Source organism: Cinclus cinclus, chromosome 3 (assembly GCF_963662255.1).
Source record: "Cinclus cinclus chromosome 3, bCinCin1.1, whole genome shotgun sequence".
NCBI classification, from domain to species: domain Eukaryota; kingdom Metazoa; phylum Chordata; class Aves; order Passeriformes; family Cinclidae; genus Cinclus; species Cinclus cinclus.
In genome coordinates, this window is record NC_085048.1 from 89,447,046 (window position 1) to 89,517,468 (window position 70,423).

Sequence of the window (70,423 nt, forward strand, 5' to 3'; positions counted from 1 at the left end):
ACTTACTGATCTCTGTAGGATTTGTGCTGTGGTCCATTTATTGAAGATGTGAAACAGCATTGATTCTGAGATTGGAATTACTGACAGACTGGAGGAAATTTTAGTCCTTGTGATGCACATGGACATGCTGAATTATAAGTAACTCTAGCTTCTTCTCCCCTCCCCTCCCTTCCCCTCACTCAGCTATCTCAGGGTTCATAGAGATTTCAATGGTTTGTGTGCCTGTAAGTTTGGAACAGAAGTGACCAAAAAATGGGGGACCAGCAATTGTATAAAACCAATCATACTGCCAACAACAATGAGAACTTGTACTACGAACAACACCAAATGAACTCCCTTCCATCTCTAAATCATAGCTACGGGACATCTGTTCTGGATGTTCCCCAGGCGTCCCCCCTCTCCCCTCCATTTCCCCAAGATTCAAGGGACAGTATAGCTTTACCTGTAGGTTCAAAAAGTCTTGGGTCGATGGATACATCTAGACAAACCAGTTGGACACATTCTGGCTCAGGAAACCACGTCCCAGCGAGGAACAGTTTGAATAATCAAAGCGCAATGTGGAGCCCCCTCGGGCAGGGGGAGTCCCATGACGGATACCAATATTCTTACCCTCAACCCAGCGAAAACCGATCGCAAAAAATTACCAGTGGGGCCCTGCACAAATTGGACTCCTTTACACAAGTATTTGCTAACCAAAATCTGAGAATTCAAGTCAGCAACATGGCTCAGGTTCTGCACACCGAGTCCTCAATGGTGGATAATTCTGGTGACAGTGCGCTCAGGCAGCTGCTGTCCCAGAAGCCAGCGGTTGAGCAACAACCCATAACTTCCACCGTGCAAAGATACCAACCACTGCCACAGCAAACACACCAGAATTTTGCAAGCACACAGCAAAAGCAACAAATGCAAGTCATGCAGCACCAACAGTTGTACTATGACTACCAGCAGCACTTATCACAGATGCAGATGCATTCTGCGTTCCAGCAGGGACAGGCGCACGTTCCGCAAATGCAGTCCCAGCAGCTCCTGCCGCAGCAGATGCAGCACTTGCAGCAGCCTCAGTACTACGCTCAGCCCCAGCAGGGACACCAGCGGCTCTCGATCCAGGAGATGCAGCAGCAGCAGCCAGCTCGGCAGCAGCGGCAGTGTCCGGTGCAGATCGCTCAGTATTACCAAACACAACCTGTCATGCAGCAGTTACAGCAGCAGCAGCAGCAAATGCAATTGCCGCTTCCTCCGTATCACAGGGAACCCGATCCAAAGACTATGCATGAACCACACCAGTACTCTCAGGATCCCAGTCATCCTGTGCAGCTTATCCAGTTGGGAGCAGTGCCTCAGTATTGCTTCCAGGATCCCCACGAACAGTACAGGCACTTGTACCCCCAGAGCTTACTGCAGCAGCAGCAGCAAGATCAGCAGAAGCAATACCTGAGCGAGGGCAGAGTGCCATCCCTGAACTCCCACATTGGCCTCACTCCACCAGAGACCGCCGAGGATCCCGCACGGCAGGACATCAATTCTGTAGGTAACGCTGTCCCTCATCGAACTCTTTTGCCACCCTCGGGAGTTCATCTGAACAACAAAAGCTCTCAGCAAGACTCCCCTGGCACCACTTGGGCTCAGGTAGGTTGTATTTTAGATCCATGCCCAGCCAAATTTGTTTGCAGAAGAGTAGCAAAGTGTGGAAACAAAGTGGTTTCAGCTAAGGCAGAAGGTTAGGATGGGAGCTGTGGGCATCTCTGCGATGGGGAACTGTTGGGAAACTTCATTACCAGACTTTTGTCTGCAGCTCTGGGTTGGCTTTGGGCCAGGCTGGCAGCAGTGCAGAATTGTTGCTGTGAGGCTGCTGCTTTGCTTGTGTGAGGCTTTGGGAAGTTCTGCCTCAGTTTCTTGGGAAGGAGGGACCCAGTTACAACAAAGCCTTCCTGCTAATTCTTGGACACTGCAGACTCACTTGTTGAGGAGCAGTTTGTCAACTCTGTGCTTCTGGGTCAAAGCAAAGGCTTCAAACAGCAGGTGAATGAAGAAAACTTGAACTACTAGTGCTCACAGAGGCAGATTTGGAGTGTGGCTCTCAACTCAGAGGCTTTTAATACTAGTAAAATTGTATGCAAAATGCAGACTTAATGCTGTGAGGACCTTCATTTACACAATATTACCTGAAAAATTATTTTCTCAACTTTTTCCACTCTTTTCCATTCTCCTGTTTTGATAGCAGGTTCAACTGTCAGATGGCAGACTGCATCCACTGTCCCCAGAACAAAGGTATTTTTAAAAGATTATTTTTGTCTTTCTAATTAAATATGAGAAATGCAAAGGCGATAATGTATTTAGGGGGAAAAGCACACAGTCTGGGTGTATAATAATTGTTGCTCTTCTAGAAATACATTTAGTTTTGTGCTTTGTGATTTTAAGTTTGTCTGATTTCTGGCATCCCCACAAAAAAAAAAGTGATAGACTCAAATAAATGTTTTATTTATATTAATATATACACACACACACATATATATATATATATATATATATACACACACACACACACACACACACACACATATATATATATATATAAAAATAAATAAAAGCAGGGGAGCTCCAGTGTTGCATTTATAAGAAAAGGGATGCTGCGTGGTCTGAATTTGTATCTTTGGCAGCAGAAATCTTCTGTTTCTTAAGGTCTCAGGTCTGAAGGGCCAAGGTGTCCATCAGAGTGGTTGCCTACCATAAATTAGAGGCATTGTGTCCAAGTACTTGTTAATTGCTGTCACAAGTGGGGAAATGCTGGTCTGTCATGGTAGATCTCATGGGTCTCAGATTTTCTGTATTGATGAGCATGTCCTGCTCAAAACTTCCCTTTTCCCCATCTTGGGAGCAGCTGATCTAGGTTATTGGCCACGTATTCCACTACAGTCACCATGTGCTTACTTGTGACTTCATTACCATCTAGCTGTAAAATTTTATTAACTTTCTTGATTGAAAAAGCTCCCTCTGCAGCAAAGGGAACATGCCAAACTAATGTTTTTTCTTCTGTTCCATGCTCTGAAAAAATGAATATAAAAATAGTGGCCAGAACAGAGAAACGCTTCCTGAGAGAGCCGATGTGAAGAACAAGCTGATGTGTTCAATATGCTTGAAGGAATTTAAGAGTTTGCCTGCTCTAAATGGTCACATGAGGTCACATGGAGGAGTAAGAGCATCTCCTAACTTCAAACAGGTAGCAGTCCGTTTAACTTCAGTACTTGGCACAGTCCTTTTGTGTTGATATTTGCTTGCTTTGCCATGCTTTGCTTTGCTGTCAAAACTTGTTCTTCTCAGCACTGTTTTGTTATGTCATACCCCATGGAAGTAGAAATGCACATAATTGTGTTAGTTTGTAGGCCAGAAGTACTGATTTGAAGACAGAGGCAGTGGTGGAGGACAGATTAGTGTTTGTCCTTCTCTGTTTCTCTGCACGTTACAGAACACCCTACCGAGTCATATCAGGAGTGTCTAATTTTTTTTCCTCCTCATGTTTGTTTATTATATTGGAAATACCAGGAACATCAAGTCTTCCTTATTTTCATTTGAGCTACTTGGATGACTAAGGAATATTTATTGGAAGCTTTCCCAGGCTTTAACTGGAGGAGCAGAATTGTTGAATCTTTGACAGCTTCCTTCCAAAGTGTTTTAGTTGTATAAGTATCAACAAATACCAAACCAAAAATGTGTTTGAGTTGTTCTGCATAAAAATAAGACACCCTGTCAGTCAGTCATTATCCTGATATTTTAGAAATTCTGTCCTAACAGGGAATACCATAGGAAGGCAAAGAGCTACCAGAGTTCCACAGATCATGTTTTTGTTTTTAGTTGGGTGATGGAGAATTCTGTGTTTGTAGTGATGAAAAGAGACACGTTTGTCTCCCCTCCTGCAAGTTTCCTTGTAAAGGTGCTTCAGGTGATTATTTGTCACCAAGACTGAATCCTATGTAGGAGTCACAAGTAGCCTGCCAGCTTCATTTGAGGCAAAAAAAAGAGTCCCGAGAAGAGGAACACTGTTGTGTGTTTTGTAACCCTGGCCACTTCTTTTCAGCCACGGTGCACACGTTGTGTAGTGCATCGATCCAGAAGCAGCGCTCCCTCACTCGGGCTGAAAGCCTTTAATTGTCTGTGCAGGATGAAGGAGAGAAACCACCCCAGCAGCCGCTGTCTAAAGAGGTGGATGGCCTCGCGCCCATCGTCATGCCAGTGTCTGTCCCTGTAAAGCTTCTGTCACCTGAGCCCAGCACGCAGCCCTCTGCCAGCACTGCCACAGTCACAGACAAGCCTGCCAACTCTGTGTCAGATGACGAGATGCCCGTTCTCGTGAAGATGACTTGCTCTCCACCGTGCAGTCCAAAAGTGGCCAACCCCTGCTCATCCTCTGTGAGTGCTGTGTTTCTTGCCACTAACTGTCCTGTGCTTGTTAAATCCCTTTGCTTGTAGTGCTGCTGCTTTCTAAAACATCTGTATTTTAGAATATTTTCTGGAATCTTTACGATTCCTAATAAATAAAAAAACAAATCCTGTAGCATCAGAGCATTTCTTCCTCAGTCATTTAAAAATACTAATTTTCCTTTGCTGAGGAATCGGGATCTCAGTTGGAAAACAAATAATTTGAAATTGGAATGTGATATTCTTTCACCCCACTAGAACAAAGGGATTTACTATCTTTTTACTGGTTTCGTTTTTTTCCTTTTCAGGCTGCTTCATTGTTACGTTATTGCTTAAAATCAGCAGTTTTATTTCTTCCTGTTTTCTGAAGTCAGATGTATGTGCTTCTCATTTCAGCCAAAGAGAGTGCAGTGCTTAGGCTGTGTGCTCTAAGCAATATGAAGCTCAGAGTTTTGCAGTGAAGTAATTTTTCCCTTTCTCCCTGCATGCATCAGCTGTAAGGGTTAATCACTGGGATTTCTGATAGAGGAAAAAAAGCTCTGCTTAGTGCTTTCGTTTCGCTTATAAAACTGAAATGGTCAGGCAGCATGAGGAGTTGATGAGTTTGAATGAGATGTGAGAATATTCATTATTATTTTCCTGAAGGAATCCTGGAGCAAGCAGTATTTATTTCGTGTTCCGGTGTAGCAATGGATTCTGCTCATGCCTTCAAATCCATTTTGGCAGACTACGCCATGATAAGGGATTACTGGGGAGTATAAGTGCTGTATGGTATTATCTGTACAATGCAGAGAAATATCCTTGTGATATTTTTGATTTTCTTTCTTCATGTGAGGCTGATGGACAAATGAGGAATAAGCATTATAGCAGAATGGGTGACTCCTTAAAGTATTCACTCCCGACTCTTCATTCAGACATACCCACTAATTTTAAATATATATAAGACATACATGTATATATAAAATCTTTCCTCTCTTCCTTTAAGACAGAGGTTTTACTTATAAACTTCCACTTTACTGCAAAAGCCATCATTTCACAATTCTTAGTAACTCAGCGATAGAATTTTTCATTTCTATTTCTAGTTCCACTAAAGAATAGGGACAGCCTTTTCTGAATCCTCAAGCTCTGAGTGGGAGATCTTCTCTAGAGACACCAGAGTAGGTGGCTTGGGCTTGTGTATTTCTGCAACATATATAAAGTTGACTTGATTAAATTTCCCAGTGTTTAGCAAAATGCACATTCATTCCCTCAAAATGATGCTTGTGATCTCTGTTACTGCCCCGACAAACCAAACTCATGCAGTTCCCTCTCTGGACCCTATCTTTTATATAAGCAGTAGCATTGGAAACATTAAAAGATCAAAAGATGCACAGTTTCCTCCTCTTCTGTAGAGAGATTGTGCCATTGAAGAGAGCTTTGTTTTTTTAATACCAAACAACTGAAGCTGTGTTGCATTTATTTATACTGTGCTTTGAGCTGTCCAGAAAAGCTCCCACAAAACTCACGGAATCAATAAAATGAAACAGTGAAAAGGAACTAAACATTCAGTGAGATTATGGGTTGGTGAGCTGAGGCTAGCAGTCAAGTGAGGTCCATCAGGATCTGTCCATAGAGGATCTAACAAGGAGCAGCAGCAGGGCCCAAAAGTATGCATTCTGTCTTTGATAATGGGAATTGGTTACTAGAACTTCAGAAAAGTAGGGTGGTTCTTCAAGGGTGCTTCTGCACTGAGAGCCCATGGACACCACTATCTCCTTTATTGCTCAGTGTGACCTTTTTTGAAAGCAGTGTTGGCATAGGTGTGCTCTAGGTGAAGCAGTGTAGGAGACGGAGATGTTTGGGATTTCTGAGATGTTGCATTGGTTTGCTTTGCACTTGTGTGAAAGGACTACCAGCTCTTTGACACTTGGAGTGTAGAACAAAATGATCTTTTAATCAAAGACTTGGATCTGGCCTTCTGGGTCTGTTTTTTAGGTTTTGGGTTGTTTATTTTTGTTTTTTTTTTCCCTCTTCTTTATAAACACTAAATGTTCACCATCTTGATGGACTTTATCTGTCATTACAGGTAACTTTCACTGTTCCGAATGCCCATTATAAAAAAAAAATCCTCTGCAAAGCTGCATTTTCTTCTCTGCAGAAGAAAGCCTCTTCCAAAACTAATTTTTTTTACAGAGAAAAAATGTCAACAGCTGTTGGAGAGGATGCAGCCATGATCTAACAGAGAGGACAGGACCTCTGTAATCAAAAACATTTCCTCAAGCTGGAACTTATTAACATAAGGGATAAAGGGTGACTGTGGTAATGCTTGTTTAACATGATTTTTATTGGGTGAATGTGATTCTCAAGAACCACCCAGGGTGTAAAGATGTATGTTGTCTAAACATACATTGTAGTAATTTGCTTTATGTAGTAGTAGAATTTACCAGATGATGCAGACATTCTGGAGTTAACACTGTCAGAATTTTCTTCTGCTTCCCAAATTTATTCTAAAGACAGCCTACAGCCTAAGTACCTTAAATCAGTACATTTAATAATACTGTGTTCATCTAGCAGCTTCTGTGTATTCCTAAAGCACAACCTGAGGACCTGTTTCTTCCTACCTTATCTCCACTTCCCCAAGAAATCCAGATTCCAGGTTTGCATAAATTCTTTGCCCTCTGCTTCTGTATACTCTAGGGATTTGTTATCGAGTTATCTTTTTAACATTCAAATTCTAGGAGTCTGGGCATGTTAACAGTGTGTGAATTTCCGAAGTGGTCATCTACTACCCTTTTTTCTCCAAGGAAAGAGGAGAGAGTTAAGTTCAAGATTTGTAGCAGCTGGACTGTAATCAAGCTGATGGGAATGTAGTGATAAGAGGCAAAGAATTTGAATTTATTACATTTTTCCTCCTTTCCTGCTGCTGAGTACTGCAGTAATTTCACTGAGCTCATGTGTCCTTCTTGGTCTCACTAAACAAATGCATTAGAAAACCTCTCATATAAAGTTTCTAATAAACTGTGACTGGGTAATGAAGTGTCTCCCACCAGCCTGTGTGCAGTGCAAATAGAAGTGCCCAGAGTGTCTGGGTAATGATGAAGAAGGGTGTGGGAGGCTCATGGTCTGGGAGAGCAGTTCCCTGCACTTTCAGCCTCTCCATGTCCACCTCTGTGGCTCAGCCCTACCTTCACCCAGAGGGCTTGCTGCTTGGGGTGAAGGATAATTTGTCCTGGTTTTTCTCACTCCTCTGAGGTTTCTATGTAGTGCCCGATACTGTACTGGCCAGGGTTATTATAGTGGTACCTGAATAATTGCCTAGTAACAGCTTTTCTGGAACCATTGCCCAAAGCTGTTGAGGATTGTGTGCAAACCACATTTAAGCATGCCTGAATGATGACATTCTCTGTGTTTTCATTTAGGAAACTAGCAAAAAGCCTTATCCAAGTGCTGTAAAATTGGAAGAAAACTTCAAGCCGTTGCAGGACAAGAAGAAGTATCGGCACAGACCCGAACCTCTCTTCATCCCTCCTCCTTCCTTCAACCTCAGCATGTCCCACTCGGGTGCCACGCTGTACCAGAGCCAGCTTCGCTCTCCGCGCGTTCTGGGAGATCACCTGCTGGACCGGACGCACGAGCTGCCCCCCTACACTCCACCACCCATGCTCAGCCCCGTCCGGCAAGGGTCTGGTCTCTTCAGCAGCGTTCTCACTTCTCACAGCACATCACATGCTCAGCTGCCACTTACTCCACTGACCCCCACTCCTCGGGTGCTCCTCTGTCGATCCAGTAAGTATTGCATTTACAGAGCAGCAGTACAAAGGAGAGACCGCTGTCCTCTCTCCTTGTGTCACCGTGTTGATGGGTTTTGTGCGTGCTCACACAAAACAGTTCTGCTGCTTCACAGAAAAGGTCCATTTTAATGGCAGTTTTGCCTTGGATTTTGTGAAGTTAAGGCATAAAGGGAATAGAGGAGCCTAATCTGCCAGTAAGGCTGTAATCGTTCCATGGGGTCTGCCTCAAGAAAGGACCACCTTGCCTCTTGTTACATCTGGGCCTTCTGAAGTGGAAGAAAAAGACCCAGTTTGAGACGTGGGGTTCATGTTAAATATTTGTTGTTCAGCACTTCACAAGAAAAGGTGTGTGATCAATCAGAATCAAGGCAGTAGAAATCTCTGCTAGTTCAGACATTTCTATTACCTATAAAAATGTAGACTGTTTCTAAATATCGATAAAGGGTTGTTTTTGCATCATAGACTGGAGTAATGTTGGTGTTAGTAGGGAGGTGGCAGTGAAGCCTGGGAGGGTCACCAGCAGCAAAATAGTGATACTCAAATTGCAATCTCTGTTTCAGATAGTATTGATGGAAGTGTCATTCCGGTGACGCCTGGGCCTGGAGAACAGACTGTTGAACCGTAAGAAAAACAATATTTTTTGTCACTGTTTTTATAGATCAGCTCCAACCTCGAGCCCGTGGCCTGAAGTGTTTTGAAATACTTCAGGAAGTATTCAACTGCCTGAAATCATATTGGGCTGGATTCATTTAATGTTTCTGTGGATAGTGGCTAAGGACTTTTGTAGCAGAGTGGCTGTGGAAGATAAAGATGTCATGGCTCAAAGTTAGTGATGGCTGGGAAGAGTGCTGTGAGGAAAACTTGCCAATCCAGTACTCTCGCTTTTGTGTATATATATGTATATATATGTATGTTAAGAGTGGAGCTTTGGAGTGGTGGTGTTACCTGGCAGGTTCCCCAGGGCAAAGTGCAAACAGAGTTGTCCCTCAGCAGTCTTTTTTGCTCTCTGCTGAAGATTGCCATTCTCTGTGGAACAGAAATTTGCTGTTTCTGATGTCTAGCCTCTTTGCTAGTCATGCATATAAACTAGCTTGGGTTGTCCCTAAGGTATGATGTCTCAGTATGGCTTAAATTGCATATTGAAATTTTTGTTTTTCCCCAAGAGATCAGTTCTCTCTAGTATTCAAAATACTTATCCCACTGGGAGTAAAGCATTGCATAAAGCAATCTGACACAATTTCCTGCCACTTCAGTGCAATAAAAGTTTTGTTGGAAATAAAGTGAGCACTAATCTGACTTTTGTTTTTTCTACACGTTGTGTAGTTGAATACTTATTTATTTACTCTTCTTTATAGGCGAATCAATATTGGGTCCAGGTTCCAGGCTGACATTCCTGAGCTGCAGGACAGATTGCTAATGGAGAAAGATGTGCACAAGGCTACTTTGGTTTGGAAACCATGGCCAGAACTGGAGAACAAAGTCTTCCAACAAAGAGGTACAATGACTTGGTGTTTTAGAAGTTCCTACATCAGCCTTTGCCTGTTGAAGAAAGAGGCATTGTTTTCTTGTGTCTGTACTGAACAAAACGTTCAAGAAGAATATTAATTGCTGAGAGTGCAGTGCAGGAGACTAGAACTACATGCTATAGATTCAGAGTAACAGCATTATATAGTGGCATTTAAAGGGAAGTCTGTGTGAACTGTTTTCTGGCAGCCAAGGGGGAAAGGTCATCACTGGGAAGTTGGGTACTGAACTGCCTGGTAAATGCAGAGGTCACAGCTGAGAGGCAGCTGATGGATCCTGGGCCTGTCCTGTGACCGTAGTTGAGAGGAAATGTAGCAGGCTTGGTGGGTTCTACCAGTCCTGAGCAGAACTTTTTCCTGCTCAGGTTCATTCTGTTTCTCCACTCTGTCTGGAGCCTTCTTGGCACAGCAACGTCACTGGCAAGTCATTGCCTCACAGGCAGATCTCTGGCTCTGGAGTAGCCTGTCCCATCCCAAGGATGTGCTCCGTTCCATTCTCTCCTCAGTGATCCTGAAACAAGGTGATGAGATGCTGAGGAGAAAAAGTGTGAGAGAATCTGCTGGTGTGAACTATGTAGTCTTTGAGAGGCATTACAGAATCCTTGGCTCCAGATGTTTGACTGACAGGCTACTGTATTAGCAGTAAAATGTTGACTTGTTTCTGACAGTGGAAGACCTTTTAAATATGAGCTGTTCCAGTGTGTTACCTGGTGGAGGAACTAACTCAGAATACGCTTTGCACTCTCTCTTTGAAGCAAAAGGAGATATTATGGTAAGATAAAAAAGCTGAAAGGGGAGATACGATCCTCTTCTGCAGATAAATTAGCATGCTTTATTAAATGGATTTAGATATGGTTATATAAAAAAGATTTCTGATTGATTTGAAATTATGCTTTAAACATCCTGTAACATTTTTGGGGAATGTCTTTTCCCTTTATTCTCTAATAAATTTAAATTTCAAAGCAGTGCCTCTCTGAAGGCTTACTGTATATTTCATATAGATAAGATTACTTAGTTTATAGCCTTGGGGCTTTGAATGTCTCCCAGTGCTGGCTCCAGCCCTGATATTTCACAGGCTTTATATTTGGTCAAAGAGAGCTTAGTCCTCCTCTAGCCCTTATAAAAAAACCTTTTTTGGATCAGCAATCACATCTACTTATTTGTTCAGAACTGTGAGGTAATTGCACACAGTTCTTATATAAATAATGCATTTCAAATATTTGCATTAGTTTAGTGATGGGAATGTTATTAACTAAGGCAAAACATCCATTTTGCCCAGTGTTAGGGAAAGGCAAGGCCTCTTGCACGAGTTCCTGGAAAGCCAATATAAAACCAAATGCAACAAAACATGGGGCTGGAATGAGTCTCACTGGATTGGCTAATACAGTGGGTTTTAGCTTGTGTCCCAGTTTCCTTAGGCTCTGTTAGCTGTATCTGAGGGGGTCTGAGAATGTCAGGATGTGGAATTTGCTTTACAGAGAGTCTGCATTTTCAGGGGAAAAATTTTAGGGATCCATAAATCCTCTGTTTTCCTGATCTGAAGGACAATTAGCTATACTTGCAGTCATTCTTGACAGATGTTGACCTACACAGATATTCTAAAATATTTTATGCTATAAATATTAATGCTGTCAAACCAACCATTAAATATTAATATTAATTAACATTATCAAGTCAAACACTATAAATGTATTTGTTTGTGGCAGGCAGAAGGGAGGGAAAGATCTGGAAGTTGCTAAGTAATAGTCACATTTGTGCTCATTAAGGCAGGACAGGTGCACATTAGGTGCTCTTCTGTGAGGTACAGTGTTAATGGGCCTCCGAGTAATTTGATGTGATTTTATATGACAGAAAAGAGAAAAGAGAGAAAATTAACTCATATATTCATACCAAATAGTCTTCTAAATGCAGTTTTACGCCACAGCTGATTGCTTTTCCTAATTCTGTTTTTCCCTGCTTTTTCATTTAGGTTGCTCTTGAAAAACTGCTGTTGAGAAAGCCAGTGAGATTGAAGTGTCATCCTTTGTCAAATTACCACTATGCCGGTAGGTTTTCTTGTGATCTTTCTATCTGTTACACAGTCCAAGCCTGGCATCCCAGACTGGCGTATGGGGTCACATTGCACTCTGTGTTGTCTGCTGCAGGGATGGCAGCATTTAATAGAGATGATGTGGACAGTGCCAAGGGTACTCCCAGAGCTGTTTCTTGCAAGTTTAGCAGTTTTATACATGACTGACAACGTACAGAAGCTTTGCATCCATCTTGCTGTGTAGGATTCCACAGATTTAAAACTGCCTCGGGTGATTCTTTAAACTGAAATTTAACAATTTCATCTCCTTTTAAAACTGCTTCTATTCGTAATTTGTAATTTAGTATCACTAATGTCTTAATTTGCTTGTACATAAATAATCTGCCATCCTGCCTGCTTCTTCGGAGGTGGTGGTGCACAGTAAATGAATGTGATGATCATGAGCATCCTTCCAAAGAGGCAGAGCTGTAATTCTCACTAGTATCTTAGTGCTGCTTACAGAGCCTCTGTGTGGGGATCTGGTCAAAAAAGTCCGGGTTGGTGACTTGTTTCATAAAACACAGCAAGAACTGCATTGTGGTGTGAAACAGAAGTGAAATACAAATGTGGTGTTAAGGCATTGGACTTCAGTTGTGTCACCCAAGCAGAGATGGCGAATGTCTCTCCTATGCAGTCCCCCATGCTACTGCTTAAAGCTTTGTGGTGGTTAACAATTGCTGAGACACAGAACAGGGTTTTACATAAGACATTTAGAACTTCATCTGCAGTTCAGGCTTGATAGGAAACAAGCCAAGAGTCTCCTGGTGGTCAGTCAATCACAGTGTCCAAGGTCATGTACTCAGTTAACAGACACTGTTCAAAGTAAGTGTAGAAGCAGTGTACTTCTGGCTGTAGCAGTCCACTGGAAAGACTTCCAAGTAACAAGAAAAGCAACTCCTTAACCCCTTGGCTTGAGAACAAGAACAGAAATGTGTTTGATGGCAGCTGATAATGACAATGAGTAAATGTGAACATCAGGTTTCTGGTTTTGTCTGGGGGAGGTGCTTGGTGCCTTTGACAGCACCTCTGTTGCAGTCCAAAGGGTGGACATGGGAATGGAGGGAGAAGGAGGACATCAGCCAGGAGCTTTGATCAGGGTCTCTTGCCTGAAGAGAAGAGATGACACCAGATCGTATGTGTGAGATAGTTCAGGGGCATGAGAGCAGGAAGATGAGGAGATATCCCAAAGCCTCTTAATCAGTAAACAATCAAATTAGCAGAGCAGATGAGAAATTTCTGCCTGTGTGGCAGAGGAGGAACAGTCTTTACTAAAGCAACTTCACAGTAGTTTCCAAGAGAATTCATTGGGATTCAGGAAGGACCCAAGAGACTGTTTTGTTTAATCTTTCACATGAAATGATGCTAATCCTTGGTAACTAGCACTGAGACCTGTGGACACATTTGAATACCTATTTCTTAAGCAGGACAGGAAGTTTGACTGTGCTTATCACAGCATGAAAGAAAATCTCACCAGTCTGGTTTTAAATGCTATAAAACAAGACAAAGCACTACTTTCTAATGCTCTTGCATGCAACATGTGATTGCAACTTACATTGACAGCATTGCTCTAGCACTGTGCAGCAGCTCTTGAATAACAGTTTATTTCTGATTAATAATGAGCCACTCAAGCCGTATGAGACTTTTTCACAATCTAGTGCATGAATAGCTTTAATATAACTTCAACTGGCATCAGTTTGGGATAACTTGATGTTTTCTGATCCATCCTCGGAAATCATGGCTCTCAGGGTTGCCACATTTAAAGGTGGAATACATTGAAGCAGAGCATGCCACTTACTCATGAGAATTAACTCATTCGAGTACCACAAACAACAGATACCCAAACTCATCCTTAGCATAGCCTTTGAATGAGGGTACAGGCAAATAGCTCACCTTTGAAACTTGCTGGCTTCTTAAGGAAGCCACTTGTAAAACTTAAGGATTTTCTGCTGTGTGCCAAGACAGCTGGATGTGCTGACCCAGGGCTCCTTGGAAGAACACCCTAATCTCTGTCCTAAGACTTTGCCATCTGTCAGGATGGTGTTTTAGAAAGAGAGAGGGAGCACATACCTAATACAAGAGGGGCACTGTTGCAAACACTTCAGTTGTTGTTGTTTGAACAGTGGAGTTTCTCAGGTCTGAAGTTCTGCAGTGAGAATTGCAGGAGAGACAGTATCTGACACAGGACACTTCAGGCAGTCTGGAAGCATCTTGTTGGTGCTGTAACAGGGTTGTGGATCAGATCCAGCATAAGTTGTATGTAGTGGATTTCAGCTACCTCTCCATGGGGTTCCCTGGGTGTACATGTAGCCCCCTTGAAACCCACAAATTAGGCCCAAAGTACACAAATCAATAGAAGATATTTCATGTCAGTTAATCAGTGCAAAAACAGTATGGCAGGAGAAACAAAATATGGAATAAATACCTAAACATAAAGATAAGCTTTAAAATCTGTTCTGTATTCTAAAGCCCCAAATTCTTTTTGCTGCATTGCAGATCTCTCTCTATGCACGTTCTCTGTATCTCCCTCAAGCTAACAAGAGCAAAAGTGGTTTCCCAGCAACCAGAGTTAAAAACAGCTTTTCTTCTGTTTCTTTTCCTACACAGGATTTATTCTATTAATTAGGTTACTTCCAATTAACCCGCATAATCTTATAAGGGTCTCTGCTAATGCCACAGCTATTGGGGAAAGTATGCAAGGTCCAACTATTCCATAGGTGTACAACAAAATCAGTTCATGGAAGTGATTCTATGTTATTATTTTTATTGTGTTGTCTTTTCTGGAGGGTGGGGTAGAGGCAGGAGAGCAGATTGACTAGAAAACAATAAAATCTCTCCCAGTGTTACCATGCTTTTTAAAGCTGTGTTTTAGCATACTAGAGTGGCCTCCTGGACTGAATGAGTGCATATACCCCTGCACAAAGGGAGGGTAAATGCAAATGAGTGACAACTTGTGTAAGAAGGAAATGATGCTGGTTCAGGGTGGAAAAAGATTGAAAGGCAGTGTGTCAGCAGAAAGATCTCTGGGTGATTACAGAATAAGTAAAACTTGTGACTTGAAGCCAGTGCCTTTCTCTGATACTTAAGAGAACTTTAAGTGTAATCTCTGTGGAAATAACTAATGCATGCATCTATCCAGTACTGGAAGAGCCTACAGAAAACAGGTTACAGAAAAGTTTGTAGTTTTCAGCATATAAAGGAGTGGTGAGATACCTGCTCTGAGCTTGTAAGCTTGGGAGCTGATGCTGAAAAACAAAACATTTGCAGTTAATAACATTGCTAGTTTTTTTTTTTTTTTTTTAGACAAAAGTAACTCATAGAGTTCAATACCATGGGTGGTGCCAAGACTCAAGTTAATTGAAATCAGTGGAGACTAAAGTGTTTCAATGGAGAGTAGTAACATAAAAAAATAAGGAATATTTGGGATTTCTTTTCATTAAAGTTATAGATGTTTCAGAAATTCTCAGACTGAAGTAGAACCTTCTCATACTGTAAGTCATTTCAAAGGCATCCACTTTATTATTTCTTGCATATCCTTCCTTTAATGTATGTAATGCTGCCCACTCCTAACAAATAGAGCACTGCTTTGATGCAGCAGAGCAATCCTGTGTTCCTTCTGTTTGCCTAATATTGAGAAAGCATAAATTTAGTTCAATTTAAATGTTGATTTCACATTTTCATGGGCAGTTAGGCCAGGGGACCAAACACAGAATAACAATATTCAGATGTTTTATATACAGCTTCCATTAAATTATAAAAACCACTTTGTGCATATTGCACATTGCAACAGTCTCTACCTACTTGTCGCCTCTGCCACAGAGGATTTAAATGTCTTATCCCAAACCGTGCAAGTGAAGAGCTTCAAAAGGATCTTACAAAATGAGAACAAAAGGATAGATGAACTTCTATGTCATCAAGTGTAAAGTTGCATGCATGGGAATAAAGAATTTAAGCCTTACATAGGAAATTATGAGCTCTGTGGTGGTACTTCTCAATTAGAATGAAAGTTTGGTATTGCAGTGCTAGTTCTAAGAAAGTATCCAGCTGTATTTTACAACAGCTAAAAAAATAGTCAAGCGTTAAGAGGATAGAAAACATGGTGATGCCACTGTGAAGGTCTGGATTTTATGTGGAATTCTTTGTGCCTTTCTGGTCATCTTTATTGCAATGTTTTAGTACTGGAAAAGGTTCAGAGGGAGACAGCAGTAATGATCAGAGGTTTGGGAGTGATAGAAAGGGCACACAATTCTGAATAGCATGGAGATGATGATCAAGGTCGAGTTCACTTTCTCCTCCACTTGAAGAATTAAGGGTCATCCAGTGAAGCTGCTGGGAGCCGGGAAACAAGGAAAGGGAGGTGCTTCTTCATGCAGAGGGTCCACTGATCTGTGAAACTCCTTGGCAAAGGATGTTTTGGGTACAAAACTTCTTGAGAAGCTTAATTGGTTGAAAGAAGGAGTGGCTCAGCACTTATAAGGGTAGCTACTAAATAAGCAAATTGCAGCAGACTCAGGAAATCCCCTGTGCCCAACATGGTCAGAGGTTAGGAAAAATTAGGGAGAGGCATTGTATTAGCTTGCCCTGATCTTACTGTTTCCTAGGCAACTGCCTGTCACCACTTCTGGAGACCAAATACTGGTTGGATGGACTGCAGGTCTGAGTCAGTGCAGCCAAGCTTGTATTTGGGTAGCAGCAATTACTCTTGTGCTTGAGACTTCCTGGTTCTTGTTTCAGATACGGTATCAACATAAAGGTGGCGAGTTTCTGTCGTTCATAGTGATTTCACTTTCTTTTTAAGGCTCTGACAAATGGACACATCAAGAAAGGAGACTGTTCAAAGAGGCATTGTCCACCTACAGCAAAGATTTCATATTTGTACAGAAAATGGTAAGGTTATTTCTATTGTGTCAATTGCTGGGATTTTTTTCTTTTTGCTCTCTTCTGGTCTTCTTCATTTTCCCTCCAGTGCCAGATCAGTTGATCGCAGGCATAGAGGCAGCAGTGGTTACAAGAAGACCGATAGGAGTGGTATATCTATTAGGTGTACCTGTGCATTAGATACCAGTAAAAAACAGTTATAAATAAATAAAAGTTGTTCCTCTTGTTACATGTGAAAGTTTTCACAGCTGGAATCCAAATCATGGCATTTTATGTGTGGAACAAGCATGGTTTTCCATTGGCTTGGTGTTCTCTGGCAGTTTGTTAACAAGATGCCAGAGTCACTGGCATTGAGCCTGGTGCCAGAAAGGGTTGAAACCTGTTAATAAAGAGGAAACATGTTTGGGCTTACATTTCATATTCTGCCACAAAGCAGAAAATCTCAATACTCTACTTGTTAGCGCAAATGTTGAAAAATACGTGGGTTTATGTGAGTCAAGTCTTAATTCCTGGATTTCTCAGTGGTACTGTACAACAGAGCTACAAGAGTGCATTCTGAGTCATTTTCTGTCTGGAGTTTAGGAATCCCAGAGAAATCTACTGAAGTGGAAAAAGTCAACACAAATTTGCCAGGAAAAAAAATAAAGAAAAAAAAAAAAAAAACAAAAAACTAACATTAAAAATAAATATTCTACAAAAGTATTCCTGTTGTAGTCAAACTGCCTTTTCTTTTTCTTTTCCTCCATTTGAATGTTTGAGGAATAAAGCTTACCTCTTGGAATATATTAAAATCATGTTGAATGAAAGCAAAAAATTAGGACTGGACTATTTTTGCAATTCCGTAACTACAGGTTAAGTCCAAGACAGTTGCACAATGTGTGGAGTACTACTATACCTGGAAGAAAATCTTGCGTTTGGGACGGAAACACAGAACACGTTTAGAGAAGAAAAGAGATGAATGCTTGGTAAGTCTAAAGAAGATGAGAAAGTTTAACACTTGATAATTTTTGTTTGTCCTGTTTTGAGGAGGACATTGAATTAGGTGACATAGCTCTCTTCCAATAGAAGTTATTCCATAACTCTAAATTGTGTTCTGTATGAACATTTTGTGACCTCAGCTACACCAAGATTTGTGTGGCTGGACTGCAACCAGATAAAAGTGCATTATCTAACTGTAGGGCCTGGAAACCTCTTTAAATTATGCCTGTGCCCATGTGTGCTCCTAAAGGTTGCTCTAACATTCCAGTACAACTACCACTTGGGACATGTTGGTTAGTGGGTCAGGGTGTTTTTGGTTGCTCCTTTTGGGCTTTTGTTAAAGTAACTTGGCTACAAGTACAGCATACATGGGCTTTCTGATGGCAGGACAGCACTGCACCTGTAGCTCTTTGGAGCCACAGCTGCATAGTACACATGGAGGTTGTCTTGAGCATTGCTGAGAAGCTTTATGTGCTATGGATAATGCATTAAGGGCTGGTTGCTCCAGTAAGACTAGAAGTTCATTCAGGATGAGAAGAAATACTGATACTGTGAAGCACACTTGACTAAAAACAACTTGCTGTTACAGAACTGTTTATGCCCTAGTATCCAGTGCTATCTTTTGACCATATTTCTTGTGTTCCTTAAATGCACTGTCTGTTTTAGACAAGTGGAGAAGACGAAGTGTTAGAGGAAGATGAGGAGATGGAAGAAGACAGAAAGGAAGAAAGGGAATTGCAGAAATCACCTGACCCACCAGCAATCTCTCTTGTGGGACCTATAGATCTACCTGCTGTTCAGGGTCTTTCACTGTCTTCATCCTCCTTCATCTGTGAAATGCCAAACTGTGGCGCTGTACGTGTCTTTGGTATATTTAAGGGGGAGAGGGTGGTGGTTGTGGTCATATGTGTAAACTAGTGAATTGTGATTTTGACTGCTTTTAATTCCCACCCCACAAAATATAAGCAGTTTGATCTGTACAGAAAACTGAATTCTGAGATGATGTATCAGTTAGAAATACTATATGGCAGCAGCTCCAATTAGGTTACACAGCTTTAATAACAGGATAGCTCACTGCTTTGTTTTATTGTGACTGTCTTCAACTGTAGTGGGATATTGCTGAGAAGCAAGCACATTTGAGCAAGTGGATGGTGCATATTAGACGTGTACACTTGTTCTGTTGTGATACCCATTCAGTGTCCTGCTTTCTGCAGTTCCAGTGCTTTCTTGTGATTTCTTGGGGTTTATTTTTGTGTGTGTGTGTTGTTTTTTTTTTTTTCCTCTTCCCCTCCACCCCGCTCTGTACCAGGTATTCAGTTCCCGCCAAGCGCTGAATGGCCACGCTCGCATTCACGGAGGTACGAACCAGGTGACCAAAACACGCTGCACCATTCCCAGCACTAAGCAGAAATCTGGTACGCAGAGCGGATACTGCTCCATCAAGAGCTCACCTGCCCACAGCACAACAAGCGGCGAGACCGACCCAACAACAATTTTTCCTTGCAAGGAGTGTGGCAAGTAAGTGTGACTGTTTGCAGTACAGCATCACCTTTGCCTGTTTAGATTCCAGATCAACAGTGCTGTGAACAAACTTTAGTATTTTGCTCTCATTGTCTTGGAAGAAGTTTTCCCCCTGATACGTTCTCTTGCCAAAACTGTCAGAGATAGGTTTGCCTGGCATTTTGGATGCTCCCTGCAGTATTTACTCCTATTTTCCACTTAACCTGCTAGAATTTCTACATCTGACATTCCAGCTTCCTGCTTCATCACAGACTTGGATGTGACAGTGGGCAACTGTTTCTGTGTTTCTGTGTTTCTCTGCTTGAGTTTGTCCATCCTAACGTGGTAATCCTTCACTTTTCCCCTGTTGTGCAAGATGGTTGTGAAACTGATAGAGGGGAAAATAGGATGTGCATAGATACTGAAGCAGGTGTGGGAGCTCCAAACTACCTCTGGCAAATCAGACTAGGCCATTTTGATACCATCAGGATGTATAAATCTGGTAATATGTCCCTGAAATTCACACCATGGCATTGCAGGCTTCACTGACTTCTATTTCAGGACAAGGAAGCAAATGTACTGATAAGCTGTTGAGTCTTTTTTGGCTCATTTCATCAAAAGCAGTGCATTTTAATCTGATTTTTTTTTCCCTTTAAAATCTAGGGTCTTTTTCAAAATCAAAAGCCGCAATGCTCATATGAAGACTCACAGACAACAAGAAGAACAGCAAAGGCAGAAGGCTCAGAAAGCTGCTGTGGCAGCAGAAATGGCAGCCACTATTGCAAGAACTACTGGGCCAGCTGGGCATAATTTGATCCCCCTGGATCACATGAGTTTGGTTAAACATGTTGAAAATGTTGGTGACATTGATGATGATGTTGTTCCGGATCTGGGTGATGTCATGGAAGAGAATGAAGTCATGGATGCTGACCTCTTACTGGATGATGAGGATCCAGATCTACTGCAGGATGATGCTGAGTTGTAAATATAGTTGTTTGATAGACAGCTACTGAGCACACCCTGAATGGATCAATCAGGATACCTGGACTGCTTGTTTATTCCCACTGATTGTAAACTACCTGTTGAAAATTACAATTCTTTTATCCAGGTCTAGAAAAAGAAATCTGCTTTTTTCCCTTTTTTTTTTTTATTAATTTGTGTCTTGGGGGAAGAAATAAATAATTGGTACAAATATTCTTATAAGGTGTTTTTATCTGAGCTCTTTTTGTGATAACTTCAAGGCCACTAATTACAGAAGTTCATGGTTCTGCTGTCACTTCCTACCAGATGGTCCTGGTAGAATCTTTAGTCTTTAACTCTTCCAAGTTTCATTTTACCCCAATTACAAGAATAAATTTCACACACTTCTGACGAAACTTTTTTTTTTTTTGCCTATATTGGATCATTTTCAGCATCTTCTAGAGAGTAAATGTCATCTCTCTTAAAGATATGATTACATAATTTGTCTTCGTGCTGCCATTTTAAGCAAGATGGGGGGAAAAAAATCTGGTTTATCTGTCTTGGTTACAAAGGACATTTTAGACCTTCCATTTTAAGCAAGGTTGATTTTAAAATTACCTAATTTCAAGCATTGAAGAAGGAAAATTATTGTTCTGTGGTTCACATCCCCTGATGGGGAACACTGAATCAGGAACACTGCCTTGGTAATCAGATTGCACTGGAAATATTGTCCCGTGACAATAAATCACACTGTGGAATAGCCATTTCAGTGGTTTCAGGGGAGTGTGTGCTTGAGCAATGCTTGACTCTCTCACCAGGGAAACACAGGGAAGCATTCTTGCCATTGGAAAAGAGACTGATACACTTTCAGCCCCTAGGTATAATGTGTTCTTCTTGTGTCATTTTTGGTCGTCCTCATTACATCAAATTCAGCTGTTGTTTATTTATTATAAACATGCTGCAAAGGTGAGTTGATGTTGTTGTTTAATGACCATTTCCCCTCCCTTAGGTTCAAATCTACATGCTGGACACCTGACAGAGTTTATATAAATTTAGATTTGTTTCTCTGATTAAACAGGATACTGGAAGAATTTAATGTTGCAGAATCAAACAATTAAGGAAGAAATGGAGTTTAACCTTTAATCACAGAATGCTGATTGCAGAGCTCTTGCAGCAGCACTGATTTTCTTGTGAATTTTGCACAGTAGAGGAGTATTGTATTGTTAACTTCATAAAATATTTTATAAGACTTATTTCAGATCTTCCAGGCTTTAGGTTTGTTTGGGTTTTTTTTTAATGGGTTGGGCTTTATTTCATTGGGTTCTTTTTGCTATATTCCTAATACCTTCACCAGAACCTGAGGGATGGTGGGTCTTATTTTCTACTTGTTATCCTTGTTTAACTATGCAAAATGAGGGTAAATCACAGCACTTTTATAGGAGTTACCGGACCACACAAGTTCAGAAGCAGAGGGACGTACTGACAGAGAGACGTGCCTTCTCTGTCAAAGCCAAATATGTGAAGCCAAATGACCTCAAGTTTCTACTTAAGGTCGAATGTTCTGATACTACAGAACAACCCTTCAGGAGAATGGAAACAACTTCTCAGTTTCCAGTTAGTGAAGTTCCTGTGTACATGGTTGTGTTGGGGGGCGGGGGGGTCCTGAGGTTTTTGAACTAGGGTTTGACCAGTGAGTGGAATTTCACTCCTGTCACTTAAGAGGTGATGTTCTCAGTCATTGTACTCTTGAGCTTCAGGAGATCAGGAAGCAGCAGCCTTTTCTTTCCCAACCTGCCACTCGACACATTCCCCAGCAGTTCCTGTCCATGCTGTGACATTCTACTTTTACAGGGGCCATAAGCAACCAGGTTCAGCAGACTGGGTGCTCAGCTGTGTACCACCAGTGAGACCCACTGACCAGAAATTTCATGGATAGTGCAAGTCTTCGTGGTTTGCAAAGTGAAGGCTTTTCTGACATTAAAACGTGGTGGCTTTCAGGAGCCTCTGGTAGAAACAGCCCAGCAGAGCCTACTCTTCCTCTCCCCAGCTTGTATAATTTTGAACTTTAAAGGATCTTGGTGAGAAAGGCTCTACACTGGAAAATGGTCAGGTTTTCAGGTTCCTGGTGGTTAAAAACTGTTCAAGTAAAATTATGATTGAAATCAGAGTTCTGCTTGAAGAACTGGGTGAAATACAGTAGAAACTTGGGGGCTTGATTCTGAAGAGCAGCTCTGTATTGAAAAATCCTACAGTGGCGCTTTTTTAGTAACAATTGGACAGGACCTGTGCTTAACTTAATATCTATAAATCTATATATACACATACAGATGCCTGGTTAAGTAACATTAATTGGGTGCTGTTTTATTGTACAGCCAAGAATATAATAGAACAACGCTAACCAAAGAAGTTATTCATAAAGGAAAAAAAGGAAGAAATGCACATTTCCTAAGCAGTACATTGATTTCGTCATTATTAAGTGTGGCATTGGCTGATGTTAAATGTGCTGTTCTGCCTATTTGTACGTAAGTTGAACATAGTTTTGTTTCAGAAACCTTTTTTCTTGATGATGGTTCATGATGGAAAAACTATTCGCTATTGGATCTAGTCCTCTTTGATAAAACGTGTACATACAGAAAACATATTTTATGAGAAAAACCTTATTTTCAGTATTTAACTGTTATTTTATTAGAAGATGGTTATGTAAATATTTTAGGCGTTTTAGTGTAAAAAAAACCGGATTGTAATTTTAGGTGGCAGAGAAATCAACAAAATAAAAAAAAATATACACATTTGATAGAGCTTGTGATCTATGCTGGTTTCAGGCTCCCGTTGTTAGCATTTGACATGCACACAGCTTAATTTCGGGTTAATATCACTCTACACTGCCTACCTGGTTGTGTGTGTTTAAGGATGGTTTAGTAGCATAAATTAGTACTTGTTTAACATTTTCCCACCCCCTTTAAAGATTCGGTGCCGATCAGCAGCTGTGTTGTGTTACTATCCGCTATTTGTATGTGTAAAAAGAAGGGGGGTTATTGGCTTTTTCCAGTCATTTTTATATTCCGGTAAAATACAGGCGGATGGGTTTTGCTCTAAGGGGCTTGTGTCCCTTTTTAAAGAATTTTTAGGAGCGGGGAGAAGGTTGAAAACTACGATTCGTGTTAGTTGTTTTGTTTTGTTGTTGGGTTTTGTTTTTTTGGTTTTTTTTTTTTCCCAAAGGATTCCCAGAGAACAGGACGGGGAGCGCTGTGAGGGGACCGGCGGCCGCCGCTGGCGGGAAGCGGCTGAGGGGGAGCCGCTGCTCCGTGGTGCTGCCCCGAGGCAGCGCTCGGGGGAGGCGGGAAGCGCGGCGGGGAGCTCAGCTGAGGGCTGAGCTCGGCTCGTCCGGCTCCTTCGGCGGCCTGCCAGCTCCCATCTGGCCTCCGGCCCCCTCCGAGCGCTGCCCCGCGGCCGGAGCCGCTCCGGCGGGGGAAGGAGGTGCGGGCCGTGACCGCTCTTCTCCTTCCGGGCGAGGGCAGGGCGGGCTGGGGCGGAGCCAACATGGCGGCGGCTCGGCTGTGGCGGCGGCTCTGTCAGGTGCGGTGTGTGGCAGGAGAGGGGACGCCTTAGCCCCGTCCTCTTCCTCTTTCTTCCTCGTCCTTTTCCTCGGCGTCTTCATTCCTGAGGGGAGTGGGAAGAGGGGACGTGGTAAATGCTGTCCTTCGGCCTCCGGGAGGGTTGGGGCTGCACAGCGTGGGACTGAGTCTCTGCACGCCATCATCGCCCGGCAGGTCTTCAGAACTCTTTCGTGTTGTTCTGTGGTTTTCCCGCAGTTAGTCCGGGTGGAAGGGATAGTGAAGAATAGGTGACTTGGATTTGGAGGCCATGTGCTAGGGGGTTTTCTGTTCTTTAAAAGTTTTAAAGCTTGGAAGTTGCAACGTAAAATAATAGGAAATCATTTTGCACTGGTGGTTTGTGCTAGTTTGGACTCAAAAGCAGTGACTGCTTTCTGTGAAATTGAGAAAACTGGATTTTCTGAAGCCCTAAACTCTCTTCTGTGTATGCGGTGTGTTCTGGACCTGCTTTTCGGGCGTCTGTTTCCCCCGACGCTTCAGAGGCTCTCGGCCAAACAAAATTAAGGCTATTTTGCACTAAAAGGCAGATAATTATGTTTTGTGCAAAGTCTTGGTTCTCTTATGTTGCAGTCTTTGAGTGTCCTTTCCACCTTCTGTGATGGCCATTAGCAAAAGCACATTATTAAATCAGACAGTGGAGCTGTTCAGGAATTCCTGCCCTCTGAATGCCATATCTGCCGCCTGAGATGTTCAGTGGATAATTTTGTCAAAAATTGCAAGGAGCGCCTTTAATTTAATGCCACAAAAACTTTACTTGATGCATATTTGCTTAATTAGTAACGAAGGGAGATGGTATGTGGTAGGAATAATAGGTACAATCATAGAATATTGGAAAGGCTGCAGACCTTAGTGTGTGGGATTGGACTCTACTGCTTCATCAGGTTTTGGTTTACTTTTTTTTTTTTTTTTGCATGAAGACTGAAATTTTTGTATCTAAAACCACACAGAGGAATGCACTATGTGTGCCTATATCTTTGCATGCAAATAATAAGTCCTTATTACCAGGTCAGGCAGTTATACGTAAAAGAATGCACAGCGTAGACTGCGTACGCACATGCGTAAAAAAATACAAAACAGATAAAAAATTCAGGTATGATTACAGTTAATAGCCCTACATCTGGGGTCAGATTCTGTGCCATGTACTTGCACAAACAGCTTGAGCCCTGCACTGAATAGTCTTTTATGCTCATGGGCCTGTCTGCGTCCTGAAGTGGTGTCAGGTGATTGTTACTGTACTTCATACTGGCATTGAATGGAAGGAAGGCAGCATTCTGACTTCAGGGAGAGAGAGTTGAAGTGCAAATGTCCACCCAATTTTGTCATAGAATCATAGGCCTGGCTTGGAACAGACCTTAATGACCATTTTGTTTCCAACCCCCTGCCATGTGCAGGGACAACTTTTGTTTGTCCTGTTGTTATGTGCTCTTGTCCCTCTATTTTATTAGATGGCATTAGACAATTACTAGCTATATTTCACTACTTTTAGGTGTTAAGGCTTAGGTAGTTCCCAACGTAAACTTTGAAATTTTCTGAATGATTTTCAACTACCGTGACAAATACTCAGTGCTCCTAAAATTGCCTATTTTGTTATGCACTTAAAGAATGTAACAGTAGTGCCTCTGTGATGATCTGGATTTGAAAGGATTGCTTAAGGGGAGGCATTTGTACCATAGTCAGCTTTGTAAACAGAAATCTCCCCTGCCTCTTCCTGCAGTCATCTTCTTTATTGGAAGCAGCATTTGTTGGATAAATTGTGACTGAGGCAGAATCAATTCAGAAAGCAGCTTTGCTCACTGCTGATGTGTAATGGATGTATGATGCATACTGGAAAAGGTTAGGGACCTAGTAGCATCACAGAATCAGTTATGCACATCCATAGATTACCTGAAAGATTATCTGAAAAAGTGTAAAGTCTGGCTGTTTTCTGATGATTTGATTAGACAGTCACCTGTATAACTCTTGGGTGGGGTATCTGTCTTCTTCTCTTAAAGCTATGACTCCAGTACATGTTAAAAAAGAGTATCAAGGGGCAAGATAAGGAGCTAATTTGGCTTCAGCATTCTGCTGCACCCCTGAGGTTCTGTCAAGCAAGACTTCCTTTTTACCCCCTCAAGTAGTCTATAACTTTGCCAAATTAAGAATTAGTGGAAGGAAACCAGAAGCCGCATAATGTTCAGAAGGGAACAATTATTCTAGTATGAAAGATAGTAATGTTACATGATTAACAACTACATTCCTTTTCTAACACAGAAAATCATGTTATCTTCTAAACATGGTTCATTAACTTGTAAGAAGTATTTCTACTTAAATGTTCTCTTCAAAAGGTCAAGAGTTCAAAATCGCAGGGAATGTTTTTTCTGAAAAACAGTCAATTTCCAGTTAAATTCACAGACTAAATTTTTTGCATTTATAGGATACTGCTTTCAATTGTTTTTTAAAGTCCTTCTTAGGCTTGTCACTTGACATAACTTATTGTACCATGAAAGTAAAACTAAAGAGGAAATACGAACATACACAGAAATAACATCTGATGCCACAAAAATACATTTTTCTTTTAAAAATATCCTTTGTGATTGCTGTTCAGATGCCTCAGTAGTAAGTGCATACTGTTACTGTGATCTTAACATGCTTCTTTTTTTAGGTGCTGTTGTATACTGAAATACATTTCCATGCTTCTGTTTTCCTGTGTTTTCCAATGGAGCAAACTTCTCCAAACAAAAAAAGTTTGTCAAATCAGTGCCTAGGAATGTGCTGTGCTTTGGTGTGCAAAAATGTAGTCTTTGATAAACCTATATTAAGTGGCTGGTTTCTGGTTTGGGGAAAAACCCCACAATATAACCTATCTGTTTTATACAGGGATCAGCTTTTCCTGTCAGTTATGCAAGCAGAGTTATGCAAAAGCAGTATTTTCTTCCGTAAGTGTAACAGCCCCTCCCTCCTTCCACTGCTCCTGCACAGTCCCTGAAAAAATGAAATCCAGCTTTAACAACTTATTTTATGCTTTCCCCATGACTGTATTTCTAGGAGCTCCAACCTGATGGGAGCACGGCTGGCTGGATCCCACAGTGATACACAGGAGCCGAAGACTAATCCTTTGGTGAGTGTTCTGTAACACAGAATTTTGTATATTATCTTAGTAATAAAGAGGGCATCCAGAAAAAAACTTCTTTTCTGCCAGTTTTTTGAAGGTCTTAGTGTTATCAAATTTGTCATAGAGAAAGAAATAATTTAGATTATTGGTGTTTCATGTCTTTTGGTTTTTGGGCTTTTTTTCCCAACAAGATTTCTGTAGCTCACAGTTTCCTCTCAGTAGCTTCCCCCCTTTTCTATGGAGCTGTAACTCTATGAAATATCAACTTCTTGGCCATACTCAGTTCAATGCCTGCGGCAGCTTAGCAGCCTTTTGACAGGGGCTGAAACATCTGACAGGCAGTAGTAGATCAACAGTGCTGATCCAGCCTTCCTGCTGTGGCTGGTACATGCTGGATTTAGTGTGCTGAACTGCCTAGGAGTGAACGTCTGTGAAAATCAGCACTTCTGCACTCATTAAGGCTCTTCCAGTTGATCAGTGAGCCCAGGCCATCAGAAATTGAAGCTCTTATTGAAAGTCATAAACTCGCACTCGTACAAACATGAAGGATAGTACACCTGGGGAAGACTACTGTGTTTGAAGTAGTCTTAGAGCTTATTATTCAAGTGAGAATTCTGGTTGTCCATAATGTTCTATTTAATTTCCATACCCAAGCAAACTCTTGGGTTTTTGCACACTGCTATATAAAACACAAATATTTCTCCAGACTTGCTTCAACAATGAGTTTTGTTCATGCCATTGTTTGTGTTGTCCTCCTTATATCTATCTGGCACTCCCTTTTTTGGATGAAGAAATTTTACCGAAATGTTCACAAGTTAGCCATCTCTTCATATTTTGCCTTCCCTGGCAAAATATGTGAGACTTGTCAGTCAAGGTAATACAGTCAGACTGTGTTAGATAAACTAAAATAAAGCTCATTGGGTTGTGGGGTGTTTTTGCTCTTTTACAAATGGGGCATGCAGGCTAAGGAAATACACAGTGCATATATTAATTAAGGAGAACATGGTGTGGTAACTCTTGTCCTTTCTTCAAAAACACAGGTATCTGTTTCAGATGAGCCAGAAACACTGTACAAGAGATTGTCCATTTTAGTTAAAGGCCACGATAAAGCTGTGTTGGACAGCTATGAATATTTTGCAGTGCTTGCAGCAAAAGAACTTGGCATCTCTGTTGAAAAAGTGTAAGTAACTCATCTGTAGAGTGATACGGAGTGAGATGCTTCTTCTGACATCTACTGTAATTTAGGTCCTCTGCTTAGAAGTTTTTTTGGTGTTTTTTTTTTTTTTTTTTTTTTTTTTTTTTTTTTTTTTGTTTGTTGTTTTTTTTTTGTTTTGTTTTGGTTTTTTTTAAGAAATGGCTATAATCTGACATTTTTTTCTCAGATTGTAGACCTAACACTTCTTTGATGGCAGGACAGTGATGAGAAAGCAGCAGCAGTTCTACACTCATCACTGCCATAGTGGAAGTGCTTTTTATCTACATGAAGGATGCTGACAGTATACTTTTAGTACAGCTGTCAGTGCTGTAGCTTCCCTGACCCAGTGCTGGTTAATACCTGATATTTCAGCAAAACCTTTCAGATAAACTTGTATTATCATCCTTTATATAACATGAAAATTTCTTTTTCTTCTTTGCTCAGAGATAAACCCCCGAAGACGATAGAACGATTTACACTTCTCAAATCTGTACACATTTACAAGAAGCACAGAGTTCAGTATGAAATGAGAACACATTACATGTGTTTAGAGGTATGAAAGAAGGAAACAAAATTGTTCTAGGTGCACAATTCAAATATATTACTACATGCTAATGCACGAATAAAAATGTTTTGGGGAGGAGAATGCAGGAGAATATTGGAAAATAGCTGACCTAGTTACATAAAAAACGCAGCATGAGTTATTCTGAATGCACAGCCACATAATTTTTGGACCAAAACGTTTATTTTGACCATCATCTTAACAGATGAAACAATTGGTAAAGAAAGTAATGTAGAATATGAGGGTTACCTTTATGTGTGTTATGACCTTGGCTTCCAAAAATCATTGGGATAAGTTTTCTCAGGAAGGGAAGAAGATGCTGCTAAATCATTGGCACTGCCGGTCACTAAGGGTTCTGTTCTCTGTGAATTGGTTTGATGTTTTTGGGCAAACATACTTTTCTCCTATGCAGCATCATGTGGCAAACTAAAACTGCATGTCGGAAATAGAAGAAAGGAAGCATAGACAAACCACCAGCTCTGTGGCCAATGACACAGACATCTGCATGGTTTAGAACGCAGCTGTGGTTGACTTTCTTAGAAGAAAGGTTTGTTGCCAGTATTTTGTGGCTCCTGGGTGTCTTACTGTATATTTGCACAGTGCTTAGCAAAATGGGACTTTAAGTCCCCTGACATGAGTGCAGTACAAGTGGCTGCCCGCAGACCATAAGCACTATTTTTGCCTTTCAGGAAAAACTAAAAGATCAGTAATTCAGTGGAACCAGGAGAAACAAAAAACAAACAAACAAACAAACAAAAAATCAGTATTTCAGTGGAACTCTGAAGTTGCAGGATTTATAACAAGTTTGAACTTTGGGAGTATAGAAAAGCTGTTGATTCTTTCATAATCTGTAATTAATTTAATCTGGTACCTGCAGTGTTAGGATCAACCACTTCCATCATAATCAATGCATGTGCTCCCAGGCAGCATGTGCAGTTCTGCAGAGTGGAGTAACTACTTTATACTTGCATGAGGGTTGAGTACAGATGAACTGCTTCTGTTCAAAGTATTATGGAAGTTGGCTTCCTGTAAGTGTTTGGTCCCATAGCAAGGGCTAAAGAAGCTAGGGCAGTTTTTTTTTCTGTTTGAATTATTATTAATAGTAGTTCATTAAAAAAAACCTCTTTTCTGTTTTAGTTAAAATTCCTAACAAGCAGTACTGCTGCAGTTTACTTGGAGTATGTGCAACGAAACTTACCTGAAGGGGTTGCCATGGAAGTGAAAAAGGTCAGTTTCCACCCCACATTATTAACTGTTATGAGTCCTGATGCAAATACCAGTAACTACTGAAGTCTTTAGAAAGTCAGCCGAGAAGTGGGTGTCGTTTGATAGGAAAATTTTCCTAACTATTACGTGGTAAAGAGGCTGTATTGCTTGGAAGCGCCACTAGGTGGCATTTTAAATCTGAGTCATGTCTCCAACTAGAATAAGTAAAGCAAAGTAATTAGATGCTAGCTGACTGCTACAGTAAATGGTTGTTTTTCCTTCCTTTTAGACTAAGATAGAGAAAATACCAGAACACATTCAGAAACCTGTTTGGGATACACTGCCTCAAGTAGGAGAAACTGAAGTAAAGTCATGAACACACCAGGTACTTGGCTCCATTAGTACTGAAATTCATTGCTCCTATCAGCCTCATTTACTGAGACAGTGCATTGTTAAATAAAGGTTCTTGTATAAAAGAAATTATATAAACTCTTGTTTCATCAAGTTTTTCTTGCTCATAACTCCAGTACATGTAGACTGAACTGCTGTAAAGTGAAGAAGTTTGACTGTTCTGTGATCAGTGACTATGGTCATTTTTAATAAGTTTGTAGAAAGGTAAAGTTTATTTGTATTTATATATATGTAAAAGTACGTGCCTATGTACATAAATACAAATTCACCATCTTTTGATACTAGATGGCTTCTAAATGCTGAAATACTTGCAAATCCACTCAGTGTTTGTGTAATGTTTAATATTATGGATGCCAGATCGTTATCAGTTTATCAGTTTTGGATAAGTTATTTCCTATTTTCTCCTACTTATACCACATTTCTGCAGTTTTGCTTCCTGCCACGTTTCATAGTGAGTGCCAACAGCAACACTCCAACCATTGCTTTAGGTTTTATCTCAAGTAATCTTTCTTCCTACTGACCAACTCCTCTGATTTTCCGTCAGAAAATTTGTAGTTGCAATAAAAATCCCATGCTTCATGCCATTTATTAACATCAGAGTTTGAGCGTACTCTGTTGTGTTCTTAGGAGTCAGATGTCCAAAGTTTAAATGGTCCCTGTCTGAAGTACCCACTTTTGCATCCATGTAGGAAAATTGTCAGGATCTGTAATTTCATTCCCTTAAACGAAGGCAGTGTATGCCACATGGGATGTTCTGTGCATCACAGCAGAGCTGTGTGCTTCACAGGAATGTGCATCACATTCCTACCTTTCCAGAATTCCTGTTTGAATATGAAAGGAGTGATGTACAGAAAGGAAAGACACAAACTCCTTTCTTACCTTTCTCTTTGCTACAAGCCAGTGTTGTAGCTTACACATGTTTCTTTAAATTATAGCCATGGTAGTGCATACAGTATAAATAAATAAGCATTCAACTTCATAGGTTATATATGACAGTCTGTCATGTGGTTTAGACTGCCTAAGTAACTTAGGGCAAAATAATTTGAAGTTTTAGTTCTCCATTCATGAATTTGGATAGAAAGTGTGTGATCAACACATTTGTTCCAATTAGAAGTATACAATGAAATGAAAAAATCTCACAAGGGAAAGGGCAAAACCAGAGGTGGAAAAGCAGGTATGAAGAAAGGCATGAAAGGGAGTTGCTGCAAGACAAAAGAGTGAAGGCAATAAGCCAGCAAGGAGGAATCTGGTCTGTTCAGATCAGTAGAGTTCTCTAAAATAAAGGAAGTGGCTTTTATAAACCATCTGTCTCTGGAACACCATGCAGATAAAAGTGCTGGAGAAACACAGGTAGCAGCAGCAGACTTCTGCTGACTGGGTTTAGTTGCGGTTGCTGACAGAATGGGGTCAGCAGAACAGATTTCAAATAATGCAAGCTTTTCTCCTTCCTTTTCTTTCCAGTATTATTGCTGGAATCAGAGATGCTGGTGCATAAGAAATCTGTAAAAAGAACATCGTTGGTGATATGTTACCATGTTAGCAACTATGAGCTCCAGGGTGATTTTATGAGTTCATTAAAAAAAATTGATTTAACACTTTCAAGTGGAGAAATCTAATTTAAGAAAGAGATTATTGTATAACAGTGGCTACATGTTCATTGGTCTATGGGATATCAGCACCAGTGCTGCTTTACTGCCTGTACCTCATCACAGAGAAGCTGAGTTGTTCATTTCCTGGGAAGTACATCTGAGACACAAAACAATGGCACCACAAAGTTTTAAGTAGTTCAATCCTAAACACCAAATACTGCCCAAGTAGGATCCTTCTCACAGAAGGAATGGGGAGGAAGGAGTTGAGCATAAAGAAGGAAACAATCCCAGGAATATCATTGGTTTCAATGGTTAAATTGAAGTCAGGATGGAGAGAGGAAAAGGGGGTGGGAGTAGACTTTAAGCTACAGGACCAAATCTTCCAAGCTGCTAGAAGAACTTTCTCATTCTGGTGAAAAGAAGTGTCAATAAGTGGCCACAGAAGCAAGTGCTGACATTCAGAACATCACAAAATAATGAGATCAATGCATTTTTAATTCATAAGGCAATATTAAAAAGCAGACTGAAATTCCACAAAGTAATGTGAAATGTCATCATAGCCAGAATTTTGGAAAGAGTGTACAAACAATGGAGTCTGAGTCAGGATTACTGTCACCAAGGTCCTCTAATTTTCCCTTTTTAACACACAAGAATGCAATCCCCAAGGAGTTCCTGAGCTCTCCCGATTCAGCTCTGAACAGACTCCTGCTCTTCCTGCTGTCTGCCAATGCCAAATTTAAGTCAACAAGAAACAATTTTGCAATGTAAAAATGTACTGCCTTTTTCACATTCCTGTCAGAAGTGCGATTGATTTGCGATATTTTTCCTCTTAGAGAGTGTGACTGCCAACTTCACCAAAAAACCCTGGTAGTTGGAAATTGTTTATTTTAGTGTTGTTACATAACATGTTAGCTTTGACAGAACTTGCCAAAGGAATTTCTGCTGCTGGGCACAGCCAACTGCTGCTGCTGCATGTGTGCTGCAGGGTACGGGGTAAAGCTGGTCGGTAGAAAGGTTTGGATTAAGACAGTCTTCCCCAAGACAGAGGGGTTTATTGAAGGGACAGACCGTGGGATTAACAACATGCAGGAGTAACTCCTGGAGGTTTCTGTGTAACTGAAGTGCACTTAATGTCCTTGCTTGCTTCAGTCAAATCCATGGGTGCCCACAGGTCAAGATAGTCGAGAAGCTACAATCCAAATGCTAAACTCTTCCCCCCTTAAAATATCCCATGCTTCTGTCCCATTTGGAATTACTCTCACTTAATTCTTGTACGCCCAAGAGACAAACTTGAAACCTATTGTGTGTGCTTTGCACATTTCAACACCGTTTATAGCTCCTCATTACTAAATATTAGAGGCGATTCAGCTAGGTCATACAGAAACACGGGGATATATGGAATATAAACTTTAATGCAAAGAACTGAGAATGAATTTACTTCATTTGACGCAGTTTATGGTTGTTTCTGAAAAACTGTTTGTCTCCATTAGCAGTAAAACATGCTTAAGCAGCGCTCACTAAAATTCAGCAGCGACATGTCAGAAGAGCCAGAATTTAGTGAGGTTTAATGCGGAGACTTTAATTAACTTTGGCTTCCACCTTTTAGAATAATGCAGTCTGAACATAAAGGACTTGTATTGGGTCTCTTCCTCTAGCCTGACTGTAGAGGTTTTCCCAGAAAATGCGTGGCGTTTAGCAAAGCACTGCGGAGAAGGCTCTGTAGCCCCAGCAGTGCCTACCTGCGCTCCGGTAGCGGAAACACGTCACGGCCCGCACCAACCTGGGGTCGCGGGCCGCAGCTCCGGGACGGGATTGAATTTGCACACAGTCTGGGACAAACGTTCCCTGCCCGCACTTTGTGCTCCCCAGCGCGGTTCGCAGGCACAAACACGCCCTCGCTCCCGGCACGGTACAGCTGGCCGCCGCCGGCGGAGCCAGGCCCAGCCCCTGTGCTCGTCCCCCTCTCCGCCGTTCCTTCCAGCCGCCCGTGGCCCCGCCTTCCCAGGGTGGGACGCCCGCCCCGGCATCCCCGGGCTGCGGTACCGCCCCGCCCGGCACCCACGTGGAGCGGAGCGGAGCGGAGCGGTATGGGCAAGCGGCGAGCCGGGCGGGAGCTGCTGCGCAGCCTGAGCAAGAAGCAGAAGAAGCACCTGCGGGAGTTCGGCGAGGAGCACCCGTTCTATGACAAGTGAGTGCCGGGCTGGGCCGGCCCGCGCGGGGCCGCCCTTCGCCGCGGTTCGGTGCCGGGGCTGCAGGCCGAGGAGCCCCGCTCCGCCCGGGGCCGGCGGCCGCTGCCTCTCACGCTTCCCCTGCGCTCCCGGGGGAAGGAGGGGAGCTGCGGCCGCGCGGCTCGTGAGCCGGGAATCTCGGAAGCAGAAGGGAGGGCAGGAAATCTCCGCTCGCATTTTCTTACAGCAAATGTGAACTCTTGTGGTGCAGCCCGGAGGTTGCCGCTAGGAGTGGGGAAGCGGAGGAGTGCGAGGTGGGCTCCCGTTTTGATACCAGGCCGGCCTCTTGGCTTGTCAGGGTTCCAGCTTTCCCGCTGTTTCCTCTCTGCTCCTTTCTGATCTCGGAAAGCGTATGAAAATGGAGCAGCGAAGATCTGTGACGAGAGCCATTCCCTCCTCGGCGGGATGCCCTCCCGTCTGTCAAAACGACCGCGTTCCTTTTGTACCCACCTGTAAACTTCTGAGGAAAGAGCTGCTAAGTCCAGATGCTGTGTGACCTGTGGAGCTGCTGTAAAGCCTTTAGAAGGAGGCACACGGTGTTAAGGCCTGTTGTCTGTGTGTCCCCTCCTGGCCTGTGTGGATTGGGATGGAAGGCCTACTGGAGGGAATGTCCTGTGTGTCACCCTGTACAATGATGCTCAGTCCCACACAAGACTCTGCATCTTTTTTAAGGAATTGAGGTTAGTTTAAGCCCTGCTTGGACAGTGGCTTCCTTGAAGAATTGCAGTCCCAGCACTAGTTAATTAATGATGATTTTCGTTTAGTTTGTGTCTTTTTCCCACTTCACAGACCAATATTTAGTGCAGGAAGTACTCTCTGTCTCTGGTTAACTTTTGTACAAGCTACCCTTGTACCTAGATTATTTTAATTCCTTTTAAGATCTTATTTTCTGATTCACACTGGGTTTTACTTCAGAATTTTTATTGGTCTGTTGTAATGCTTGAGGACCTAGTCTTCATGTACAGAGGGTCGGTCGCATCACCTGAGAGTGCGACCCTTAAGGGGAAATGCTCAGTCTGTTTTCTTAGAGAAATGTGTGATGGTTTGCTTTTAAGCTTTAACTTCTTTAAACTTTATTAACTCATCACTTCACCTTTCCCCTCATTTCTTTCATCCTGCGTGTAACATCATTGGCAGAGTAAGGTATTTCAGTGCTTTCTTTTCAGGGTTTCTGGAAGACCAGAAGCAACTCAAATATGTGAACTGGTAATGTATTTTTATTCCTTCCTTACTTTTATTTTTGTGTAGTTCAGTGAAGTGAAAAACTTAGCCTTTCATGTTTCCAGCTTATTCAGTGTGATTAAGTCGTTCCAATTAGAAAACCTGTGTTTAAGAGAAAAAAAATGAATGTGATTTTTGTGTGACTCTGAATTGTTCTCTGTAGTGTCTAACTCAAAACTGTAATACCATGAGAGGGCAGAAGCAGCAGGAAGTAACAGCAGTTCTCAACTTTGTTGTGTATTACTTAGTCACAGTGAAAATTAGATCATGCTTTAAGTTGTTTTAGGAATGTTGATAAACTCAGTGTTGCATGAGTTAGGAGACTTTCTTCTCTGTTGAAAAAGAAATTTGTTAATACTCATTCTTCTTCAGATTGCCAGTGCTTTACTTTTCTTTCAGTCAGGATTTGGTAACCTCCTTTATCATCAGATTAATCAAAGACTTCAAAGTTATAAGTCAGAAAAAAATAATTACTCTGTTTCATTTGTTTCCTTTAGCATTTTTGTGCATTAAACTAGTATTTGCTGATTTTTTTTTTCCTTTTTGGGCTAAAAGAAACTAAGAAAGGAGTAAATGGTGTTGTGTTTATACTCATGGTTTCACTCTAGTTTTGGCTATAATCTGGACATTAGTTTGTGCAAGCCCACGACTGAACTGGCTCAAGTCTGGCTTGCTGGAACTGTAGAGCTGTACAGCTGAACCAAACCTGACCAACTCCCTGGGGAGCCATTGTCCACTGACAGCTATTTCACTTACCTTCTTGAAAGCCAGAAGCACTCGAAGCCAGCATGCTCTGTCCCTTTTATGGGTGCCTTTCTACAATTTTCAATCTCTGTGTGGTTTTCTTAGAAGAATCTGTTGCTGGTTTGGGAAATGCCTTGTTTCTGGAGATCAAATTCCTCACTCAGCTGAGACTGAAAGCACTGGGTTTTGTGATGCTTCAAGTCAAATAGGTGCAGAAAGAGGCACTTCAGTCTGTCTCCCAAGATGCTTTCAGAATCTGAATGGAGGTGTCCAGCATAGTTACTGGCATAAAATGGTGGGTTTTGAAAAATTCCATTGCAGCTATGAGAGGGGAAACATAATAGTGCAAGTAGAGGTAAGTGTACTTGCCTGCTGCTTTGTAGGCTGTTACTGTTATTGCTTTTTACACTTGTGTTTTCCTGTGCAGCCTGAGGATTCTGATAAATCAAGCGCAGAAAGCGATTCGGAGACTGAAGTGGAACAGGTCTCTGGGTATCATAAACTCCTGGCTACCCTGAAGACCTCACCTGAGTCTGAGAGTGAGGAAGAGGAAGATGAAAGTGAATCAGAAGAAGCAGAGGAAAGTGAGGCAGAAATGGACAGCGAAGAGTTTCAGGAGACTGGAGAAGCAGAGGGAGGTGAAGCAGATAAGAATGATGTTCCAGAGGAGGAAGAAGGTAGTTTGTCTTATCCCATGCCTCTCTGGAGAATGTTGGTTGTCTAACATAAGTTTTTAGCCAGGATACTGGTGTAGTCTGGCTTGTTGGCTGGGTGCTCTTCTTGCCTTGGAGACTCTGTTGCTCCATTGGCTCTGTGTGGGTGGGAGCAGCAGCTGCTGAAGCATTTAGCAGGGGAAAGGGTAGCTGTGCTCATTTTCTGCCAGACAGCCTGCTGCTGCTTCCTCAGATGTTGTTTGTGCAACAGCACAGAGGAAATCCACATGGAGCAGCAGACCAGGGGTTCTCACCCGCTCATGGGAGATGCAAGCTGTTCTCTGAGCAGCATCTGGCTTGACTGTGCCACACCAGAGAGGAGGGAAAGGTTTGTCTCACAGCACGGGAAAGAATATGGAAATTGGAAGGAAACCTCCGCCTTTACGGTGAGGTGTCCTCATTCACGAAGTCTGCAAAGAAATGCTGGGAGAGAGGAGTCAACCTTTAATAATTTCCAGTTATTTGGGGTCTCGAGAAACTAAAAGTTAAATTCCTCAGAGAGGTTTCTGCTTTAATTTTGTCTGGGGGAATCACATTTTGTGTTATGTAACATTTGGCATGCTAGACAAAAGTCATCTTTTTGGTAGAATACAAAGCCTGCTTTTATCTATTTTGGTAGAGTTTTGAGAGAAAAAAATCAGTAACTCAAAGGGAACAACATCTTCAGACAGTAACTTTTCCAGGAGAAAATACCCTGTTTCTTTTTGGCAATTGACAGCCACAGACACAGCAGAGCAGATGCTCAGCCAGGAGCAGGCTGATGGCACAGATACCTCTTGTGACCCACGTCATGGAGTAATTGAAGAGTTTACTGATGTGAAACACGAATCTGAATTTAGCTTGGAAACCAATTTCATGGAAGAGGAGAGTGGAGATTGCAATGCAGATAGGAGAGACAGCAGTTCTTCACAAGCTCTTCCAGAAGGTAAAAGACTGTGTTTGTGTTTAGGGATCTGCCTTTAGAGAAGTACCTGTAAACTTGTTTAAATTGTCCAACACCCTAGCGATGGGCTGTACAGCTTCTAAGTTCTTCCACTGCATTATTCATGCTGCCCACATGTCAGCTGGTTACATAAGGGACCCTTAACATTAATGCAGATGTGTAGATGGATCATTTGTTCTCTGTAGCCCCTGGGGACTGGGATTCATGTGGGATTTCTGCCGTGACTGGTAAAGCCTGAAGTATCAAGAGCTGGAGAAGGTGTGTGGAGTGTTCTCTTGTTCTGCTGCTTTAATAGTAGTTTCAAAAGCTGCTGTAATACAGAGAGCTCTGCAAGCCTTGACTGTAAGATATTCTTGGCACAAACAGCACAGGAGATAATCACAAAGCTGACCTGTGAGGGTATCCTTCACATCTCAGTGGAGTTAGAGGTCAGATTCTGAGAAGCTTGGAGCAGCCACAGTAATTTAGACAAATACTCAGTGCTCTCAGAATTTTGAAGGTTATGCAGAGGAGTCTGACTGCACCAGGATCGGGAGAGAATGAAGCATCTGCAGAGCACATGTAGTGTCTTTTAAGGGTGTATCCCAGAATCTCTGCACTGATGGATGCATCTGAAGCTCCAGTGTTGGAGTTGTCCCACCATATGTAACAAAATAACTGTGTTGCACCCCTGTGACGTCCTTCAGCAACTTGGCACGCACTGGCACTTGCGCGGCTTCCGCTCATGTTTAATGCTCTGTGCCTTTAATATCAGATGGCATAGTTTGAGAGAGAGAAATATGTTTGTAGCATCCCTAGTGATGCTGGCTTGTCATCTTGGAGCAGCAGCTGACGTTAGATCTGCGAGGCAGCCTGGGTGATACATGAAATGTGTGGAAGCATCAAAGGGCCATGTGATAGAAAAAACAGCTCGTTCTTGTTACCATGAGAATATGACTTAGGCTGCTAGCATTGCATTTTAATGAGAACAGTAGCTCTCCAACTGCATGCTAAGTATCCTGACAGCTTTGTTCCACCTATAAATGATGCACTACTTCTCAGTGGGTTCTTGTAGCTTGGAAGTGTCTTTATAATTTGTTGCAGAAAATGAACGACCTAAGATAGCAGAAGGGGGATGAATTTCTACTCTGGTCCTGGGGTCACTAAAATTGCTGAAAATGCATCCCATTACTCTCTCTACTTTATTGGGAAAATGCTGGAATCGGTAAAATTCAATGGAGGAGAGACCCTGCAGCACAATTAAATGATAGCCAATTCATTTGCACTTCTGGAAAGGTTTTCTTAGGTTTTTTTCAGTGTCACAATCAGTAAATCCCTTGACTTTTGCCTGGGTAACTTCTGTGTGGGCTGGATATTTGTTGGCAAGCACCAGTGTTCCCTAATTAGTTTCTTTATGCAGTGCATGCTGCTGTGCTGCAAGCAGGATACAGGGCTTGGCTTTCAAAATTAACTTTGCATGTGACTTTGTACGTGCCAGTGTCTTTGAGTATAATATGATTTAACAGTTCTTTGTCTCTCCTTTCCTTTCCAAAAAGAAATGCTGATTAGATAAATCGGACTTTTTCTCACTCTAGGCAATTTTTACTCCCTTCTCTAAAAATCACCTAATGTTTTTCTGCTTTAATACAAACTGTGTTCATATCACTAGCCAAAGCCCTGGGCAGAACTGTTTGTAAATTTGGAAGGTTAGAAAGTTCACTTGGGACTTTAATAGTGACAGCCTTTTTCACATGCAAGCAATGGACGTGTCAGAGCTTAAGGCAAAAAATTGCCACTGTTTTCCACTACGTATTGTTTTCCTATCTAACATTTGATTAGTGCTTGAAAATTCTAGTACTTCCATAAGTGCTTCTTTTTTCTTTTTTAAAAGCAATCTGTCAAATCTGTTCTCTCTGTTCTTTGCAGAGAGAATTTGACATCCTTTCTCTCATCTCCAAGTGCTTTGAAATAACTAGTTTTAATTGTGGCGTTGGCCAGCATGGAAACTGTTCGTCTCATTTGCAAATCCATTCTGCAGCTTGATTCTACTATTAGCTTCAATAGTTCTCAGGCTATTTTTTTTTGTTACTGTAAATAGATCCATTTAAACAGCACATGGACAAAGAACTTGAAGAAAAGGATATAGAGAAAATGTCTACTCTTCCTAAAACTTCAAGTCAAACCCAGGTAATAATGTTCTGTAGCCATCCAGCTTTCCTAAAGATGTCTGGATTAAAATAATCCCTTTTTTTTTTTGTACAGGTGAAGTAGATCACTATTATTATTAGATGCTGGCACTAGAATTATCGAGATTTTGTCACTGTGTTGTTGTTGAACTGTTTTCTTCACTTACTGCTGAGCAAGAGTTGAAATGTGAAGTCTGCTGTACTGGAGGTATATGGTGACATACCTGAAACATGTAGCTTTAGAATTTGAGCTGTAGTCCTAAAACCTTAACAAAGGGTGGAAACAGGTCTTGTTTCTGAGTGTTGACAGCACAGTGCCAGGGATGTGCTCTGCAGCTGAACTTCTGAGATGACCATGTACATTTCTTTTAAAAGTATTTGTGATGCACTTGTGCGTTCTTGCTTCAGGATGGCTCTGTCCCTGTACACATTTACAAGTGAAGGGGAATTTATTACTTCTATTACTTAATTCTGGCAATAATATGTGAATTACAGTACCAGAAAACCACCTCGTTGTTTGACAGAGAATATTGGTTTTCAAAAAACTCATCTTTAGACAAACCTTTGCTTCATAACTTTTCCACATCTGATTTTGTTTTGGAGAGTTGCCTACCATTCTGGTCAGCCATATGCTGGGTGACATTCATTGGAAGATATCCAGTGGTTAGTTAGTCAGAGAGAAAGCTGTGATTTTAAAAAAAAAAAAAACTTTTAAATTTAATTTACTTTTTTGGCACATGGTGGCCATAATTACCCGTGCCACCTGAAGCAATGCATGATATCTCTTTGCTTAAATTGGTGTAGCTACTTTATGGGGACAGTTGGGGACAACTTGCATGGCAGAAGGCTTAAAATTTTGGAGTTTTCCCCTACTACACTGATAGCTGTTCAAAATCAGATAGACACCCAACAAGACTGCATTTAACACCTGAATCACAGCTTCTGGGATTAGCCCCTAATGGGTTTTTTTCTTCTTTGATCAAAGTACCTACCTCAGTGGGGCCAGTTCCTAAGCACAGTTGGACTCCAGGGTTCTCATCTTGTCCCTGGTTTGAGCCATTGATTTGCTGGGTGGACTGGCAGAAAATTCCTCAGTTTCCTCTGGCTTGGGAACAGTTACAGACACATCATTGCAAAAGCCATCTAAATCCAGTGGGCTGAAATTTATTGTTGTTTATCCTGGCAGACTCTAAATGGGATTGCATATTGAAAAAAAGGTTTCCACTTGTATTATGAAAAGATAATTTCCTTGATTTTGTGAACTTGACTAAAGTTAGTATCACTAGCTGTGGTGATGTGCTTTCAAGTGTGCAAGGTTTGGTACACATGACTCCTCAGTGTTGTTGGCTTATTTTTTTTTCAGTGGCCAAGGCTGGGTCAAGTAATTTTTTCTTCCACTTTGGAGAAACAAAAAACTTTGAAAGCAGACAAAGAAGTTGATGTGAAACAGCTTCATCTCCACAAGCCTTTGGAATCCACTTGGCCAAAAGTGAATAAGCAATTTCTGTCTGCAGTGGGCAAACCAATTGATTCCTCTTTTACCCCGTTACAAAGAGAGCTCTTCTGTATTATGAATTCGTACCGGGACTTGTTCTATCCAGAAAGAGATGCTTTAACAAACGGAGAAGAGATCCGGCGCGCTTACTGCCTGCATGCCTTGAACCACGTCCTCAAGGCCAATGCCCAGGTGCTCAGCAACAACGCCAAACGGAGGGATCGAAAGCCAGGGACTGACACTGATGACCACAGGGATCAGGGGCTCACCAGGCCTAAGGTAAGAGAGCTCTGATTCCCTGATCCCCACCCTGGCTGCCTGCTTGGGCTGTACAAACATCCTGGTAGTTTATCCACAAGTATTGCTGCTCTCTCACGTGATGTGTTCCTGGGCATATGCTTTTCTACATCCCGTTATCATGCCTGGAAGTTGTCCTCCATGGCCAGGGAAAATGCTGTGTGAGAAGCAGTGAACTCAGGGTTGTTAGCCAGCCTGGTTCTGTGCCAAGCCATGAGTTTGATTTATCTCTTTTTTTGTCCCCCTATCAGCACAGACTGACAAGTTTTCCTGCTTCCATATTTAAATCTGCCAGTGCAGACAGGTGCCTCCACATCAATCTTCAGTATCAGTGCAGGTAGTGTAGGCTGTCACTCAATGTGGAATGTGCCAGAAATTCTTTTGTCCTTAGGCACTTGCCTCCATGGAAGGATCCCTTTTGTACCTGGGATTACCTCAGGGAATCCCAGCCCCACTGTCAAGGCCACCTATTGTAGTTGGGAGAGTGGGCCGCAAAGCAATTGTCCCTGGATTCGCAGCATCCTGTAGTTGATAACCAGGTGGATTCAGCTATGGCAGCCTGTCACCAGTGTGCCAGCTGCCTGTTGAACAGTTCCAGAGTTGGCTTTCAGTGTTTGCTGCATGCCTGGCAAATCTTTGGTTTCTATGTTGACTCCCCCATTAGCCATTTATATTTTGGACTTCTGTGCAGAGACTGTTGCCACCCATGCAGGAGCCAGCCCTTGACTCTGTCTCTGTGTCACAGGAGCTCTTGCTTGCCTAGGGGTTAGGGAGGACAGGAGAATGTGCTTAATTTTCAGTTCCCTTACACTGGTACCCTGAGTGAGCTGGGGAACCAGGCTGAGCTACTGGCCACGACCAGTTCAAGATACACTGGGATGCAGTGTATCTTCCCTCCCTGCTGCTCATCAGAATGGTTTTGATTTGATTGTTGGGATGCCTCACAGATCTTTTGGGGGCAGATCCAAGCCAAAAGTTGAATTAACATACCCTTAATAGCAATTATTCATATTTTATGGGTTATTCTCTTGTAACTGTTGATCTGCACATCAGGTACTGATGATAGTGCCCTTCAGAGAATGTGCTCTGCGGATTGTGCATATTTTCATCAGTCTCCTTGAAGTGAATGACAAGAAGAAGATAGATGTAAGTAATAAAAAACGCTTCAAAGGGGAGTTTGGCTCTGACCCAGAAGAGAAGCCCCCCAACCTGAAAAGACCTGAAGATTATGAAGCTGTCTTTGCTGGAAACATTGATGACCACTTCAGAATTGGTAATAACCTACTGAACAGATGATTTTTAGCTTGTACAGAACTGCTAAGTAACAGATTTTTCGAAATGACTAGGAGCTATCAGGGCTGAAAGTTCTTGTGATACTCTAGGCTGTGTGGTATTCCTGCTGGTTTTGCCCTGGCAACGTGGATTTTTCTGAAAATCTTTCTTGCCTTGTCAGAACTTAAAAAGGAAGAGAAATAGAGAAGTAATTATTTTCACATCAAGTTCAGAATAATTTAAAATGCAATGACAGCTTTATTCTAGAAGGACTGCCTGTACCTCATTTTGAAGATAGCCTTGATTGTGCAGCAAAATCTTTCAATGTTATAAGAAAAAATCTTTTGGTTTTAATTAACCTGTTCACAATGTCTCGTGTAATGGTTGGAACAAAATTAAAGCTCAGTACTAAGCAACTGAAGAGTTTTCTGCTGTGCTTCCCATGGTTTTCATGGAAGGAAATGAGTAGCCAGCAAGTAGGAGTGTTGGACAAGCAGAAAATGTGAGGCTGTTTCATGTAGTATTGTAAACTTATGCTGATTAGTAACTCAGTGTGCGGAGAGCTAGCTAGTGGCTTGGTTCCTGGAGCTGCTAAGATGAGAAGGCAGTTTTTCTAACTTAACTTGACAGATCAGAGGCTTTTGAAATACTGCACCTTGAAAGATAAATTGGCACCCCAAGAAATGTAATGATACAGTGGAAGATGTGAGCAGGTCACAGTCACAGCACTCAGTCTTTCTTCCTTCCCCAGTGAATATCTCTCAGGCTGGGAACATCTTACTTTCAGCAGCATAATAATTTTCCTTTTACTGCTCTCCCATACCACACTCTGCTTATTCCACTTACTAAGTGTTAAGAAATGTTTGAAAAAACTTTCAGTACTGTTAACTTGCAGAAGCAAATTATAGAAGCAGAATAATTTCTCTTTCTTACTGTGCTGCACACCCTGTTACTTCTGCACAAAGATCTAATTTAAAGCACATTTGTTATGCCTTATTGAAACCACCACTCTTTCACATTTTTAAACAGAAAAAAGACTTGATGTTTCTAAACTGTATATTCCTGTGGCAAGTGATATCTTCTTCCTGGAAATTCAACCAATTGAACCTTTCTTTTTTTCTTTCTTTTTCCATTTTTATCCTTGGTTTGAAATGGACAGCAAGAGGGGTTCCTACTGATGTCTCTGAAAATTTTGGAAGGGCGTTCAGCTGTACCCATGCTATCTGTCTTCGCATGGACAGGGAGAGAAGTTGGAGAGACTTTGTTGGGCAGATTGAAGGGGTGGTTTGAATGTGGTCTGGACTAGCTGCATTTTTAAGACCAGAAAAATGTGGGTTCTAGAAATACTGCCTGCTAGTTATGACACAAACTCCTTTGATTCCTTTGCTTTCATGTCTGTAACATGAGAGGTGATGCATAAGCTGGTTCAGAATGTACCCTGCAACATGTGGTGTGAGAGACAGTGTAGGTACAAGACTTCAGTCACTGTAACGTCAAGAACCTTGTCCTTTGTGGTTCAGTAGCAAGTCTTTTAGCCCTGTGAATAAAGGCAGTTGATCGTTGAGAGGTCCACCCCAAATCTTTTTGACAGATTAAAATAACAGTTACTATGATACCCAAAGGCAGAGACCAAAGTTCAGGATTCAGGGAGAAAAGAGCAGTTAATAATTTATGGGGGGGGGGGGGGGGGGGGGTTGTTTCTTTCTTAAGTTGTTCAGTTTGCTCATTACCCTGTTCAGCAGAAAATCAGAAACAAAGTTTCAGTTAAAAATTTTTGTTCAGATTATGAATAATCTTTGAAAACTAATACAGAAACGCTTTGCCACTACATGAAACATTTCAAAATGCTTGTCAAATGGGTGTGGAGTGGGTAAGCACTTTTTGGGGAGAGTTTGAGACAGATTAGTCGTGTCCAGCTATATTCATCAGTATGGGGGAAATGGGGGAAATTACTGTTCCAGTGCTTCTGGAAGAATGTGATTGATAATTGATGTTAACTGAAAAGTTGCTGTTGGTGTTGTTGGACAGGGGTTGCAATTCTGCAGAAGAGCATGAGACTCTATGCACCCTTCTACTCCTCAGACATCATCATTGCCTCTCCCCTGGGCATCAGGACTGTCATTGGTGCTGAGGGGGAGAAGAAGAGAGACTTTGATTTTCTGTCATCAATAGAAATCCTCATAATTGACCAAGCAGACATTTACCTGATGCAGAACTGGGAACATGTTCTGGTGAGTTTTTCATATATGTGTTCGTTTTTGTGTTGTGCTGTGTCTTGCTGGTCTGATGTTACTCAGTTTTGGCAGTGAGCGGTATTGCTGCTTTTTACTGACTAGATTGTAGACATGGATGTTTGTGTCATTTCCTTTCTCCATCCTGATACTTTCTTTATACTAAGAACATTCTTTCTACAGATTTTGGGTAGTATCAGGACATGTTCTCTCTAAAACTTAGTTTGGTGCTTCAGTAGTATATTTCATCAGAGGTGGTTTTTGGACAGTTTTAATTATCTTGCAGTATGAGAATGATGATTCCTGTAATCACATCTGGGAGAAATTATGCCAGCTGTCTGACTGTCCACTGTCTCAGTCAGACTGCAGCCATGTGAGGAATCTGTGCAGCCTAATTCAGGTTCCCTCAGAAAGCAAGCGGAACTTCTGCATGTCCTCATTGACTGCAGAGATACTAAGCATTAGTCATTTCCATGATTGTTTGGAACAATCATGTTTCAAACAGTATGAAGGGTTTCCTGTACATTTAATGCAAATAGAGCTCTTGGATTGTGGCTGGTCTGCAGCAGTACCCCTGCTTTTTTGCTTTAGATTAATAGAAGCTTTCAGTATTTCAATGGTAGGTTTTCTTTTCCATGTAAGAACACCTCAGAGGTACATGGACTGGAAATTTTGACTACATGATGTCCCTATGTATTTTGGATGAGTCCAGAAGGTCTTCTTTCCTCAGGAGTCTGAGAAAGGACACGTGAGCCTACACAATATCCAAGGAATGAGTCTTGGAGCCTGGTTTCTGTTTTTCCGTTTAGGTGTAACTGCCTGCCAAGTGGTGGCAGGGATGCCAGTCCTAGGCATTGTTCCCTGAGGGCAAAATGCAGTGAATTTCTTCAAACTCTACCTGAATGTGATGAGAGCTGAGCTGTGCTTGGGCTTCTTTTAGCTCAGAAGCCTTGGGCCCATTGACTCGAATATAAACAAATCCATTGTACTTGCCCCAGGAGAAGATGAGAAGGTTACAGTTCCTGGTGACTGAAGAGACAGTAGCTTTCAGATCTGTGGCAGGAAATCAAGTAAATTGCTCTTGCTGTGGTCAATAAATTCCAGACACTGGTGTCTAGGGAGATGCTGTTTGTTTATATTCTGTGCTGCCTTGCTGGTCCCTGCCCTCTCCCGCTGCAGTTAAGGCTTTTGCAGGCAGTCAGAGATGTCAGCAGTGACATGTGTCCATCTGTCTGCAGCACCTGATGAAGCACATTAACCTGCTGCCTCTGGATTCCCATGGGGTGGACTTCTCCCGAGTGCGGATGCTGAATCTCAACAACTGGTCCAAGTACTACCGGCAGACACTGCTGTTCAGTGCTCTCCAGAACCCCCAGATTAACTCTGTCTTCAACAAACACTGCTTCAATTACATTGGGCAGGTGAGTTCACAGAGGAGCTGAAATGCTGGTGTGGAATGGAGGGGGTGAGGAAGTGAAAACCCAACGTGCGGAACAATTCTGTAACTCAATTGCTGAGAGACTGTGTGTGCCTGTAAGTTCCCTCACCCAAATGTTTCAGTCTGAATCTCCATGGCATTACATACTGTGCCAGAGGCGTGAGGAACTGCTCCTCATGCAGTGATGTTTATTTGATACTTTTCTTTCATAGTAGCTGCTGTTTCATGTCAGAAATCGGATTTTGGATTTTTTCATTTGACAGACTCAAGTTATTTTGTTTTACTTTGTTGTTAAATAGAGAGTTCATCTGCTTCCGTTTTTTTTTATCTCCTACTATGTAAGATGCATGAACTGTTAGTATTTTGAAAGAAACAGGAAAAGTAAAAACTTCAGGAGATCATCTCAAATATCCAGGATTCAGGGCATAAGGAGTCATCGTGTGTTTAACAGACCTGGTTTGTCTATCATGACTGTCTGTAATTTTGTATTGGAGCTTTCTTAAAAATAGCCATGTGAACAGTTTTTCTTAAAAACAGCCTTGTCCTGTCATATGTGAGCTTCAGAAAGCTGGCTGCAGTGTGCCTGCCTTAGGAATGCTGCTTCCCTAAACACCCTGCTTCCTTCTCACAGGTGGCCGTCCGCAATGTGCCACTCACTGGCTCCATCAGCCACATCGTGGTCCAGCTTCCTCATGTTTTTCGGAGATTAGAAGCTGACAGTGTAACTTCTGTGATAGATGCAAGGTACTGTGTGTGTCAGACTGTTGTGCTGTGCCCTAATGACTGCAGTTTCAGATTTAGTGGAGTGTACTGCAGAGCACACTGTGGGTTCACCACAGAAGTGCATCTTCATTGGTCCTCAGGCGTAGGCTGGGCTCTGCACAGGTGGAGGGGAATACGGACCTTCTCCTTGCCAAAGGCACTGGAGAATACACTCTGGGGAAGGAATACCAATCTCTACCACAGTTGTGTAGTGCTACTAAGGCCTTTTAACTTCTACACGTGTAGAAATTCCGTGCAATTAAAAGAAAGAAAAACTTAGTGAAAACCTTTGGCAGTCTATTGTTTGATGATATTCCTGTCTGAGCTCATATCAGTATTACAAAGGTGAAGTGTAACTCCGGTTAAAACATATTTTTATTTTTTAACGGAGGTTTCAGTTTTTCATCGACAAAGTTCTGCCCGAGTACCGCGATGCCATCATGTCCCACACGCTCATTTACGTCCCGTCCTACTTCGACTACGTGCGCCTTCGAAACTACTTCAAGAAAGAGGACCTGAATTTCACTCACATCTGTGAATACACGAAAAAGGCTGCGGTCTGCAGAGCAAGGCGCTTCTTTCTCAAGGGAGAGAAGCAGTTTTTATTGTTCACTGAGCGTTTCCACTTCTACAAAAGGTGAATTGTGGACCAAGTTTTCCCTCTGAGTTGCGTGTGTGCTGTTCTGAAGGTAGAATCTGACCTTAGTCATAGGTGGGCTGTGCTGCTTTTTGAATCTGTTGGATCCCTCTGAGGACTTCTTTGACTGAAGTGAGAGTTGTTGAGTTTACTTTCAAGTTTTTGCCTATTGTCAGCAGTCCCTTTTAATATTTAGTTATGAGCAAAGCTTTACTCAGGAAGGCAAGTGTTCCAACGATGTCAGGACAGGATGATATAGCCTGCAAATGGAATTCATTTGGCCTTTTGTGTTCATCTGTGCTACAGTAATCTTACAAAATTTTGGAAGGGGTATTTAATTGGTTCAATAATGCAATACAGCAAGCTGAGGCCACTTGGAAAATTTGCTACGTTCTGACTGGAGCTGTTTACAAGTTCCTAATGGAACAGGATTTTTTTCTATTAGCAGATGTTTTGGCCAATATGTAAAGTTTCATGAGGCTTGGTCTAATCAGGCTTCACTGTATTAAAATCCAAGTTGAAGAGGCTGACTACTTCATAAACTGGTGGTGGCTGGTACTTTAGAGGAAGCCATTGTGCCTGGCAGTGTGAGATTTTGCCCCTAAATTCCACTTCTCTGTTTAGCCTTCAGTCCGTGACACAGGATGTGTAAAGTTGAGCCACAGCTGATGTGCATTGAGGTTGATGGAAATTGGAAGACTTCATAGAGGATTGATGTTTTAACATGCATATTTTGTAAAATGTGCCTCAAATTTTTATTTATTTATTTATTTTTTCTGCTGCAGGTATACAATAAAAGGCATTAGGAACCTCATTTTCTATGAGTTACCTACATACTCCCACTTCTACAGTGAGATTTGTAACATGCTGAAGGCCACAGACAATGGGGTGGATGCTACTTGGACTTGTACTGTGCTCTACTCCAAGTATGATGCTCAGAAATTGGCTGCAGTGGTTGGCATAGACCGCACAGCTCAAATGCTACAGTCCAAGAAGAATGTGCACCTCTTTGTTACAGGAGAAAATGATTAAGGGATTCTACAGACTGGATGATTGGATGGACCTGCGTTGTACTCCTAATGCAGATTTTTTTATTGCTTTTTAAAAAAGTGTTAAACTTTTTACTCCCTTTTATTAAATATTCTGTTGAAATTGTTCGTGTAGTACTAAATATTGTATTTCAGTACTCTACCCGGCAAGAAAGAGAGGATGTCATTCAAAAAAGCTGGGCTTAGGAGGTGTTTTCTGTGAAACAAAATGAATCCAGAACTATTTTTCTTGTATGTTAAAAAACTCATGGGTCAGTAAAGATTCATGCAATGGTAAATAGCTTTTGATTGGACTGTTTAATTTCATTTTCAGGTGTAGTAAACTCATGTTCTTTTCTCAAAGGAAAGTTTTTCTTCTTGTCTAGGATAAGAAAAATGCCCAAGTATTTAATGAGCCACTATTCTATAAACCTACTCATGGGAGGTGCAGGTAAGGCCTCTGTAGCACAAGTGTGTTGAATGAGAGTTGGATTTGCTTCAAGTTGACACCTGTGAGAATCATTAAATGTGCTTGGGTAGGAGCTATGGATTTGTGTTTTTTCCTGGAGTGACCTAAATACCCCTGCCTCCTATTTCCAACAGACCCTCTGAGCTGGTCAATTTTACCATGGATAAGTACAAAACCAAGGGATGCAGTTGCAAATGCCCATGGAATGGTATTTGGCACCTCAGGTGGAGGTGAGGTGGTTGGTTTGTCTGGTTTTTCTCCTGATGGTTGCATATGGACAACATGGGAGCATCATGGTGCTGACTTGTTCCTTTTCTTCTTCCAGGAAGCCAAGTGTAATTTAAAGGGAGCTAAAAGTAGAAGGATTAGTTTTTGTAAGCACGTGCTAGGACTGCAGGAAGGTTGTTCTCCAGAGAGGCAGGTGAGCCCTGCGTCAGCCCAAATGCAAGAAGGAAACATCCTGTAATAAGCTTTGAGGGAGTTCTTGTCAGGGAGGCTTAAGTAAATACACCAGAGTGAAATTATACTCCTGGCACATACTTTCTGCCAATTGTTGTCATATACCTGATTCCTGTATTCCTCAAAGGCTGTGAGCTCAAGTAGTTTTCATTTAGTAGACATGAAAATCCATGCAGTTCCTTGCTTTGCATTTTAAGTAATATCTGTTAATTTTACATACTCCGCTGTAGCACACAAGAATTAAGAGCCAGCCCCAGCAAACTTTTCCTGCTGGGCATCTGTCTCCTGTACAGCACAGAGTAGTAGTGGCAATCAAGGATTTTTATTGTATGGCCCAGGCTGGATGTGGAAGAATTATGGCTATGCATATGACAAGCACACAAAATAGGATTAAGGAATTTCCTTTCTACACCGGATGTACTTAGCAGAGATAATAGCTGACCTCTGAGGAAGCTAAAGTGGGATAACTGCTTAGGGAGATAAAATGATGTGGTGCAGCTCCTGTTTAAAGAAGCAGCAAGAGTTTTGTGCCAGAACACAAACTTAACTGCAAGGATTTTTCTGCCCACACTGAAATTAAAAGCAAAGTGTCTTGATGGGAGTAAGGCCAGACTGTAGACTGAGGTGCTCATTTTTTTTTTTTATCAGCTACCTGGGTTTGTTCCTAAGACAAGCATACTTGGAAATTTGAAATGTATATATCAGTGTCACATTTCTGATGTTGATTACTCATTATAACTCACTGATTGCCAAAGAAGTGTGTAAATGCTTCTTCAGTGCTTTCAGTAGGTGCATGGAGCTGCCAGCACAGAGCTTTGGAGAGCTTGTGCATGAGGGTTTTGTCCCCTGACAAATTCTTACTTGCCTTAGTAGACGTCAGCCACCACTGATCCTAGGCAGGAATTCTGCATAGCAACCTGTAGTATTGGGTCAGTCAGGTTTGCTGCTTTGGGGAGCTTCTCTCTGTACTGCTGTGAAAGGCCCCTTTTTTATCATCTTAAATAATTCCCTGGTGCACGGGTTTGTCCAAGACTGGTTCCAGAGACGGTGAGTTACTGGGGGATGGTGAGCACCAAGGTCAGAGTTTAGCCCATCCTGGATGTGTGCTCATGGACACAAATGCTTTGTTTGCTGGGACAACTGCTGGCTCCGAATGAGTTACTTCAGAGCCCATCCTCCTGGTGAAAATAAGGCTTACAGAGAGGTGGCTGAACCTAATGGATTTGTGTGGGGACACTAAGTTTTAATGGAATTCAAAGGGTTGGGGTTTTTTAAACTGTCCAACCCTTGTTCAAATTCTGACACAAATGGAATAAGAAAGGCATTACCAAATACGATGTTTTACCCATTTTTACTTGGCAGCATGTAGTCTATGTAGGGTATTTTTGCCATTTTTTCACAAGAGTGCACTAATGATGAGTAATTACTCATTTCAACAAAACAAATGCAAAACAATTTCCTGTTCATATTGACCTTAGTACCATACCTTTGTGAGGGTGATGGTGTTCTTAAGAATCCATTTTTTGGTCATTGTTTCAGGAGGATCTCAGAGTAATGACAGCGAATCCTGTATTCTCTGGGAAATGTGCTGTAGCATAGTGTGAGAGCTGACTGCCTGTCTAATATGCAGTGGTGCCAAAGCATTAGCACCTAGCTTTGGGAAATTCAAACCCAAGGGTAAAAATAACTGGTGTTAAGACGTTAAACAAGAATTTCTCCTTAGTATCTCCTGCCACAGGAAATTTCTAAGGAAATCCTACTAATGGATAACCAAGGGAAAGACATACCTGTCTGTAGGAGAATTGTTCTTGCAGCTAATGAGTCCATGTTCTAATGGATATCATTTTTTCACTAGCAAAACCTAATCAGGATAAGAGGTCTATTACATTTTGTTGCTCCTTTCAAAGATGACAAAGAGGCAATTTTATTTTTCTCTGACAATGTGTTTGCAGGATAGGAGCCAGCCTTCTGCTGCTGTCTGTATTAATGTGGAAGAGGGAGGGAAAGGTGACTTCGGGACAGTCTGTCTCCACACTGGAGAGCTGCCTCCTGGGAAGAGGCAGGTTGTTGGTTTTGCAGCAGTTATTGGGAAACATGAGACGAATCACATGGGAGAGAAATTGGAGCATTCCTGTTAACAACAGCAGAATTAACAATTACTTTACAGCTGTGCTGTCACAGCCTGCCAGGGTTTCTCAGCTCTGCATTAGTCATGCTCCATGGCCTCAGCCCCTGCAGTTACTCTCCAGGGTTTGGGGTTTTTTGGGGCTTGGTAACCAAGCGTGTCTGATGAAACAGTTTGTGGAGGGGGCAGTTGAGAAACCATCACGGGGGGGGATGTAGGAGCAGCCAGTGCAGAGAGGGAGAGGAGTGTGAGCAAGGACAAGATGCAGTCAGTCCCTGCTCTCCCCCAGCTGGCTGGGCTGCCCCAGCGCTGTCCCCTGGAGGCAGCAGAGAGGGCCCCTCCCTTCACCTCAGGGATCTGGTCACAGTTCCCCCTGAGAAGGGGGAAGGTGCTCTGGGGAGGTCACAGGGGTGAGTCTTCATCTTCCCCTCTGCAGAAGCCAGGTGACCCTTAATCCCACAGGGAAGGTGGAGGGCTGCTGATGTGCTGGCTGAGCTGGACCAGGCTGCAGCTAGGTGGGAGGCATAAAGCCAGAAGCCTGGCTGGAAAACACCACAGAGGATTTAAGATACACGTGTATTACTGGAGCCACAGCTCCTCCTGGCCAGCAGTGTGCTTTTGCCCACACTAGATCCAACACGTAAAACCCTGTGGTTTTAAATCTCATCTGTGCTGAGCTTGAGAGTAAAGGGTAATTGAATAGCCCAGGGCTGGTTGTATTTGAATTAACCATTAGCTTCAGTGGTGCTTGAGGGTTGCTTGTTTTATCAGGTGGACCGGGAGTTGGGCTGAGACCACCAGCTCTGGGATGGATAAAAAGCTAACAGGTGTGAGCTGGTAATGGGAATTGGTTACCTGAAATGGAGATGAGGGAAGGGTCATAACATTGAGTGGTACTTCAGGAATGAATATTTGATTATTAGAGAGGTGCAGGAATTTCAGTAAAGGACATGAGAAAGATGAAGGTAAGGTACAGAAAAACAACACATAGGACAAAACCAGGATTGTAAATGTGGAACAGTTGACAATGTAATTATGTAGCCACAACTAAAAACAGGAATTTGGCCTTGTTCTTTCAGACAAAACAGGAAAATGACACTGAAGTCCTACATGCTCTACATGACGTTACATTTCCAGGGTCAAACCCTTACCACTGATAGTGGCATAAGTCTAAAGAGATGTCGCCAGAATTGCTAGAAGAGAGGTTTATGAGGATGCTGTAAGGTTTCTTATTAGCCCCTCCTTCACACAAAAGGGGGACTTGGTAGCTGGGATCATAATTGAAAAACCATTTCCAGTACCTTGTTATTACTAACAAAGAAGCAGAAATTTCCATTTTATTTACTTGCCCTGGGTGTCAGGTGTCAAAAGCCCTCACTGCCATTTATTTAATATGTCAGTAAACAATATTGAGTTTAAAAATGTGTATTTTTAAAATCAAAGTAGGAAAAGCAGAATCAGTTTTGTGCAAAGTCATGAGCCTATGTATGACATGGATAAATGAGAACCAGTTAATGTAATTTTTTTTGTACTTTTACAAGGTTTTTGAGAAGCTCCTTGATAGGAGGGGCTTCTAAATTGTTTGGTGAGGCTGGAAGTATCATAGCAGCTCATTGCAACAAAAACCTCTAAGTTACTCTGTGCTATGTTCTCTGCTGACTATCACATTTCCCTCTCCAACATAATTTTGTGTTTTGGTCTGGCGCCACTCATTAACTTAATCACAGAATTAATGCTTCTTCCATCTGTGGAAGAATTTTAAAGGAGGGAAGCGTACCTGGCCTTGCAGCTGTTTGGAGCTGGGCTTAACAGGTAACACCTGTCCAGAAAAGCCCATTGGAGCACCAAGAAATGGATGATCAGTCAGGAGGTGTCTGTGAAAAGAAGCCTTGTGGGTTTCTCTGGTGCAGCCAGTGCTGAGTAACTGGAGAATAAGGCAGATTTTCTGACAGTTTATGTTTCTTAGAGATCACTGAACACAGGACTATGACTTATGTATTAAAATTACCTGCCCCTAAGCATGGTCTCGCCCTTTCCCTGGTAAATTAAAGGACATGTTTAAATTAACTAAAAAAAATTACATTTGAGGTTGCAGGTCTGTAGCTTGGCTTCTGCTCTGTTGCCCTCTCCCAGTGCAGGGGAAGAGCCAGTGGTAATTTGCATCACCTCTTCTGCCATTCCAGATCCTTCAGCTTTGTGCTTAATTTCTCCCTCCCCTTCTGCCATATGGGTATTTTCAGCAGAGTTGGGTGGAATGCAGTTAAATACTGGTAAAAGGCAGCTAGCCCAGGAAAAGAGCCCCAAAGGAATAAATCAGCGTCTGAATTCCTGCTACAAACTGGAAGTTCTCCAGTAACTTCAGGAGCTGCTTGCTTGAGTCCAAAAGGAGAGATCATCCAGAGACAGAAGTGCAGAAGCTCTTGAAGTGCTTACAAGCTTTGTGAAACTGCTCACCTGAACTGCAGGCATGGGAATGTTTGGTAGAATTGGCCTGTGGACACAAAGAAGGCCACCTTGTCCACAGGGATGAGAACTGAAGCAGAAGTCAGAATCCCAGTAAGGTGCTGTTCCCAAAGAAGGAAGACCAAATGACAGTGCCCAAATTGGAGCTTCTAAATACACCACCTGAGGTACTTTTGGGAGGTAAAACAGCAGGGCAAGTCTCTGTTACTGGGAGGAGTCACAGTGTGGAGAGGCTCCAGGGCAAACACAAGGGTCAGGCTGTTGCTGGCAGCGCACAAGGAGCTGTCAGCACCACCAAGACAGAGTGACTGAAACAGCAAGGTACAGAGCACCAAGTGCAAAGCTTTCTCCTGGGAGAAGACTGGACTAGGAATTCTGCTGTACTTCTTTTAGAGGTATAGAACAGACAGAGTGTGAAAGACATTCAGATCCAAGGGGTTTTCCCCTAAAACTTTGCAAGAGGGAAGGAAATTAATGCAATAAAGTACATATTTCTTTCCCCTCAGTCTGATGCAATTAGGTGTCCTTTCCCTACTGCTGACTTCTGCCCAAGGGAGGAAAACAGTGAAGCGCCTCTCTCCCATAGAAACCTGTGGGATCTGAGGCCAGCACAGAACAAGTAGTGAAGGAAGGTGTGGAGAGGTAGAGCAAGAGTCACCATTCAGGTGTCACCCATTTACGATAAACAGATCTGCTGCCAATTTAGCGAGGGGTACACCACAATAGGTTGCTGTAGGTCTGGGTTTGAGCATGTGTTGCTTTTTATTTTTAATTTCCCTCTAGTCTTTCCATGTTTTTTTTTTCCTTGGAGGACGGGCTCAAGCAGAATTTAGCAATGCACATAGGTACGGTATAGATGTTTTGCCTGTGGTAGGGAAATGACAGTGGTTTTGCCCTTCTGAAGCAGAGCAAAAGAAAGAACAGCAGGATTTTTCTGGCTGTTTTGTAGCACGAACCTCAAGAGACTCTTGGAGAGTAAGGTTAGTCCTTTCCTGTTTTTGTATTTTACTGAACTTCTGGAAAAAAAGAAAGTATGTTCAATGGGTAACAGAGAAGCATCAGTGATCATACTCTGGGAACCTGTTTCCTTAAGCTTCTGGTCTCGTGTGGTGATTTTTCAATTATTTTCCCTTGGTCAAAAAAAAAAAAAGTCTTCAGCAGCCAAAACACTAACACATTTCACTTGCAAGTGGTGAGGAGGGGGCCAGGATTTTCCAGCAGCTTATAGAGCTTTATTATTATATAATAAATCATTTACTGGCAAGGTTTAGAGTAATTGAACCTAAAGGAGAGCTTTTTGCCTGGACTCACCTTCTGTATGAAATTTTTCAGGTGCTTGTGTATATGTGTATTAGTAAATTAAACAGATACCAGACTCCCAGCTGATAGAAACAAACAAACAAAAGATATATTTGGAATGACTTGTTTCAAACTCTCTGGCTACATGTGTTTTTTCAGCTCGTGGATGCAGGGGCCATTCTCACGTTAAGAAATGACACTTAAGGGAGTGGCAATGTGCTGAGGAACCCGTTCCGAAGCTAAGTCAAAGGCTGTATCAGCCTTTGGGCATCTTCTGTTACCTGCAGAGTAACTCAGGCGTTTTCTTGTGCTGTGCTCCCTCTACTCCCACCTTTCCCAGTATGCAGATGAGTTCCTGACTGACCTGGCACTTGGGAATGGTGATGAGGACTCCCAGTCATTCACAGCGAGGACGAGGACATGCGGAGCGCTCCATTCCCTGCTCGTACTGTGAGGCAATTAATGCAATTTGTGCTGTTTGGCTGAATGAACAGTTTGAAATGAACCATTGAGCCATCTGTTCCTCCAGCTGACATCAGGCGTGGCAGGAGTAGCAGTCAGCTTTTGCTGGGGAAGAAACATCTCACTGCCATTAAGGAAAGTTCAAGAAAGGGGGGCTTGGGTTTGCATTTTTCTTTCCCTTCTACTGTCTTTAAAACAAACTCTCATATTTTCTTGTGGCTCCAACTGTGTACCCCAGAGGCTTTTTCGGCCTCTGGTCAGTGTCTTGGCAGCAGGGAGTGGCTACATAAGGCACTTTCTTTTCTGAGTTCTGGCATGCATTTGATGAGAGGGAGGTGCTCAGCACCATCGAGTTTTACAGGATTGCTTTGCTCTTCCCTTGTTCTGTCCATCTCCATGTGCTGCTTTCTTGAGCTGAGTTGTTCTAGAAACAGCATCCCTTGAAACCAGCTCTCATGAAGGTTTTCAAAAGGTCTTCTGGAGGTCATGTTTCATCCCCTGAAATTATGAAAGGCTACCTGATACAAGAAAAAATAATTATCCAATTAGTTGTAGGAAGATGAGGAAAAATGTGGCATGTTCCTTGTGGAGAAGAAGTGCTATGTACAGATAGCCCTCAGGAATTGGGTGTTTGATGCTCATTCTGTGTTCATGCTCGCTGAAAGAGAGCTACAGGGAACAGATGCTCGTGGAGTTAATGCTGGTGGCAAAGGGATAAAATGAGCTTAGGGCAGGGAAAGTGTAAGCAGAGACTTAACCAGAATATTTTAAGATTAAGTAGGCCTGGTGGACTGCATGTCTGAATAATACAGAGACATGATGCAGGATTTTTCTGAACAGCTGTAGACAGGCAAGGTATCAGCAGACTAAGGCCAAGAGAGTGCCTGTCTTTAAGAAGAGCATCTGTGGGGAGTAGAGCAAAATTAGGGAATTTTGAAGCCTTTGCACCAGCTCAGAAGTTTTAGGATGAATTCCCAAAATAGCCTGAAAGCACTTAGCAGAGAACTGACTGATCTAAAAATGACAAGAAAGAAAAAAGAAAAAAAGAAACTATGAAACACCAAGCTAATTTTGTTCTAGAAAAGAGTGGCCAGAGAAAAAGCCATTGATGTGCTTTATCTTAATTTCCAAGGCTCTGGCAGTGTGGTACAACATTCTAGTTAAGAAAGCTGGGAAAACACAGAAAGGCCTGGGGATGTGCCTGAACTAATGGCCAGCTGGATGAGACACATCTCTGGAAGGCAGCAGTGGCAGCAGACATTGCATCACAAGCTTTCCATCACTGTCTGCTCTGAAGCATGTCTTTTAATGGGTTTGTTAATAGCCACTGCTGGGCAAAGGCCTGTGCTTATTGCACCTGCAAAGGATAAGAAGCTTCAGGATCCATACAGGGCAGTGTTTGAATGCCAGATGTTATTAACAAATAGGAAAAAAACCTGAGAAAGAGAAGGGAAAAAAAATAAATTAAACTAGGACAAGATTAAGATCATGGTCTTGGACTGGAATAAACAAATGCACAATACAAGGTAATAAAATATGATGCTTAACAAAAAGATCTGCAAAAACACAAGGTGGTATTGTCACATGCTACACAGGAGTCTGCACTCTAAGGATACCAATAAAAAATATTTTAGAGCTCTTTTCCTTTATAGGAGTATATTCAAAAAAAAACAGATACTGGAGTATCTATCTAATCTGGGCCACTGCCTTCAGAGCAGGTATGGTCTGAGCAGTTAGTCCAGGGAAGACTGAAAAACAAAAGAAGAGACTGAGAAGTGAAACGCTTTGGTCCTCAAATGCACGAAAGCTTGTTCAGAGAGCGGAAGCATCTGTTCTTTGTGGTGAATTGGGTAAAAACCGGGGAAATTAAGGTTCAAAGTTAGAAGAAAATTTTTAATGGAGATGGTATGAAAGCATAGGAACTCATTGCTCAAGAAAGTGTTTTTTGTGTGACCATTGCTGCCTTCTTGGCATAAATAAAGCAAAAGTGCTGCTGCCATTGCTGCAGGAAGAAAAACTGCACATCAGTGCCAGGGATTGGGACAAATAGCACTGGGTGAGGGATGTTTATGTCTGAAATGGGAGTGTGGTCAGGGCCTTGAGGGCACCAGCAGGCTCTGCCTCCTCTGCCCCAGCCAGGCTCAGCATCCCTATCCCCATCCTGCTGCTCTCCCCCATGGGAGCCTGGTGCAGCACAGCCTGGCTGAGCTGGGTTTGCTCTGTGGATGGTTAAAGGGCACCTGCAAGGCTTGGGCTCTGGATGCAGCCAGGCAGGGGAAGTCCCAGGGAAGGCCATGCTTTAAGGTAACCCTGCCACAGTTCCTTCAGCTGTGCTTTTCCAGTGGATGCCATCTCATGTCGCTGGACTTCTCTGTTTCTAGGAAAGAAAAGACATTTTAGCACAACAGTGTTTTCTTGGGAAAATGAAGCAGGATTCTTCCATTACTGCAGAAAACATTTGTGCTAAATGGACAATAATATTGCCAATTTTATGGTCCGTTATACCTTACAGCAGAAAAAAGCAAAGAACTATCTTAAGCAAATAGATAACAAAATTATTTATTTTTTAATGCAGACTGAATGTTCACCAAGCCCTGTGCAGTCATTTTTTTCATAGAGCAGGAATTGCAGCCAAACCAAGTTATGTGGCTCATCTCTGTTTTTTGTGATCATTTCATTTGTTCATAATTAATGTCCTACATCCTGCAAAGCCAAGCAATAGCATCTGAGAGCTTCTTTTCTTTCTCAGCAGTCAGTAAACAGGCATCTGGCTGAGACATGCTTGGCATTGTTTAACCAATAGACAGTTGTGTTTTATGGGAGTGTGGCACACTGGGCCAAATTCCAATCCCACTGGAAATCCTTGGGCCTGCTCCAAGGAATTCAGGGTAAGGACAACAGAGATGTCTGGGCCCATTTTTTTTATTTTGGTAGGTGGATCCATCCATGCCTTAGCAATGGCTCTTCACTGGTGTAGAGAACATTGCTCTAAAGCTGTTGGCTGCTCTGGCAGGTGAGGTGTGGACTTAGGTGCTCCATGCCATGCTGTGAGACAGAAGGGTGTGAGGGAGTGACTCAGGATCAGCCTGCCAAGACATTCATTAACTAAAGATGGTGGGACTGTTTCCAAAAACTGCATCTAAACAGCACCCAAAGACATTTTGGGTAACAATGTGCTTGGTATTTGTCATAATACATGAAATCCTTGTACCTGTTTGCTTGGGATTCCTTAATAGGTAGCCTTTGATTGGAAAAGAACTAAAAGGCCAACTGTGCTGCACTTCCAGCTGGAACAATTCAGTATGAAATGTCGTGATTGTGTATCTATTTTAGTATTTAAAAATTAAAATTTAAGTAATGTCCTCCTTTAGAACAGATTTTATATTATTCGATGCACTTTGTAGTGTTTCACACTTCATTTTATGTGTTCAAGGTAAACATCCCCTTAGAATCCATGCTTACTAAACAACCTTTCCAAAATTCTTTCCCTATAGTACTTTACCAGGCTCTCATGGACAAAACCTCTTGCTTCCCTAGTTGAGACAGGAATTATCTCTTTACCTCATAAAATGCATACCCTGGTAGGATTTGCTGTCCAGGTAAAGGCTGAGAATTAATCAAGTGAGAGGGTTTTTTTCCCAGAGTTAAGAAGCAGGCCCCCAAAGGGTTCCTGATGGGGTCTGGGGAAGAGAGCACTGGGTTCCAGGCTGAGTCCATCCAGGGCTGGTGTCCAGCCTGGTGTCCAGGCAGGAGACCCCAGAGGGAAACGCTGCTGGTGGGAGCAGAGAGGATGAGAGGAGCCAGAGCTGCCTCCCCTCCTTCTCTTTTCCTCTCCCTCTCCTCACTGTTGCTTCCCACGCTTCTGCAAGTGACAGAAAATTTTTCACTAAAAGGAATGCTGGATTCCAACTTTTGGCTTCCCATCCATTAATGAAACTATTTTATTATTTGAATGACAAATGGAAATAGTCCATTTCTCCAGAAGAAGGCAAAGAGAGAGCAGGAGATTTTTTGAATACCCAAAGATCCTCAAGCTTTCTCAGGTTCAAGACATTCTAGTGTGAACATGGTGATAGTTTCTTGCCAGCTGAATATTCTTTATGTTACAGGAACATTTTTCTGTGAGGGCAGATGGTGTTCGATTGGTAGTCAGAATAATACATGAACAGCAGAGGAGATGTGGGTTGATTAAATAATTAGCATACTGTGACATTCTATTGCTTCACTGTAACTTAAAGCTAGGTCAAAATGTTGGTCTATATTGCACCTCCCTCCCTCCTTTCTTTCTTCTGGTTGTTTTTATGCTTCAAAGCAAAGTTTAACAGAAATCAAATTCTTTCCTGATTGCAGTGTTTGAATTTGTTACACAGCCCTGTATGTTACAGAGTAAAAGTAATATATAGGAAATGAAATTTTGCTAAATGAATTTCAGTTGCCCAGCAACGTATCATACCCAGTGTGGGATCCAGTCAAGCATCACTACGGTTTAATATGTGGCACAGATCAGTGCTCAGGCCAACACATATGATTTTGGAAGCCAGGACTAGTGTAAGGGCTGAAGCCTGGTTTTCAGTCACCACATGTGCCTGAACAGCTCTTTGCCTTCAGAGTTTGTTTGCATATCCACTAGAAGTCTAATTAGTTAATCTCATCAACGCTACTGCTTCCTGTCCCCCTGCTCTCCAAGGGTACAATAACAATAATTACCGGCAGTTTGCCATCAGATGAGGAACAGACATAGGAAACACACTTCTCTAAGCAAGGATATCATTATTCACTTACTAAACACAACCCACTGAATTACTCATCCTCCTCTTTAAGTCCTGCTGTCTATTCTGGGTTTTTGGAGACTTTCTGTGAATAAAAATGCCAAAAGTTGTCCCGCTAAGAAATCGCTGTCCTCTAAAATGTTAGTGCTGACTAAAAAGAGAGAAGTATCTTTGGCTGCTGTGTAACCACTAGCCAGGGTGTAAGGGAGAAGTTGCTGTAGTACCTCACAGGTTTGGGGGTCTGAGGTTTTGGATGGTGGGGTACCTCCACTAGGAATAACCAGACAAGAAGTGAAAGAAGTTATCTGCTACCTGCTAGGTGTTAACTGTCTTCTCAATGTCCCTCGTGCTGCAGGTTCTAGTGTCTTAAAACGTCTAGGAAGAATCCCTCAAAATGGGTAAATCTCCTTTTCCTGTTTTGCCATGGAATCAAGTTTAAGGTAAGGATTAAAAATTTATGTTTGAGAACCTTCGTGGTAAAATTGACCAGTTCATAAACTCTGCTTGAGTGGGGCTGATGCTGTGAAGGAAGAGCAGCAGTGCTCCTGGAGCAGCTGGAGAGGATGTACACTCTCACTCCATCTGAAAGAAAGAGTTTAATATGTCTGTGTCAAAGTGCTGTAAGCCCAAACTTTACAAGAAATGCTAATGTGAATAGGTCCTCTCAGAGATTACACTTGGAAATCAAATTTCTTGATGTTCTTTCACTTCTTTAGAGAACAAATGTTCAAAAGTGATAGTAAAACAATCCAGTCTATTTATATTAAGTTCTCTGGAAGACATTTTAATACAAATGCTACAGTTAACTGCTGTTATTTCTACGACCAAACACCAAAATATTTGTATAATGTGGAAATAGAGTGCCAACTAGAAGTAAAAAAAAAAAAAGAAAGAGAGAAACCGCACACTTACAAATTTGTATTGGGAAAGAGGAAACCACTGCCATTAATGCAAAGGGATTGATAGCACCTTCCACTCTGCAGCTCAGCTTGAGGCTCATTTGCCTCCTCCTAAAATTTGCAATGCCATTTGCTGCTCAGGACTGAGGTGTAAAGACTGGGTGCTATTCCTGAAGACACCTTCTGCCTCCCAGATTTCTGGTGAATGTTTATTTGGAAATTATATTTGTTGCTTTCTGTCCTAAATGATTAAATTCCACTGCTGTGAGAAATTATTCCAGTGTACTCCTGTTTATCTTACAGAATACTACATAGCTTAATAAATGCATATTTTTAGGGTCTTTGATTAATTACTGCTATTATTATTTTTAAGTAGTTTTTTAATACAACCAGGCCATGAGATTGGAGTCATTGATAATTTATGCCCTCCTTGTGCTTGAACTTGAAGGAATGACATGGTGAAGACACTGCCTTTCTCAAGTATTGAGACCCACAGCTATACTTCAAGATGCAAGATAAATTGATTTAGATGACATACCTCACATTCATTTACTTTTTTTAATTTATAAAATGCACCTTGACAAACATATTTGCTTAATTTAGAAGCTCAAAGTCAAATAAAGTAGACCAGACTGGACAAGAACAAACATTTCAAAGCTGGCATCCCTTTAGCTCAGTCACAAGCAGCAAACTCACAGTGTTCCTGAAGTTCTTAATCTCCAGATGAATTATGGGGTTAATTTTCTCTCTAGCCTAATGGAAGGAAGAAATCCAATTATATTCAGAACCCTCAACAAGAACAGGTATAGCTCTTCACTTAGTTATTAATATTTACAACTGTTATCAGAGGGATTGTTTAGAAACACAGCAAATTCTCTTTCCTTCTTGACCTCTGGAAGGTTCGAAAATTTGCTGCCCATAAAATATGAACAGAATTGGTCAGTTTTGTACCAGGATTCTTAGATGCAGATAGTGAAAAGGACAGGCTGTGAATATGAAGCAGATGATTTTGAATAAGAATACTTTTGGGAAAACACGTTTATGGTATTAAAGCTGTGATTTTTGAAGGTCTGGGAGGGCAGTGGATATGCAAATCTAGTTGAAAATCAGAGGGAGTGGTGGCAGGATTAACACATTCAAAGATGGCTGGTAATGCTCACCTCAGTTTTGTAAAACCCCAACCAAACAGACAGAATCCAATAGCAAATCATTCTTATCAAGCTCTAGATGTAAATATCTCTGTGCTCTCTTAACTTTGCTCTATCTATTAACCATGCTCTTATAGTAAGAGTGGGTTCATCAGACTAGTGGGATGTGAGGGTGGTTCAGGACTAAATGTCATCACTTGGTTTGGGGGGTCCCAAAGAAAAGCTGTGACTGTTATTAAGTATTACTGATATGTGTGGATCATAGTCCACACAGGTAAAATGGCAGCAGCAGGCCTAAAAACTAAAAATTTGCTATTTGAGTATACAAAAGTAAAGAAGCATTATCATGCACCATATGACATTTAGCAAACTGTGTCAGTTATGCTCCTTTAATCTGAAGAATTTATCTAAAGAAAAGTTCAAAGAATGAGGTCGATATAAAGGCTCACAAAGACACCAGTTACTGTGTACATTCATAATGATTCCTGGCTGCTTTCCTTTAGCTAAGCAAATCTGTTTTATTGGAAGCTTGATACTGAGATTATTTCTCAGTGGCAAAAATCCTCAACCAAGCAAAAAAATTCTACCCAACCCCACCCATTTTCCTTAAAACAAAAGCATCATCTTGAGTTTCCTGTTAGACTGGGACACATGCGATGCTTTTATTCCTCTCCCATATTTCGTACAAATTACAGTGAAAAGGAGTTTTTTCTCCTTTATTGTATCTGCATATATTTTTTCCACATTAGTTTGGAATATTACTGTTAACTGCTGCAAGAGTTCCTTGTGTGATAACTTCTTTCTTATTTCCAGTTGCTTGTTTGTCTGAATTATAAGGGAGATGTTGCCATCTGCCATTACAAAATATGCTCAGTTATCAGTACCAATAAAACCTGCTAAAAAAACAGGGGAATTTTAAAGGTTGCTTTGTGGATCTTAGCATCCATCTTCTGATTTACTGAGAAGGTAAATGATGTGCATGAAGCATATGGATGATGTACTCTTCTGAAAGATGCTGTGACTAGAAGTGCTGAAACACGAGATGCTGACTCAAAGGTGAATTTATATAAACCATTATATTTCTTTGGGTTTGTTCCAAATAACATTGGAATGGATTTTAAAATCTCTTTCTGTCTGGAGGAAAGAACAGAAACATTCAAAACCGTCTTCAACTTGTTGCCTTTCTTTGGCATTAGCAAGTACTACTTTTTTACAGTTAGAAATATGAAACTTCATCACAGTTTAGTTTGTGCTGTACAAAACTAATTTTGAAACTATTTCCATGCAGGAAAGAAGTATCCAGCTTCCTCTCTGGATTAGCCTGTGAACGGCACAAGAAGAGGAGCAGGTCCTGGTGATCCAGCCCTGCCAGACAACCCATGGGAGAACTATGGAAAACCTCCAAAGGTAAACTTAATGCTCCCTGGTTGTTTGTCAGTTGCATGGAGGTCTCTGAATAATTTAGAGATGTTTTAAGTTACTCTCATTACAAATGGCCTTGGAAAGGAAAACAAGTAGTGATCTGGTGGGGCCCAAAAATATCCTGCCCATGTCCCTTACATGTCTCCATGCATTCCCTCTTTGCTAGCAGGGTAACAGAAGGCTCCCTCTGCATATTCATGCTCAACTTGTGCTCAGTAGCAAGCAGAGGTCTGTTTCAGTACATCAGAGTAGACACACCAATGTCCAAAGAAGGACAGACTCTTCTGAGGCCACACCACATTCATTGTATTAACCCTGTTTCCTTCTGGAAAATTTGTTTGACGAAAGGTGGCAGGTCAGGTCCCACACCATGGTGCTTTGTGTTTGTTTTGCTCAGTACTGCCTTTAGCCCTCCCATTTTCTGTTGTACTTTTATTATTCCTGTGGTGTTCAAACCTTTCTGGACATATAAGTTGAATCAAGATAATTAATAACTAGATGTTAAGGTTTTTTGTGGCTGTGGAAAATTAAGTGAGAAGTGTTTTATAATGATAAATAATACCAAAATTGATATTATATACTTACTTTTTCAAGGTGTAATTATGAGTTTATTGCAAATACCTTCAGTGCAATCTCAATCAATTGTCTAAGTTGTGCCACAAACATAAAACCATTTTCTTATGTGAGTTTAAAGGAATTTTTTTAGATCTGTGTATGAGACTTGATATGAATGCTGTGCTGGTGCCAAATGGATGGTTGAACATGTAGAGTGTGATTGAAGGAGACAGGCTGAGGTTTGGGGGATTGGCACTATCTAAATGAAACTTTAATTCATTCATACATAGTACTTATAACATTTCTTGTCAGTAGCTTCAAAATTAAACATATAACAATAAAAGCATTCCATTAATAAAACTGCCATCAATCAAAAAAGTTGGTTTGGCTGTATTTCTCATCACCGTAATTAGTTTTAAAAATGATTAAAGACCTAACCTGCTGATTCTAAAAAAGCCACCAGGATAGCAAACACATTTATTGCATGAATAAATTGCCTGCAGCTTTTTGTTTTCTGCATGTTTGAAACAAATCAAGGCAGACTTTCTGTGTCAGGGTAAATTGGTTTCCAGAGCATGTATTTCAGCCATTAGTACTTAAGATGGCTGAGATGTAGAGATTAGTGCAATGCAAGTCTCCAGAAAAAGGTATCTTTTGCAGGGTAAAATGGGATATTTAAAACTAATACAGATTTTTAAGACATCCCCCAAAATCAATACTGGAATATTATTTTAGGACTTTTTTTATCTCCTTCTCTCTGTAAAGCATTTACTAGAGATCTAGTAAGCCTGGGACAGTTCTATCATTAATATTACCATCTATGATATGCTGTCACAACATACCGATGCCAGCAGAGCAAAAGACAAAACAGCAAAGAGCCCATGACCTGTGCTGGAGAGCAGCCATCCATTAATGAATGCACACACACACATATACATATATATATATATATGTATATATATGTAAACATACCTTCAGTAACACTGGGAGAAGCAGCTCTGTTGGCTGCCCAGGTGATGGGAGCTTAGGCACAAATGCATATGTAACACAGATAACGTAGATGCAAAGAAATAGGAAATTAAAAATCTCTCTCAGAAATTCTTTTATAGGGTAATCCATCAGTTTACTGGAGCCAGCATCTCTGCAGGGTCTTAATTCCACTGATTCTTTAGTGGATTCATTGTTCCTGTGTTTTTAGCACATAATTCAGACTAGAAAATGTAGGATAGGACCAAAAGTGAAAAAGTTGCAGGGAAAGAGAGAAATTCACATGAAAATCTTTTATCTTGTGCATAAATGGTATGAGGAGGAACACACTCTCTATTTTTTTTGGTTTGTGTCTTAGACTTCATGAACTGTATTGTGCTTGTAATAATGCATAATTGATAGGGCATAATACCAGACTGGTAAATACCTGGCAGTGTTTGTATACAATTGGTGAGTGAGATAAATTGTTTAACCAAGAGCTGGAAGGTGACAAGAGAATTAGTGCCTGCCCCAGTTACCCTGAGTCCCACAAAAGCTGGGAATTATATTTCCAAGTATTATTTCTGCATGTATAGGAATGATTCAGTCACTCACTCTAGCCAGCACACTAATGGAAGAGGTTTCTAAAGAGACCTGTACATGAATACATAAAACAATACTCTCAGGTCAAGTGGAAGATCAATTTCTAATTCAATACAAAGCTTTTATCTTAAATAAATACTTTAATTGCGATGTTAGGCGGCCAGTGTGGATCACACTGACAAGTATGTTCCCTGTGTTACAAAGTGGCTTAAATCTGGGACAGCGCTTGCATCAAGTTAGTAAAAGAAAGGTTTTTGTAACAAAGCAAATGAAAGCAAGGTCAGATTCAGTTATGAATAACTATATGATACCAGGGGGACTGAAATGATTCTTCTGGTTACTTGGTGTCCCTTAACTACAGAAAGGACTCTGTGGGGTCACATAGCCGGGCATAACTTTTGCTTTAACAAAAAAGGGTGGAGCTCAGGTGTTTTCTGTGGGCACTTGTAATGCAAATCCTTTACAAGAGACTTCAGCTCAAACCAGGAGGGCTGTATGTCTCCTGGAAGACAGAAAATAGTCCTGTTTCTTCAGAGATTGTCCTTTGATTGCAAGAATAGTTGCCTCATGATTTCGTGGTCGCATTGTCTCCCACCTAAGCTGCATCTCCTGCCTGTGTTTTCCAGGGTGCAGGAACTCCTTCATGAATTATGAAAATGCTGTGCATAAAAATGTTACAGAAAATGTGAAGACTGGAGAACAGAGAAATGAGCAGCAGCAGGGCTGGAAGTGGATACCCAGGGGTTATAAGCAGAAAAAAGATTGCACATGAAGGACAGGAAGTTGAGGGAAAGATTTTTTTTCCTGTCCCCAAAACAGTTTTCAGTGGCCATAGGGATAAGGACAGGGTATCACTTCTGTCTGGGAGCTAGAGAAAGAGATTATTGAAAATTATTTCTGCTATATCTGGTGAACTGAATCTTAAAAGCATCAGTTTCAGTGCTGCATAGCTTACTCATGCAGTATGGGTGCGTTTCTAACATCATATCACAAACACTATTACCTTGTGTAGCAGAGTTAGCAATCAGAATCTCATTATGGATGGCATTTAACAAATGCTTCATGTTTCTTGGGCTTGTAGCCCTTGAGCACATTAGTGTTTTACTGGAAGTTTTCCATTAGGAAAATATTTACCCTTCTAATTCTAATATAATTAAGTGCTTTGCTTTGGAATTTTCATGGTCACTAATAAGGTTAATACTGATGATTATAACAAAAACATAATTGATTTCCCATAGTAGTAAAATTAATTACACATTTAAAGCTAAATTGAATCAGTCAACAGTGAGAATGAACAATGGCTGTGCTTCTGATTTCACTGTCTCAAGGTTTCTGAAATAGAACCTTTGCTTACATAATAGAGATAGACTGTGTGTGTGTTTCCATAGCCATCCAATAGCAATAAACTAATTAGAGGGTAAAGAGGAACAAGAGCTGACATTCCAGAAAATGAGAGGGAATCACTTAATCTTCTGGGGTGATGAAGGGAGAATTTGAGGTTACTTATGTGCTTTTGTTTCTTCTTTGCTGAACAGAAATAAGCAAGGGAGTCTGAAGAGCAAATCCCCCTGACCTGTGTTTGCTCAGCAAGAGAGATTCTCTGGGTTTGTTGGCTTCCTCATTTAGGATACCATTTAGGATATAATATTCCTTGAGGAGTCTTCTGCACATGTGGATGTGGTGTTGCCCTCTGTTTTTTTCCAGAGAAAGGAGATATTGGTGTGCCTTCTGCAGCCTTGCTAATTGTCTGCATCCAGTTTCTAAGGCAGAGTTTGGGCCCTGTTTTTATCGGCTGTGTCAGGTGGATACATCCAGTGGGTTCTCAGGCCAAAGAGGGTCAACAAAGCTAAATATGATTCCTTTGGGACAGTCCATATTCTAATGCTTCTGATTCTTCAGATTTTTTTCTCTCAAGGGAATTAGGCAAGAACTCAGAGCCAGAGCTTCCTTCCCCAGGTCTTCCCACCAGGAACTGGCACAAGAAAACTTGAGAGACTCTTCTTTGTATCTAAGCCTCACCATGTAGTTCTTCCCACTGGAGGTGGGGAAATCACCACCTGGATTAAATAGGAAATGTAATTAGGGTTAAGCTTAATTTAAATAATTGTTAAGCTATTAAAATAACTATTAGCATGTCCTATCATTTGCTATCAGAGAAATGCAAATATATGTCATTGCATCAATTCATGAAAACACAGATTAGAAGCTGATAATTGTTACTGTAGTTCCCACCCCAGAGATCCAGGAGGTTTTTGTTATTATATGTCAAACTTCAGCATTTGCAATAGCCTCTCTATCAGCAGCAGTAAGCTAAGGTGGGTGTAAGCAGAAGTATAAAGGCATTTTCATCCTCCTGCATTTGCAAACAAGATTTACCTTCAGTGATTCAAAATGGAATACATCCAGAATCAAACCTCTGTACAGTTTTACATAGTTTTATAGCAATGATCCCATCCTGTTTCTATTAAAGATTCAACATTTTAATGAGCAATGGATGAACAAGATCTTTTGGCCTGGGCCCTAGAAGTGCAATACTGTCTATAAAATATGTGTTGTTAAGAGCCACTGCAGTCAAATGGAGCATTATGTAATTCTTTGGCAAATGGGCTCCCTGTGTAAGTACTTGGAAGTTAAAAGTTTGTTAACTTTGTCTTCCCAAGCTGTAAAAGGGTCCCATAATAGCAATTTCTCTCAGCTTGCCAGGCACAGAAATTAACTGTAGAAAACTGTGTAACAGAAGATTAAAAAGAAAGCAGTATCTAAAGATGCATTATCCTGTTATGTGCATTATTTACCACCAAAAGAACTGAGTATCAGGTAAATAAAAACCGGAATATTTTTTCCTTTTTTTTGATGAAAACAATGTAAGTTTTAGTAGTTCTAAAGAATACTGATCTTAAGATAAAATTCAAGAGGTAGGTGGGTCTAATCCATTACTATTTTTACATGAAACAGTCGTTGTTTTTGGGAACACTGTCACCATGTATTGAGAATGTGGTTTGATCTGTCTTTTTAAAAATAATTTCTTTGAACGTAGATTAAATTTCTTTTCTTGGCATTTATTCTTGTGCCACCAATGTCAAAACAGAAATGGCAAGCATTGTGATAAAAGAAAAATTATTCAATTTCCCTGCAGCCTCTGTAATTGCCTTTGTCTCCTTTTTTGAACCCCTGTTCTGCAGCTCCTCAGTCCCTTCCTTGAGCAGCAGCTCATTGTTCAGAACTTCTATGCCTACTATGGCAACAGGACCTTAAAACACAGTGGGAAAACTCAGATATTTCCAAATCTTGTGATAGAAAAGAAACTGATTATTTCTCTACTCATATTAATAGATTCAGTTTTCAGAGCTTAATTCTGATCACCGCCCTGAGCACAAATGAGTGTGTTCAACAGAGTTATTCCATGCCAGTGATGAAGCCACCCCCGATCTTTTCCCAGGTTGGGCAAAATTAGCATAAGTGCTGCTTGCACACAGCTGCAGCTTCCAGCATGCAGGAGCTTCTGCAACAGCTGCCCTTTCCCAGGAAGTGTTTTGCCAGTGCAATGGCACTGGCATGGATTCATAAACCATACACCTCCTCTTGCTTCCTTCACACTCTTTTGTACTGGCACCATGGATCAGTGTAGAAGCACAGCTTCATAGGTCAAAGGCTGGTTAGACTCTGCTGAACATGATTCCTGAGTGCTGCTCCCTTCCTGTCCCCAGAGAGCAGAATCTCTTTCTCTGGGCAAAATGTAAGCCAGATGGGATAATGCTTCTGAAAGCTTGAAAGTCAGATCCTTTGCATTTTTTTGCTTTACGATCTTAATTTATGCACATATGAAAGCAAAGCGTGGTGTCTTTTCCCTCTCTC

At 41.6% G+C, this 70,423-nt stretch overlaps 3 protein-coding genes across 5 annotated transcripts; all 3 read left to right on the forward strand.

Annotated features, from left to right (window-relative positions):
* The first annotated feature begins 234 nt into the window (after positions 1-234).
* Positions 235-20,746, forward strand: TRERF1 (transcriptional regulating factor 1). 2 transcript variants are annotated; one of them, XM_062489266.1, is made up of 14 exons: positions 235-1,626; positions 2,219-2,268; positions 3,067-3,217; positions 4,156-4,404; positions 7,812-8,178; positions 8,744-8,804; positions 9,539-9,678; positions 10,375-10,478; positions 11,676-11,751; positions 16,570-16,658; positions 17,501-17,614; positions 18,294-18,482; positions 18,937-19,145; positions 19,791-20,746. In XM_062489266.1, exons 1-14 carry the CDS (start codon positions 253-255, stop codon positions 20,110-20,112), a joined length of 3,495 nt encoding a protein of 1,164 aa, XP_062345250.1. In that variant the 5' UTR covers positions 235-252; the 3' UTR covers positions 20,113-20,746. The 2 variants fall into 2 exon arrangements, with proteins under 2 accessions (XP_062345250.1, XP_062345249.1); XM_062489265.1 differs by having other exon boundaries at positions 2,222-2,268.
* A 2,245-nt stretch (positions 20,747-22,991) lies between these two features.
* On the forward strand, positions 22,992-30,501 carry MRPS10 (mitochondrial ribosomal protein S10). The gene is made up of 7 exons (XM_062490402.1): positions 22,992-23,663; positions 26,558-26,616; positions 26,726-26,798; positions 27,833-27,972; positions 28,432-28,540; positions 29,687-29,776; positions 30,045-30,501. The coding sequence occupies exons 1-7, from the start codon at positions 23,628-23,630 to the stop codon at positions 30,129-30,131; spliced, it is 594 nt and encodes a 197-aa protein (XP_062346386.1). The 5' UTR covers positions 22,992-23,627; the 3' UTR covers positions 30,132-30,501.
* A 3,341-nt stretch (positions 30,502-33,842) lies between these two features.
* Positions 33,843-49,196, forward strand: UTP25 (UTP25 small subunit processome component). Of its 2 annotated transcripts, none has more exons than XM_062490400.1 (12): positions 33,843-33,943; positions 35,150-35,189; positions 36,376-36,625; positions 37,380-37,562; positions 39,682-39,770; positions 41,133-41,543; positions 42,615-42,834; positions 44,862-45,064; positions 46,303-46,485; positions 47,134-47,246; positions 47,656-47,901; positions 48,687-49,196. In XM_062490400.1, the coding sequence occupies exons 1-12, from the start codon at positions 33,843-33,845 to the stop codon at positions 48,931-48,933; spliced, it is 2,286 nt and encodes a 761-aa protein (XP_062346384.1). In that variant the 3' UTR covers positions 48,934-49,196. The 2 variants fall into 2 exon arrangements, with proteins under 2 accessions (XP_062346384.1, XP_062346385.1); XM_062490401.1 differs by having other exon boundaries at positions 37,386-37,562.
* The last annotated feature ends 21,227 nt before the right edge of the window (positions 49,197-70,423 follow it).

What these genes read in the sequence shown, in the direction of transcription:
- MRPS10 (XM_062490402.1), top strand. Translation starts at nt 23,628, where the DNA reads ATGGCGGCGGCTCGGCTGTGGCGGCGGCTCTGTCAG. An exon ending in TGTGGCGGCGGCTCTGTCAG is followed by an intron (nt 23,664 to 26,557) that starts GTGCGGTGTGTG and finishes TGTTTTATACAG; the next exon opens with GGATCAGCTTTTCCTGTCAG. An exon ending in CACATTACATGTGTTTAGAG is followed by an intron (nt 28,541 to 29,686) that starts GTATGAAAGAAG and finishes TTTCTGTTTTAG; the next exon opens with TTAAAATTCCTAACAAGCAG.
- TRERF1 (XM_062489266.1), top strand. Translation starts at nt 253, where the DNA reads ATGGGGGACCAGCAATTGTATAAAACCAATCATACTGCCAACAACAAT. An exon ending in GGTGCTCCTCTGTCGATCCA is followed by an intron (nt 8,179 to 8,743) that starts GTAAGTATTGCA and finishes TCTCTGTTTCAG; the next exon opens with ATAGTATTGATGGAAGTGTC. An exon ending in CAAAGTCTTCCAACAAAGAG is followed by an intron (nt 9,679 to 10,374) that starts GTACAATGACTT and finishes TGTTTCTGACAG; the next exon opens with TGGAAGACCTTTTAAATATG.
- UTP25 (XM_062490400.1), top strand. Translation starts at nt 33,843, where the DNA reads ATGGGCAAGCGGCGAGCCGGGCGGGAGCTGCTGCGCAGCCTGAGCAAG. An exon ending in TGTTCCAGAGGAGGAAGAAG is followed by an intron (nt 36,626 to 37,379) that starts GTAGTTTGTCTT and finishes GGCAATTGACAG; the next exon opens with CCACAGACACAGCAGAGCAG. An exon ending in AGGGGCTCACCAGGCCTAAG is followed by an intron (nt 41,544 to 42,614) that starts GTAAGAGAGCTC and finishes TCTGCACATCAG; the next exon opens with GTACTGATGATAGTGCCCTT.